We start from the raw sequence: 71,867 nt of genomic DNA, 5'->3' as shown, positions 1-71,867 counted from the left end.
GGGAAAAACGTTTTGATTGAGATTTCTGGTGTTGGTTTGGTTTATTTATTAATATTTTATTATATTCTTTGTTTAATGGAAGCTGTGAGTTCATGTTGTTCTACATTGTGAAACTGATAAAACATGTTGTACAGTAAATGTCTTCGAGCTGTTGAGTTTTATCTTTACTGGAGAGTTTATTTAATTGAAAGAAGAGAAAAGAACGACAAAGAAGATGTTTTCTCTCTTCCCTCCACTGACTTCTGGAGGAGTTTGACTCTGGCAGCGTTCTCCTGCTGTCGATCTGATTGGCTGTGATAGACGGTGACAGACAGACGATTCATCCAATCACCTGCCAAGTGTTGTTTTTAAATGGCTGCACCTTTACGGATGGTTCTGTGTAACAAACTGTCTTGGTTCTGATGATGATTAGCTGTCGAGATGTAAGTGGTGGATTCTTACAGCTGCTGACTTGATATTTTTACTTAATTTAAATACAACTCCATGATAATCTTTGTGAATTAGCTCCAACGTTTCTCAGTCTCATCTGAACTTGTTTCCATGTTTCTGTTGCTGTATTTCATGGATGTCGGTCGGCAGGTGTTGGAAGATTCTCAGTTCTTCCTACAAAAAGTCTGATAAGTCGATTGTTTTTGTAAACCTGGAATCTGCCTCAGATAAAAACTAACTTTAAATCTCTGAAGAATTCAGAAGTCTGGAACCAGAATACACGTTGAGGAAACATCTCCTCTGCCAGGGAGTCATAAAGCCCGACTGAAAGACCACAGAGGCCGATATATTATCTTAATATAATGACGTGTGTCGACTGATAAGTAACAAAAATGTCATGACAGAGATTCAGAAACAAGAACCTTAAAGGTCATTTAGAAACAGAGGATCCATTACAGAGTTTCTCCACCAGAGAGCACCGACCAGTTTATTCATTATTGTAAAATGTTCCACTGCAGGTCGTTATCAAAACTGTGTAACAGACGAACTTTAGGGATCTTATCTCACACACGTCAGCCAGAATAAAGAATAAATACTTCAGTATGAACTGTACGGTAGAGTTATAGTCATATAGTCGTTGTAAAAGTCGTCATATTTAGAGATTAATTCTCGTAAATGTGAATATTTTCTGGTTTCTTTCCTCTGTGACAGTAAACTGAACGTCGACGAGTTGATGATGAAACAAGATGTTTGAAGCCAAAACACGGATTTTTGGTATTTTATAATATGAGAAAATAATCGTCAAATGTATCAATAATGACAACAATCATTAGTTGCAGCTGCAGGGATGTCGACCAACCACAGACTCTGGTAGAAGTAGAAGTAAAAGTAATAGAGTACAGCCTCTGTAATGTACTCAGAGTATCACAGTGAAAGTATTAGTACTTGGTTACTTTCCACGTCTGTGTTGAGGGTTATTAACAGAGAGTGACATCACAGAACTGATCTGATTGTATAAACTAAGATGATCTCGTCTCTCATGTTAGAAACCCGCTGAGAAGTCAAACATGGAGGTGAGATTTACAGCCGGGATGTAAACTGGAGACTTTTACTGCGTATAAAAACTGAACCAGCGTCATTCCACATCCTTTACGGCTCAGCAGTAAATACCAGTTACCTTCACATCCTCACCTGCTGCAGATCACAGCGTCATCACTCTGTCTTTAACATTAATCTCCAAAGACTCTCAGGATGTCTGATAATTGTTTTGGCGTTGCGGGCGGCGTGTTTACGTCTCCTCGGCCATGTGAACGCGTGACTCAGCAGGATCTCACAGATAATAAGCAGCCAGCTCGCGGCCTCGTCAGCCTGTTTTTATTCCCACAGACGGACCGAAAGTGTCACAACCCAAAACAAACTTCTAATGATGTCACATACCATCACCGCGCCACACCCGGCAGTGACACGCTGTGATTTATAGAAGGTTCATCCTATTTACGGCCAGCAGAGTTGAACGGTAACCCTGAGTCGGGGACAGTGGATGCGGCTGTGAGCAGGGTGCTGTGGGGGGGCTTTGCTCTCGGTGCTGGTACACTCTGTTCTTTCCCAGCGCTGATAAAACATCAGCACGTCTGTGGCTCTGCTCATTACTGACACAGACCACACACCCCTCCCACCACACCCAGAAAAAACCCCACAGCGAGGCTGGCGCGAGCAGCCGAAAGCGTCCCGGAGCCCCTCTTCTGTCCAAACAACCTCACACAACCCCCGCTCTGTAAAGCCCCGCTCTGCAGGAATGCCAGGGCCGCTGTTGATGCAGCATATCCTGCCAGGCGGAGCGTTGGCCGCGCTCCCAGCCCACAGCGGAGGGGAGGGTGGTGTCGGAGCCACAACACTGCACGGCCGCCTCCGTCAGCCAGGCCGGGGGAGGAGAGGAAGGGGCTGCATCTGCTGCTCTGGCAAGAGAGGACGGAGAGAAAGAATCTCCTGTTCGCCTTTTCTGCTGCTTTGACTCGATGTCAGACGAGCGACATTAAAACCTGTCGGTGCTTCATCGATCAAGAGAATAAATGAACAGATCGGTTCAGCGCTTGTAACCGATCGGTTTGCATTATTATTAATCCAAAGGAAAACTCTCACTGGAGCAGCAAATACAATAAAACAGTTCTGAGAATAAATGTTCTGATTAATTATTCATAAAAACAGTCTGAACAACTTCATGTAACGTTCACGGTTCACTGACTCGTTCTGTCTGATGGAGAGAACAAAATCTCTGTGACCGCAAGAAAACAACAGCTGACGGTTTATGTTTCATTAAGAAGAATTATGGATTTGGCAGACTTGTTTATTCTGTAACTCCTTCAGAGACGTGTTTCTTCTAGAGATAACTGGGCTGGTTGTCTCTCCATGATGGTGTGAAACAGCAGTACAGTCACATTCACTTGTTGATCGGATGTTTCTGTGTTCGTTCTGCAGATGATTCCTCTGGATTCGTTTGTCGGGCAGAGTGCAGACGGGAAGATGGTGCCCATCATCCCCGGAGGAAACAGCATCCCGCTCACCTTCTCCAACAGGAAGGAGTACGTGGAGCGAGCCATCGAGTACCGGCTGCACGAGATCGATCGACAGGTACGACAGAACCTCACCTGACCTGAGAGCTGCGGAGATGAGAGGTCGCTGCGCTGCGAGATTATTACTGAGGATCAGATTCAGACGTGAGATCAGAGTCTCGGATTTCATCGTCTCGTCTGACGGATGAATCTGATCCTGCAGCAGACTGAACTGCAGCTCCGTGGTGTCATCTCGTTGTTGTCGTTTAGATAAAGTACAGAAAGACGTTATCTGACAGAAATGTCTCTGGTTTAAAGGGTCAGTTCACTCAAAATACAAAAACCTGTTTCTCAGTTGACCTCGTCTAATATAATTGAGATTAGTTGGCGTTAATGTAAATGTAGATGTTCATATCTAGCAAAATCTGCTGAGGAAGATTAAATAATGTGATTAAAAGCTGCTAAATGAACGTTGATGTGAGAAGAAGAGTCATTAAAACTCTCAAACAGACCTCATCAGAAACGCTAACAGAAGCTGTTCGTTCTGTGAAGTTTTTGGTTTTTCGATGATATCCGCTGAGTGTGAAGACCGGAGCTGGAAGAAAAGTAGATTCACTCATTAGTAGATCAGAGTTAAACATTTAGGAGCCACTGAAATTGAATGTATTAATTAAAATGATCATTAAAGCAGCGTTTCTTCATTTCAGTGTATTAAAGTTCCCTGCTGAGTTTTTCTGCAGGCAGCAGATTTTACTGAAACATGTTTAAATCTTCGATGTCTCAATAACTGGAACACTTTAACGTCCTCATGAAACGACCTCCGAGGAAACTGTTGTGAACATTTTGAAACTGAATTGTAGAGATTAATGTTTCCTTCCTGGCAGAGTGTTAACTGTAGATCACTGGAATCACTAAATAAAACTTCTCTTCAAACATTTTATAGCCCAGTAATAAATGTTTCTGATAACGTTGACGTTGAAACTTTAAATTAAAACCAGAGCCGACACTGTCTCGACTTTCGAGCATCTTATTCTGACAAAAATAAATACAAGTTTTCACTACAGTATAAATCAGACAACATAAATGAGAATCTCAGATAGTAGCGACGCCTCAGACACGTTTCTGATCCGCTTTAGCACAAATGGAACCAAAACTATCTGAGCGACTGGAGTTCATTTCAACATAAGATCTTTGTAACTTTAATCAGACTGAGGCGTCCGACATGAATCCTCTCCTCTTCTTCTGTGCTCGTCTCTCAGGTGGCGGCGGTGCGTGAGGGCATGTCGTGGATCGTCCCGGTGCCGCTGCTCTCTCTGCTGACGGCCAAGCAGCTGGAGCAGATGGTGTGCGGGATGCCGGAGATCTGCTGCGACGTGCTGAAGAAGGTGGTGCGCTACAGAGAGGTGGACGAGCAGCACTCGCTGGTGCAGTGGTTCTGGCAGACCCTGGAGGAGTTCTCCAACGAGGAGCGAGTCCTCTTCATGCGCTTCGTCTCCGGACGCTCGAGGCTGCCGGCCAACACGGCCGACATCTCGCAGAGGTTTCAGATCATGAAGGTGGACCGGGTGAGTCCGTCAGGGAGGGGAAACCGGGTCTGACCCGATCTGTTCAAACGAGCCGGGATCAGTACCGTTCACTGGAGGAGGTCATCTCTTCTTTAGGCTGTTAACAGTCAAAAAGGTCTGATTTACTAACAGACTGGACGAGTTCTGAAGGTTTTTTGGGAGAATTTCTGTCATTTTTCTGACTTTAATTATTGGATGGGACCGTTTAGAGTCAGACAGGAATAAAACCAGAGATGTTGCAGCTCAGTTATCAGGATTTTAGTCAATAAAACACCTTCAGTAGTTTCTGAAGTTTCTTTATGCTAAGCTAACGTGAAAATATATCGATCCTCTCCTTCGTCTCTTGGAGAGAAAGCACATTTCTCTGTATTTCCCCAAACTTTGAACTCTTCCCTGATATTTTGCTGGAAACCTCTCAGATAGTGATGCATGATACAGATTATTTTCAGCCGATAGCTCAAAATGACCTGCTTCTAATGACCGAGACGTTACCTGATGTTTGTGCAAACCTGAGATAGTCGAGGCAGAGATTTAGTGGAAGGTGGATGGTTTAATGTTTCAAAGCTTTCATAGGATTTGTTGTGTTTTCTCTGAACCTGGTGGAACATGACTGCAAACTGCACTTGTGTTTTCTTCCTCTAGTTCAGTGATGGAGAATTTTGATCTGGTGTCAGAAATATCGATTAATAGTGATACTGAACATGTGAAACAAACTTTGACGCTCTTATTCAAGACACAGTACACGAGCTGCGTTATATGAATCTTTTAATAAAACCTGATTGTGTATCACAGTTAAATATTCCAGTATTTGATGTGATGGGACGAACACAGATGATTGATTTGTGCCTCTCGGTTGAAGACAAACGTCTGTGTTGTTTCTGTTTCCTCCTCAGCCGTACGACAGCCTCCCGACCTCTCAGACCTGTTTCTTCCAGCTCCGTCTGCCTCCGTACTCCAGCCAGGCCGTCATGGCGGAGCGGCTGCGTTACGCCATCAACAACTGCCGCTCCATCGACATGGACAACTACATGCTCTCCAGAAACGTGGACAACGCCGAGGGCTCCGACACGGACTACTGAAGCGGGCGGTCCTCACGCACACACACACACCAATAAATTATTAAAGCAGGAAGAACCGGGCATGGACCATCAGAACACCACGCACACGGATCGACATCACTGCACCCGTCGTAGGAAACTCCCGAGCAGAACGGCCACTTTTTAAACCATTTTATGTACTTTGAGACGGCACAGGTTTTCATTTCTCCTCGTGGTTTATTAGCAGTTTTTAAACGACACAAAAATCCACACGAGAAGTGCATTTAGTGTTCATTTTCTTTTTCCATTTCTCCACATCCCATTTTCAGGGTTTCTGCATGGAGGTATGTTTATTTGTTTGGAAATGTGTATAGAATATTCAACCGAGTGGTGAGAAGAAAGATTATTGTACATTGTGTAAAATGCTTCATTAGGAAAATGTTTTGCATATTATCCATATTTATTGTTTTCATTGCCGATGCCGAGTTTCCCAAAGCATACACAAAAAAACAACAACAATAAATGCTGCATAATTGATCTGTTGTTCTGGTTTTTTCTGTTCAAGCTGAAGAAAAGAGACACTCGGTTCCTTTCAGAAAGCAGACGTCACATTTATTTCAGAAGTACAAAATATCACAAAGGCCGTCAGGAAGTAAATAAAACCTGAAAAACTATTTACAGAAAGAAAAAACCTCGACACGTCTGAACAGTTGGAGGACACGTTCAGATCACTTTCTTTATCTTTATACAAAACTCACATGTCATCTTTACTCAGAGAGTTACTGGGTTCTTTTTTATTAAATCAGTCGTACGGAGGGAAGAAATAAACTTTGTTTTAACCCCGAGCTGTCGTAAACACCCGGCCATGTCGGAACATCATCCATCACGTACTTGCCGATATGCTACTTGTGTTACTGGAGGACACCACTAGGTGGCAGACCAGAGAACTCAGTCCGTCATTACTGTTCCTGCTGCTGCTGACGTCATTACTGACCTCTGACCCCGTCACGTCCTCATACTGGACCAACAGATCAGCTTGATATACGATATCGTCACTCGTTACGATTTTAAACGGATTATATTTCCTTCGCTTGAACGGCACTTTGAGTTTTAAAGTAAAAGTTAGCTGCTGCAGTTATTCCTCCTGTTCAAACACCAACACTGACCTCACACGACACGAGCTGTCAGACTCGTATCAGCTTCAGATGAACCAGGAACAACGAGACTGAAGCCACCAGTGAAACCTTCTCACGTCACATGTGAGTCTTGTATTTAGATTAACTAGAAACATTTCTCATCCTTTAAACTGCGGCAGGAGATGTTTCTACACTTCTCTGGCGTCGCTGCGATCGAACAGATTTGCTGTTAATTAAAGTTTCCTTCATGTTGACCAGCCTGAAACTGTCACACGTGAGACATGAAAGATGAAAACAGCCTGAAGTTTCAGTCACTGAGGGATCAAGTTGTTCTGAAAAGTTACCAAACTCCTCTGAATAAACTGCAAACCACACAGAGGTTAAAGCAGAGCGGGCGACTGTTCAGTGTCTCATGATGAAGACGATGCTCTGAAGTTCACAATATCTGGTGTTCTCAGGCAGCCGTGGAGCCGAGAGTCGGTCTGTGTCAGCGTGAGGTAGAGGAGCAGATGGAACAGTCCGAGCGCTGAGGTACGAACATCACCAGCTGTTTGTGCATTCAGTCGTCTTTAGATCCATAAAAACGCTCTGAACTGATCTCAGTCTTCATCCCGTCGGCCAGCGTCGCTTTAACCTTTGAACTCTTTAGAAGATGAAAACAACTCCAACACAAAGTGAACTCACACCAGCGTCTCCTCTCAGTCTGTGCTGTCGTTTAAACCCGGTTGGATTATTTGTTTTCGTCACATTCGGACTCTCGTCAGCTGTAGATTTTAAAAAGATGTAGAAGACTTTGTAACATGCGTTTTAAGGCCTTTAGTGTCTTCAGGAAGTGGCGTGCCAGCCTCCGTCTCCCACCGTCCTCGGAGCGATGATGCTCTCCTTCGCCTGCAGGAGTCTTTCCAGACACGGCGAGCTGATCTTAAAGGGCAGCGGCCCGCGGACGAGACGAGGCGCGGCGGCTGAGGCTCGGCGGCGCGGCGGCCCCGCGTGGAGGTCGGTGCTGGAGGACACGGCGTTGTCCTGGGTCACTTCCTGGAGTCTGCAGCGAGCTGGCAGAGGGGAGGCGGAGGCGGCGCGCTGGCCGAGTGTCGATTCTGGAGTTTTCAGGGAGCAGATGGGCGACGTGTGGAGCCATTTGAGGTGGGTGGAGGAGTACGAGGCCGCGAGAGGAAGCTCCACGTCTGAGGAGGGCGGAGGAGGGGAGGCACTGCAGTGATGGTGCTGCTGCAGAGAGAGCGAGAAGACATCGACACGTTATTCAACCAAGAGCTTTAATATAAAGTCTGACAGCTTTAACTCCTTCACTGAGTTCAGACAAAATGTTTTCACTCCTCTCGTCCTTCAATTAGGAGATAAACTGCGTCACGGTCCAGAAACCAGAGAGAAGAACCCGTCAGCATCCTGTCAACACTTTAAACTATCAGACAACAGGATCAGGAGGGCTAAAAATAAAATCAGGCTCATAAATCATAATCAGGAGGAGTTCTCGGTTACAGGATGCAGTTTTGGCATCTCAACAAAATGTTTGAAATTAAAATTCTGTGTTCAAACATTTTGTCCAATCAGAGACTCGACAGGAAGTCCAGACCGACAACAGACGCACGTCGAGTCTGTGGTGACTTCACTCTGCGACTGAATGAATGAAGCTGCTGTCTGAGGAGGTTAAAGGAGCAGTCTGTAGTTTATGGAAATAAATCTTCATTAGCCGACTTTTTTCTGCCTGAACAAACTAAATAATCAAACTCATCTTGTTCTCATGACTGAATAAACTGAAGAAACAAACGATGACGATTTATAGTGTTTTTCTTTGTTTATATGTGGCGGACCCTGCCACCTTTCTAGCATTAAACACTGTTCTGGGACCTTTTTCTCCTCTGAGAGCAGCTTGTTTACTCACTGGTGGAGAAAAGTTTGTATTTTCACTACGTTAACTGACTTCCTGTCGGTACTAAATGAAGTACGTTGGGTTCTGATTCTGGTGAGACGACTCTGATGTCTGAGTGACGACGGAGCGAATCTGGAAACAGTTTTTCGACGTTTCAATGTGATGGAGACGCAGCGAGTCAGTGAATCTTTGCAGCGCTGGTGAATTAATTCTGTTAGTTTTGGGACGCAGCCGGATCTTAAAAACCCTAAAACTGATTCAGGACTCGCTCCAAGAACAGTTAATTTATTATTTGGTTCTGATCTGAGACCAACGGGCCCATTTTTTTTTTTTTTAAGCCAAGACCAAGAAACAGAGAAGAGCAGAAATGTGAGTCGTGCAGCAGCGATTTGTGATTTGTGACTCGTTCTTCGTCTTTAATTTGTTTTTGGTGGATTTATTCGTCGGGGAGTCGATCCGTTCTCCTCCCGCGAGCCGCTCTGGTTTTTCCCCTCATTATCTGACCTCGACTCTTCTTATGAAACGGAGCCGCCAGTGAAAATACATGAAGCCCTTCAGTGTCCTCGTCCAGGGTTCAGTTACATAAGAGACCATCAGAGACACATTACTCACAACCGAGTCTCCAGCAGCAGCAGATTAACTGAACTGTGCAGGAGATTCAGCTTTTATTGACTTCAGCTCTGCCCTCTTCTCATTACTGACTCATATACCTGCTACGTACTTAATCAATCAGCAATCAGACGACTTTAAAGCGCTCCTCTCGAGTTCACAGCTCAGAGAGACGTTCTAACTCTCCACATGTTGAGGAACTTCTCACACGTTTACCTTTTGTTTCTTCGCTGGAGATCCGTCGTCGCCGTCGCCGTCGCTCTGCATCAGACGTGTTCTGACGTGAGGAAACCAACTGTGAAGCATTTCTTCTATTTTCAGTAAGATACTCAGGAAGCGTCCGCTGGAAGAGAGAGAGAGAGAGAGACACGCAGACGTTAAAGAAGTACTCGGATACTTCAGAGTGAGAAGTACTCGTGAGAACACGTTCCTGCTGCTGATCCACAGCCGGCTGTCAAACACGTCCAGTAGTTTGATTTAAAACAAAAACATCAGGTTTTATAAACTCTTCATATGTTTTGTGTACAAAAACTCTTAATTTGTAAAGTAACTAAATCTGTCAGATAAATGTATTCTGTCAGATTACTGTTAATAATTAAAATAATAACATTAATTTAACGATGTTCTACTTTGTAATCTGCAAGCTAACGAGTAACTAAAGTTATCAAACTGTAGTCGAGTATAAAGATGCAGAAAATGGAAATTAAGTGCTGAAATATCTCAGATGAGTACTTGAGTAAATGTACTCAGTTACTTTTTAGCCGCACGCTGACAGCAGGAGGTGAAGCAGTTCAGGGACGTCTCGCCGGCGGCCATTACATAAGCCTCGGCAACGCTGCGTCTGATTGGTGGACAACATGTAACAGCACAAAGACTGAATAAATCAAAAGGCGTGTGTGTGTGTGTGTGTGTGTGTGTGTGTGTGTGTGTGTGTGTGTGTGTGTGTGTGTGTGTGTGTGTGTGTGTGTGTGTCTCTGTCTGTGTGTGTGTGTGTGTGTCTGTGTGTGTGTGTCTGTCTCTGTCTGTGATGCTATCTGAACACATAACCACATGCGAGCGTCACATGACGCGTACGGAGGAAGACAAGTGGAGCATGTTCAGGTCCACATGAGAAATGTGACCACGCTGCACACACACACTCACACACACACACACGCTCAAACACTCTCACACACACACACACACACACACACACACACACACGTGGCAGCGGCGGGGGAAGGCCCTCGTTCCATTCACAGGCTATAAATAGAGCAGTAAGCCCTGGAGCGTCGACGAGGCCCCGCCCACTGCTCACAGCCAAGAGGCGGAGTCAGACACACACACACACACACACACACACACACACACACACACACACACACACACACTATACTGTAATAACCACCAGCTTAATTCGAGACTGCAAATACTGATTATTTTTATCATCTGCAAATTATTTTCTCAGTTAATAACAACTTTTTTCACCGTTTCACACATGAAGAAATTCACGAGGGAAAAAAGATTTGCATGTTTGAAACTGAGTGAAGTTTTTTTTTTTTTTCCTTACTGGGAGAAAAAAATATTCAAAACATTTCCAAGAAGAAACTAAATAAATGTTTTTTTTTTTAATATATAGTTTTTATCCCAAATTTTTCTCCCAGGAAGAAAACACAAAAAAATCCACAAAATTCTTTCCCCTCGTGAAAATGTTCACATTTTGTTTTGTCCAGTGAAAATTTTTTGTCCTCCTGAGAACTCAACACAATAATTCCTGTTTGACACACGAAAGAAGTCAAATAAAAACTTTTTCTCCTGAAATAACAACAACGCAGTTTTAACTCAATTTGAAAAAGAAACGTCTCCAGAAAAAACATTAATAATTAAAAAACTCTTGTGATCGAATGTTTTTTTCTCCTGAGAAGAAAAACAACAGATTCCATTTCACACAAGGAAAAAAAATTAATCAGTTTCAAACATCAGAAAATATTTTGTCCTCGTGAAAAAACAAAATTCAGCGCATTAAACCTTTTTTTACAAAAATGTTCTCCTCGAAAGAAAACAACAAAATAATTCTAAATAATCAGAGGAATCAGTGCGTCAAACCAGAAAAGGTTTTTTTCCTTGAGAACTAAACAAAATAATTGTTTGACCATGAATAAAATTTTCAATAAAAAAATGAACTTGGTTTCATGATAAAGAAATTTCCCTAATTAAAACTTCTCCTGGGAAGAAAGACAACAAATTAAATTCCTTTTTCACTCATGAAAAGAATCAGAACGCCGCCCGCTCAGTTTCACACAGGAATGATAAAATACTTCCCGTCATGAAAACTTTTCTGAATGTTTTTTTTGTCCTGAGAAGAAAACGACAACTAAATAATTCCACTCAGTTTCACATATAAAAAGAAATATTCTCCACCACAGAAATGTTTTCTGTTGTTTCAAATGTAAAACAGACACGTGGACAGACGATCCTGCAGCAGCACGAGTCCTCCATCATAAACACGGGACAGAAAACACGAGATCACACTTCATTTGTCCCTCTGGGCTTCCGTAGAAGACTTCTCTATCTGTTTACTTCTTTTTCTTTGTTCTGCTGTAACTTCCCTCCATTCTAAGGTGAAGAACTGATGTGTTGTTGCTGTAACGAGTTAACACTCACAAACACTGAGGTATTAAACTCTTCCACTTCGCTGCTGTGAATAATCTCAGCTCACTGATTTTACGGCCGACAGCTGCAGATCTGCTGCCACGTTCTGCCGCCGGCGTCGACGCCAAACAATGGAGCCCGAAGAAACGTCCAAGTTGTTCTGGTGGTGGACGACTGGAATGTTTCCCCACACACACACACACACACACACACGCACACACACTGCAGGACGTTTGCGTGTTAATCTGACATCTCTGGACAGATCTGAGGCGCTCCGTGTGGTCCAGTGTTTGAACACACGTCAGTTTTACTGTAAACCAGAAGAAAATGTTCGGTCGGTTTGTTTTCATCGAAGGAAGCGGGTCAGATCTGAGGGAACGGCTGACCTGCTGTAACGCTGTTTTATAAGAGATTAGAAACCTCAGTGTGCTTCAACACCACCATCGCCTGAAACCACATTTACAACCACGTAAACGCTGAGAGCAACTTCTGATGATCGGTCTGACTTTCTGAGAGCATCGATCCAACGTTCAACCTCAGTGACTGAGCTGAAGTGATTTATTATTTCTTTTACTTTTTGCGTCTACTGCTGAGAATAACTTCGAGGAGATTATCAATTGTGTCAAGACTGAATACAGAAAATACAGAAAAATGTAAAATGTCAATCTGACATCCAACTGGAACAAATCCCACCTCCTCCCTGCAGAACCTGAACAGGACAACACCGGCTCTCATTGGCCGGCTGTGAGAAGCTCCACAAGTTCTCTTAAATCTTTTCAGAGTAATAAAACATAAATGAACAATCAGAACACAAACAAACAAAAACGCTGTCATCGTTGTCGTCGCTCGAGTATCTGACCGCCTCACATGGATATCGTGAAGCTAGCATGTTAGCATTGGGACATTCTGGCTGCACTTTATCAGCCATTCTTATGCAACTAGCTTGCTGTTAGCTTTAGCATGATGCTAATCCTCTTTCTTACTGTATTATTAATTCATGAATATCCAGATTAGCGACTTCATGGTAAAGAAGCCAACGGGCAGCTGAGATTTTTTATCTGTTGATCTGTTTTTTTAAAAGTCTAAAAAAACGTAATTTAAAAAAATCAAAGTTTTTTTCCAACCGAAACGTTTTTGTTTCACATGTGAAACCGAGTGGAAAAAAAAGTTTTTCCATGAGAAAATTTTTTGTCCCAAAGAAAAAAAAGAATCCACAATTTTTTTTTTTCTTGTGGAATTATTTTTTTTATAATATTGTAATATGTGGAAAGAAAAAAATGTGTGAAAAGAGTTTTTAAAAGAAAATATTCCTGATTTCCTTTTTTTCTTTTTCCTGTTTGAAACTCTACACAGGAAAAAAAAGTCCTCATGAAAAACTTCCTCCACTTTTTTTTCATTTTATTTGGAACTGGATGGTAAATAAACTTCTCTGATTTCTTTAGTGCTTCTCCAGTTTACAGATCGTTCAAACCGCTTTACAACTCTTCACACACTGAGGACAGAAGCTGACGTGCAAAGTGAACCTGCTCATCAGGAGACAGTCTGTAGTTGGATCTTGCTCAAGGACACTTTAACATGCAACTGGGGGAGCCGGGATTCGAACAAACAACCTCCTGAGTACTAGACGACACGCTCATCCTCCTGAGCTACAGCCTCCCCGTCAACAGGTCGCCAGAGAAAATGCCACTTGCCCCTAAACATTAACATTATTATGTTATTATTATTTTGAAAGTGCAGTCAGGTGTCGAGACCTCTCTGAAACCTGTCGAGACCAAAAAACGTTTCTACAATAATTTACCACTCTGAGTTTTAACGAGCGACCGACCGCCAGCAGAGAATTGAAGCTTTAACTCCTGAACTTTTCCGTCTTCTGGAGGCAGACTGGATGTAAAAGTCCTTCGACCTTCACAATAATTCTTTCTGCCATTCGTCTTAATCTGCTTTAAACTGCGTCTGCGGCGTCCTGATAGAGTCAGGTGAGCCGTAAATCACAGACGAGTGTATTAAATGACCTTCAAATGTTTTCCTGCGATTGTGGAACGCACTTCACGGAGCACATTGTGCTTCTCGCACCGACGAGCTCCACCCGTCTGCATCAAAGGCTGAGAGCAGCTCTTAAAGAGGGCTGACGGAGGCCAGCTGGAACCGGCTCAGTGAAATGTGTGTGTTCAGCTCGTTTGAAGTGTCGGAGTCGTTCTTCACGTGTGTGACGCGACCGCGGGTCGTTCAGAGTGCAGCAGACCGAACGACGCGGCGCTGAACCTGAAATCTGTTCTGATCACACGGAATAAAAACAGAACCGGCTCTTTGTTACGTTAACGGCTCGTTAGACTCATTTGGATCTCCTCAGTCTGAGATTCATGTTTCACTTTCTCTCTCATGAGCTTCATTAATGGACCGAACAGACGTCACTGCTGTAATAATCCTCCATCTCACTGTACTTTATATCATCAGCCTCACAGTGATGTTTACACACTCCATCAACCTTCGTTTAGACATTAAAATATCTAACTTAAATAGAAGGAGTCTGCCTGTCTGTCTGCCTGCCTGCCTGCCTGCCTGCCTGCCTGCCTGCCTGTCTGTCTGTCTGCCTGCCTGCCTGTCTGCCTGCCTGTCTGTCTGTCTGTCTGCCTGCCTGCCTGCCTGCCTGTCTGCCTGCCTGTCTGCCTGTCTGTCTGTCTGCCTGCCTGCCTGCCTGCCTGTCTGTCTGTCTGCCTGCCTGCCTGTCTGCCTGCCTGCCTGCCTGCCTGTCTGTCTGCTGCCTGCCTGCCTGCCTGCCTGCCTGCCTGCCTGCCTGCCTGCCTGCCTGCCTGCTGCCTGTCTGTCTGTCTGCCTGCCTGCCTGTCTGCCTGCCTGTCTGTCTGTCTGTCTGTCTGTCTGCCTGCCTGTCTGCCTGCCTGTCTGCCTGCCTGCCTGTCTGCCTGCCTGTCTGTCTGTCTGTCTGCCTGCCTGCCTGCCTGCCTGTCTGCCTGCCTGCCTGCCTGTCTGTTCTGCTGACGAGACGTTCAGTGTCGAGTTCTTTACGGGACGTTTTTATTAGCTGTCCGTTATGAAAGCCAGAAGTACACAATGTGTATCGAGAGGAGACGAGTTCAGCCAGAAATGTAAAACCCAGTCCTCCTCCTCCTCCTCCTCCTCCTCCTCCTCTTCTCCTCACGACCGTGTTGATGCTGCAGCTCTGTTCTACTGTGAAGCTCCAGAACTGTTCTGTGGACCGCGGAGCTTCACCCGGCGCTCCATCAACGTGGACGGAGGAGACGATGACTTACAGTTTTCCTTTAACGTTTACAGCTCGCTCTCTGAAGCTCAGAACTCTTTCAGGTCGACTTGAGATGTTGTAGCAACGACTTGTGCTGCAGCATCACTGATAACTGAGATATCCTGGTTCTGATCGGCTACAGGTCCGGACCTGAGGAGCAGAGCGACTTGGTAACTTCCTGCTTCCTCAGAATATTTAGTTTGTCTCTTGTTCTGCTGATGTGACGGGCTGATGACGAGGAACAGCACCAGTACTGATGAATGTCACCACACAGTGAGTCAGTCGGGTCAGCCGAGCGGTCGACCAGAACCACGCTGCCCTTTAACCGCCACTAAAGCTTCTGATTGCTGTTTATCTGACATGTGGCCTCCATTTCTCCGACCCGGCCGCCTCAGACAGAGAAGGCAGAACTGCAGATGTTTTGTGACCGTGCAGATGTTGAGGTGTTTCTCAGGTACTCACCCCAGGTTCGGGTTCTGGAGGACCCCCATTATTCTCTGGATGCGGTCCATTGCGACGCTCTCCTGGAAACTGCTGAGACCTGCAGGAGAACAAGAAGAGAAACCGGCTGTGAGCGCGAGGAGACGGGACGTCACCACGACCTCCACCGTGTCCTCGAGCTCGTCACGGCTATATTCTGACGCCTCGACGACACTGAAGCACAAACACACTGCAGCACTTTAAACAGAACCTCAACAGAATCACAGTTCACACGTCTGCGTCCACACGTGTGCAGGAAGAAGAAGAAGAAGAAGGAGAAGAAGGAGAAGGAGAAGAAGGAGAAGAAGAAGAAGCAGAAGAAGCAGAAGAAGCAGAAGAAGAAGAAGGAGAAGAAGAAGAAGAAGAAGGAGAAGAAGAAGAAGAAGCAGAAGAAGCAGAAGAAGAAGAAGGAGAAGAAGAAGAAGAAGAAGCAGAAGAAGAAGAAGAAGGAGAAGAAGAAGAAGAAGTGCAGCCCGCCGTTGTTTGCCGTTTGTCGCGTCTTTGATCCGTCTTTCATCTCGGCTGCAGTTTGAGTTCAGACGGACGTTAAATGACTCGTGACGTCTTTGATCCGTCTCACATTCACTCGGCTTCTTTCATCAGTTTTAATTATTTCCAAATGAACATAAATCAAATTTAGACAGGAATATTTTTGAATCACTAAAAGAATCTCAAACAGTTTTCTGATGAATGCTGGATTGTAACTGAGATATTTTATGATTAGAAAACATCTTCAGTCATCAGGAACACGAGCCGATTCTCCGCTCAGAGTTCTGGAGGAGCGAGGAGAGACGACAACGTGGAGAAATGTTCAAACCAGCGAGGTGTCGCTTTACTTTGATAGGTCGACACATCAGAGCTGAAACAAAACGTCACGGAGGAAAAAATAACGAGCGATAAAGACGCTCAGACGCTGAGACGGATTATAATTCACCTGAATCAGATATTCTGTCACTGACGTCTGTAAACTGTGATTCTGTGGTTCTGTTCTGATCATGGACCGATCCGTCCTCGGAGGCTCCTCCATCTTTGTTTTGCCCACTGAGGCGACGTGACTGTATGAATGAAACTCACGTGATCTGATTTGATTTTGTTGTCTGATTTTAAACTCTTTCACTTTTTGTATTGTGACAATTTTTTGTTATTCATTTAATTTTAGTTTCATTAATTGTTATGTTTCCATGTGTGAACCTGACTGAAAATGTTTTTCATTAGAATTAATCTTGTGTGTAATTTTCAAGAATTTCACTTTTGGAGGTTTTTTCAACTTTAAATTGTTTTCAGGGGAAATTTTTATGTGTGAAACCGAGTAGAAGAAAACAATCGGGAGAATTTTCAGGGGATTTTTTTTCTTTCATGTGTGACTGAATTTTATTCCCCTGTTTGTGAAATCGAGTATAAACACATTTTCAGGAGAATTTTGTTTTCTCGAGTGTCAAACTGAGTGAAAAAAAACTCTTTTTTTTTTTCCAGGAAAATAATTTAGAATGACAACAAAAATGTAAATATTTTTTCTTTCTTCATGTGAGAGGGAAAAAGATTTGGGGAGAATTTATAAGTTTTTTTTGTGTCTGTGTGAAACCGATCAAAGAAACATTCAGAAGATTTTATTTCATGTGTGAAACGGACTGAATTGAACATTTCTCCTGAAAAACCTCTCAGAAATTTTACTTGGAATTTTTTTTTTTAATAATTTCATGTAAAATTTCTGAAAATTTGTCGAATCTTTTCGAGAGTGAAAAAGCTTTTGTCGGGAGAAAACATTTCAAGTGTGAAATTTCAAGATTTGTTTTTGCTTCATGTGAGTGAAAAACAATAAAATAAATTCTCCTTATTCTTTTTTTTCATGTAATTTTTTAATTTTTTTATTTTCCACAGTGAAAAAACGTTTCAGGATCCTTTTCATGATGTTATGATGTTACGGTCAGTTTAGAGTTCAGCACTTTCTGATGTTTTATGTTGAAAATGCCAAAATAACAGCAGAAGCTCCGGCTCAACTGGTGAGATGCATTGTGGGAAACCTGTCTTTACTCATTAAACACATGATCTGAGGAACGTTTGTGTTTCTGCGTCTTTTCATTCAAACACTCATCGTTCCAGTCAAGTTCCTCATGATGAGGGTTCAGGAACGGAAACTTTCAGTTCCACAAATAAAAAATAAAACACTTTTCTCCCTTAATTTTCTGTTTGACCTCCAACGTTGTTTTAAATTTAGACTCCTTCACCTGAAATGTTTTATGGACTGAGAAACTTCACCTGACTCTCCATCAGCATCGACTTTTACAACAATTAAAATAACAATTAAATTAAATTAGGTTTACAATGTTTTGGTGAACTGTAACTTTAACTGTTCACATTAATCTCAGAGTCCAGCTGAGGTTGTGGGTGTGATGTGGAACATGAAGTTCTGGATCAAATCCCTCCAACGCTCCCGGCTGCAGTCGGACTGACCGACAAACGTTCTCTGATGGTTTGATGGAGGAGAACATCCGGTGAGATCTCTCTAATCAGCCGCTCTGCGTCAACCGTCCTCACACGGCGTTTATCTTTAGAACAGAACGTGAGCGTTAACGAGCTGCTGCCGGAGGATTAGACACTTACGTTCAGAGTACCTGCCCGATCTCAGGCCCCGCAGGATGGACGACAGCGGCTGGATGAAGCACTGCAGCTCCGCACACTGTGACAGGGAAGATAAACCAGTTAGCATCCGCGCTAACGCTGCTGCAGCAGGCAGAGTGCAGCCGTCCACCACAGAGCTGCTTATTGCTTTCCTTAAACTGAGGACAAGATTACAAACGTTACATCATCAGCCAGACCTCAGACCTGACTTAATGTGTGTGTGTGTGTGTGTGTGTGTGTGTGTGTGTGTGTGTGTGTGTGTGTGTGTGTGTGTGTGCGTGCAGCCTGCAGCCACATGATTTGCAGCTTATCTGAATTTCTTCAGTTTCTCATTCTGTCGAGGACTTATCGATTCACGGCTCACTGACTGATCGTCCATTAAGCTCCCATTAGTCGCCTGAAGGTGAACGTCCGCGGGGCTTCGATGAGGCGGCCATTAACTGCAGCTGATGTAGAAACTTCACACGTGGCTCGCCTCCGTCGCCCCGAGCGTCACTCTCAGACGGACACACGAGAGCCTGCAGCAGCCGACTGCCAAGAAAAGCGGCACCGTCAGATCCTCTTACAGCGTTTGATATCAGCGGGCTGATGTCTCGCCGCCGCCCTGCAGCTACCGTGTCATCTAGAGTTGTAGCTCACTTTCCCTCCACCGTCTCCATCGCTGTTATTGATTTCTAAGAATACATGTTTTACAACGGCGAGGCAGGAAGGAGCTGCAGGTGAAGACTGAGAGGAGCTGGTTTCATTCTGCTCCTTCGTCTCTGGAGTCTTTAGAGACGACATGTTTCCTGTTTCTGTCGTCTGAACATGTTACAGGTTTTACAACAAACAAATACAAAGGTTTGTATTTGAGGTTACGAGCTACAATAAACCGAAATATCACAGTGTTTGAACACACTGACTGTTTTATTGATGTGACGTTTGTCTTTTCTGGTTTTATTCTCAACGAACTCTCGTGTTCCGGCCTGGACAATAAAGTTATTATACTGTTTTTAAAGACGGTTAAAAATGGGGATTGACACTTTAAAGGGATATTCCGGTGTAAGTTTAATCCATGGATGGTCTAAATCACCGTGAAACTGTGTTAGACTCCCTCTCGAGAGATCAAGTTAGCAGACCGCTAATTTACGGAGTTTTATCAACCTCAGAAACGACCGCACGACAACAATACACTGCAGTAAATGGATCCAAATATAAACCGCCACCAAAAAGCCACAAATAATGCTCAGAACAGCACCAAACTTCAGCAACAGTACAACAGTACAGCACATAGTCCGGGGCATCTAACCTGCGCTAGCTTAGCTGGATTTCTATTGTGAAGCTGAAAACAGACTTCAACTCTCCTCCATCAGCTTCCGGGTCGGGGAAGTCCCGACGCGACGATTACCGAGTGCGGTTAGAAATGCTCAATTCCGTTCTTTTCCCTGTCCGCTCTCGATAATAACTGTTATAAACTGGCAGGTAAGACACATATGAACTTTGATTGCTTTTCCATGGAGTCATAATCAGACATTTTCATCCATGAGCCGCGGAACTCTACTGCACTCGGTAATCGACTCGTCGGGACTTCCCGTCAACAGGAAGCTGCTGCAGAAGAGTGGTAAATAAGTCAGACACATCATGTTACTGCTGCTGCTCTGATCTCTGTTGAGAGCTGCACGTGCTCAGTACAGACGAGGAACGTTTTTATCATCTTTAACTTCAGTCTTTCCTTCAGACTCAGCGCTGATTTAACGATGCTCGACAGAGACGGATGGAAAGTTAAACCAGCAGCTTTAACTTCGACAGACATCGCGTCTGGTGTTGTGTTTCCGTCCCTGAGGATCGGGTCTGGAGCCGACAAACACCCGGACCACAGCAGAGTCTCTGGACTCCATACAGTCGACTGTACGCGTTCCAAAGGAGGACAACAGCCAGCAGCAGAGGGTTTTTAGTTCAGTGTTGAAGTTAAATATAAAGCCTATAATTAAACTCCAGAGCTGTTTGAACAGTAAATAAAAGATTCTTACTGTGAATCCACAAATCGATTTATATAAAAGGTCCTGCACCGTGTAATTTACAGCCTTCCTGTCGGTGATAAAAAGGTTTTTAAATCCATAAATAAAGAAGAAACACGTAAAGTGAGAACTGACGTGTTTCTGTTCGCTCTCTCTCAGTGAAGACGCGTCGTGACGTCACAGTGTGATAAATGTTGTTCAGGCGGTTTATTGTTCAGAGAAGAAACAACTAGAGATTTATAATCAGCAATTAACAGGTTTCTGTCTAAAGCTCGTTAAGTTCAGCAGCAGTGAGCTCCTGATCAGACCCGACACAACGAGCAGAGAGTTTTATCATAGATTCAACTTTTTGTTTGTGATTCTGATTCTCTCTGCTAACGGACCGACTCTCATAGTCAGCTGATCGATGCCCGGGACCGTCCACATACTTCTGGCCATGTAATGGAGCTGAAACCTGTCAGATATGTGGAGGCGTTGGTGTCGACCCGTCGTGACTCTGCAGGAGGAAACACCCTCTCACCTTCTGACTGAACAGCTCGTCCTCAGTGCCGGCTGGAGGTTTTCCACAGAGTCCGTCTGGACCGGCGCCGTGAGCTCTCTTCCTGCTTGATTGATGCTCCGACGCCACAGGAAGCGTCTGCGGAGTATAAACGGAGGTAAATCCTTGAACTGGACTGACGGCCGGGTTCTGCAGGGAGGCTGGAGAGTCGCAGCCGGCTCCATCTTTACAGCCGCAGCAGCAGCCGCTCCTCCTCCTCCTCCACCACCACCTCCTCCTCCGGTGAGTGGCTGCACAGTGGAGGCTGCTGGGAGGAGGAGAGCGCCTTAATGGTGACGACGATGACGGTGAAGGTGGTGCCGGCGGCTCCTCCGCCCGCTCTGGGCTGAACGTCTTTGGGCCGTCGTAGTCGTCCTCATCGCTGGCGAGCCAGTCGATGGAGTAATCCGAGTCCGAGGTCGACATGGTGGAGTCAGACTGAGCCGGCAGGAAGCATCCCGGACCTGACACACAAACACAGCAACGGGTCAGAGGTTCTGCTCCATTCAACACCACTGACTGTCAGAACAGAACCGTCTGCAAACAGAACTGTATTTAACACTTTACAAAGATACCAAACATGCCACGAACGAGACGGAGTGGAGTCAAAAGATTGTAACGACGTCAGAGCGACAAAGATTTATTATTTCTCTTTTCATGGTCTCATAATCTGTCGACTGTTTTCATTTATCGGATCGACGTTCGGTCGATAAAACGTCAGAAGACCGCGAAAAATATCGATCAGTGTTTCAGTTTACTGTCACCGAGGAGAGAAGCCAGAACAGAGCCAAAGAATTCAAACTACTCGTACGATTAATCAACTATCAGAACGATCGACATTAAATCGATCTGAAATTATGAGATGAGAACACAAACTCTTCCTGCAGCTCCATTTTTTTACACAAAATAGTGAAAAACGTCTTTCAAACGTTCCCAAATGACAAACTGATGCTCGATACACATTCTGATATCGACACACGAGCCGATACACACATTTTATTTTGCATTGATCCTTTAAACGTAGATATTAAACACACTGAGGTAACAGAGAACAGATATTCTAGCTTAACTGAACACCAACTGGCCAAAATGGTTAAATGTCATTATAATCGACACCGGGCTTTATTCTGTTACATCACGTCCTCTGAAACAAACTCACATCATCACACATTAAACTACAAATACTTCAAACAACACAAACAAATCAATATATTCATATAAAACCAGCAAATATTCACGTTTGAGCAGCTTCATCAACTCTTCAGCTCCACTTTAGATCTTTAAACGTCTCTGAGCGGTGGAGCTGATAAACTGAGCTCGGTTCTGATCCAACCAGCTGCTCTCACCATGTTAATAAGACCCAGTATAACCAGTACACGAGCTGACAGAACAGAACAGAACCGAACCGCAGCGCTGTGGACCGACTGAGCCCAGCAGATTAAATAACCTCCTCTGCTTCTTCTTCTTCCAACTGGGCGGCAGGTCGTCCCGACATTATGTAACACACACACACACACACACACACACACATCGAGCTGCACACACACACACACACACACACACACACACACATCGAGCTGCACACACACACACACACACACACCTGTCTGCATTAAACATGCACGAACACAGACAGCAGATGAAATGGACCCGACCTGAGTGTTCAGCGATGCAGAACCTCGTCTCAACCCGCAAACATCACCTCCAGAACCCGGCGTCTCATTTTTGCGCAGCAGCCCCTCAACAACTCCTCATCTGCAACACCTACAACACCTCACCTCCACCTACAACACCTCCTCACCTCCTCCTACAACACCTCCTCACCTCCACCTACAACACCTCCTCACCTCCACCTACAACACCTCCTCACCTCCTCCTACAACACCACCTCACCTCCTCCTACAACACCTCACCTCCACCTCACCTCCACCTCGTGCTGTGACCGGTATGAAGCTCTGAGTCCAGGTGAGCTGAGAGTCTGAAGGCAGCAGCAGCAGCAGCAGCAGCAGCTTACCAGAACTGAACCGTGTGTTTCTCCGTCCGGTCGGTGAGTTGGGGACGCGCAGCCGCCGTGTGTGTCCGTGTGTGTGTGTCCGTGTGTGAGAGCGTGTGTGTGTGTGAGTGTGTGTGTGTGTGATGATGGAGTGAGACCATGAAAGCAGCAGACGCAGGACGGCAGGAAGGCGGGCGGAAGGCAGAGTCCCATCCAGCCCGTGCAGCCTCTCCCTGGGCAACGTGTCGGCGAGGGGCGGGGCTCCGGTCCAAACCTCCCCGCTCCGCTCTGCTCCGCTCCGCCGGTCCGGAGCCGCTCACCCGCCCAGAACAGAACTCACACAGACGGGCAGGAAGCAGCCTCACGGTCCGCAGTCACCAGAACCACCGCGGAAAAACAAATAAAAACAGGCGACAGGGACACACGTGAGCGGGCCGTGACGTCATACTGTAGCACGTCACCGCCTTCAATTAAGCTCTCCCATTGGACCAGAGTCAGACTGCAGCACGTGACGAGCGGCGGGGGCTAATTAATGCTGCGTTAACGGACTGCAGGAAATGTCACGATCAACAAAACAATATGTGTGTATGTGTACATACATACTGTTTTTTTATTCTTGATAATAATTAATAATAATAATAATAATAATAATGATATATACACACACACATATATATTGTTTTGTTGATCCCAACATTTCCTGGGTGAGTTCAGTATTATTATTATTATTATTATTATTATTATTATTATTATTATTATTACTACTAATAATAATATTATTAATAATTATTAATTATTATTAATTATTAATACAAATGAATAATTATCAATAATAATATATATATTATTGTAATTATCAGTATATTATTTTTATTACACATACATATTATTATTAAATTGTTATTGTTATTGTTATTACTATTGTATAATATATTATGTTATATAATATATTATTATTATTATTATTAATAATAATAATGATAATAATAATGCAATAACAATTTAATAATAATATGTATGTGTAATAATACTAATAATTATAATAATAATGTAACAATATTAATAATAATATAATAATAACAATTTTAATATATATAATTATTATAATTAGTAGTAGTAGTTTTAATATATATTTTATATAGTATATATTTATATATATATATTTTTTAGTCTGATTACTGATAAAATAAATCAGTTTAGAAATGGTATATTTGGCTCTAATGTATCCTGTAATCCACAAAGTAACTAAATGTCTCTATAAGAACAATATTTACCTTAATAAATGTTGTGTAGTAGAAGTATCACGCAGGAAGTACTCAAGTAAACTATGGAAGCTTCTTATTCACATTCCATAACTTACTCCAACATTTACTCAGTTACTTACGTACGTAAGAGTATTTTTCCATTTTGTGTAACTTTATACTTTTTACTCCACTACATTGATCCGTCTGAATAATTACAGTAATATATCACAGAAAAGATCCAAATACTTTTAATAGTGGTATGTAGTTAATGTGTGATCGTGGGATCTTTTTCTACAGCGTGGTGTCGATACTTTTACTCGAGTACATTAAGGGTCTGAGTACTTCCTCCACCGCCGGAGGCGAGGCGACGACGGTCGTCAAATCCGGGATTGATCCAGTTTTGGCGCCTCGAGTGTTCAATCAAGGGATCTGCATTCTTTTTGGTACTTCATCGTCGGCTTTATTTTTCTTTTAAAACAGATTAAAAACAAACGAAGTGTTAATCAGTTAACTTCAGAGCTGGTCACTCAGAGCTAGGCTAGCTGCTTCTATCTGCTTCCAGTCTTTATGCTAAGCTAATCATCTTCATGCTGCACAGACAGTTTATGATCTTCTCATATCGTTTTTGACACCAGAGAAGAAAGTGTGAGACTGTCTCTCCATTTATTTTAAGCGAATAAGAGAGAATAACTACATTACGTCAGTGCTGATGCCAGATGAATTAATATAATTAATGATGAGGCAGCAGGAATATCTTTCAAACACTGTAAAGATCTTTGACACCAGAGGAACAAAGTGTTTAGTTGTGTATTTGATCAAAGATCAGCAGGAACGGGAGTGTTTTGTTTAGTTTAGTTTTGTTTTGTTTTGTTTCATTTTCTTCCGCCTTTCCGTGAGGGTCGCAGGGATGTTACCGCTTTTATTCCCCTTTTTTCAAGGGGTCGCGGGGGTTACTGGGGCCAATTTCAAACGGGAGTGTTTTAACTAAATCTCGAGAAGATGTTTCCTGCAGGATGTTCAGGCGGCTTCGCTCTGACACTTGGTCGACGGCGACTCCATGTTGAAGGTGTTTTTGTGCCCCACCACAAAGACGACTCGTCTCCCCTCGGAGCGATTCTTCTGTAACCCGACTGGAGGATGAACGGAGGCGATGAGGCCCGTTTCCTGTTTGTGGCCTCGCTGCCAACTGTGTCACAGCCTCAGTGGTCCGTAATAAACGAGCGAGCTGCAGGAATGTTACAACTATTCAATCATCGCTATAAATACACGCAGGAACCGATCCAGCCGCTCTGCGCGGTGACTCATCGGTGGACGACGCACGTGTTCGGATCCTCGGCATCAAATGTTTCCTGCACGTTTGTGTCTGAACTTGTTGACGTCACACATCGAACTTCATCTTGAAAATATCTTCTCGATTTATAAGACAAGACAAGACAAGATGAGATGAGACTTTATTGATCGCAGTAAAAGCTATCTGCTGTGGCTGCTGATAAACTTAACTCTGCTGCAGCAGCAACAACATCTGCTGGTCGTGTTTTCACTTTTTGAGTCTTTGTGAACTCAAACATCTGAACTTTCTCCTCCTCACAGCTTCAGAACAGCCTCGTTGCTTCACTTTGATGCATTTGAGGGGAATTATTTGGCGTCACAAGACTGATGTGGACCAATCAGAGCACATCACGCACGGCAGACGCAGCGAGGCGAGACAAAGACTTAAAAGACGTAAGAAGGCGTAAACAGACAGAGAGGGAGACTGGAATGTGGAGAAAAGGCGTGTTAGTGTCTCGTATCTGCAGAGAGTTTCTGATTTTCTCTCTTTGTTGCTGCTCGGGACGCTTTACCAACCCAACATGTGTCTATTTGACGTCCTGGGAATGAGACTCAACAATCAACTGTCTTTGTGGTGCGTTCAGGAACAGCTGGGACAAATCCTACTGACTCTACCTTTAACTTTAATAGTCTTTGAATTCTATTAATATGACGTGAGCTTCAGTTAGCTTTGAGCACAAATGTCCTTCAGAGGGAGACTTTTTACTCTGATACTCTGAGTACATGTCAGAGCCTGTAATCTATTACTTTACTGGAGTAAACAAGCTGAATCAGTACTTCTACTTTTACACGATATCTGAACTTCTACTAGGAGACACAGTGAGGACTTTCACCTCCTCTGGTTCCAGCACAGCAGCACTGATTCTTCACAGTTTCAACCACATAGAAAAACAAAGGAGCTGTTCTCAGGTCAGCTCTCAGGTGAAGTCCTGACAGCTTCAGTAACGAGCCGTGTTAATTCCCCGGCTGCTTCTTGGCCTCCTGCCCGTCACTTTCATCTACACTCATTTCTCTCCACAGATCAGTTGACCGCTACAACGCCGGCTCCTTTTTCCCGGCAGTGACTTGCACTTCCAGTCAGCTTTAGACGACCGAAACCACGACTGTTCAAGTGTGTTATATCCTTTTAGTGATAACATTATACTGGATAAGAGGGAAAGAAAGGAAACCTTGAACTCTTTGCACGCAGCGTCCAACAATGGCCCCTTTACATCCAGCCATTCACTGAAGTATAATAAACAATGGCTTCATTTAAATGCTCCTTTCTCTGCAGAGAGAACTGGATTTTTGGAGGTCGTGAGTTTAATCCTCATGATCCACAAACAGACTCTGGCTCTCTGCACGTTATATTACAGGAAACAGAAACATCTGCACATTGAATGCGAGCAGCAGATATAATCGAAGGCTGTCGTCCATATGTTCGTCAGGATATTAGCTGCAGCTGAGTCATCTGACGAGCGAGAGGAAACACCCGGACATGTTTCACTCACTCTGTGAATCATGAAGCCAGTCGTGGCTGCTGGTGGTTTGTGACGGTGACGTGGCTGCGATGCACATTTACCCACAAAGTGCACTGATAAAGATGTAGTGCTTCACAAATAAGCACATTAATTCATCACGTGTCAACTGTTTAATGTTGTGGAACCTCAAACAGACCAAAAAGTAAAAATAAAACGTTGTACTTTTCACTTAAATCCAGTCATTTTTAAGTCAAGAGGAAAAAAATAACCTTTTGGTTGATTCTGGTGGATCTACAGTAAAGTTATTAGTGTGCAAAAGACATCGTTAAATAACCAAAGAGTAAATAAAGAAGCACAAACTTGGGACTATTTTCTTTATCTTCAAGTAGAGACGACTGTTAACTGAGCAGCAGGCTGTTTTAAATTAGCTACATCGTGAAACTCGACTAGAACGGATCAATTCAATCATTTTAATCACGTGTAAACATTCAAATCAAAATGTTCTCATTGTTGTATTTTGTAGATTCTCTCCTGCAGAATGTTCACTTTAAAATCAACATACAACATGTTATGATTATTTACAAAATACATAATTGGGCAGTTAGATTGATTAAATGTTAAGAACATAAACACTGACTGACACATGTTCAGACGGTCACATCACCGGGCCTGAGGTCCGGACCAGCTGGTACCTGATATTTAATGAAAGGCCTGACACAGCTGATATATATATACTGATCTAACCCTAATCCCTGTATGACTCAGCCTCTGTGTGTGTGTGTGTGTGTGTGTGTGTGTGTGTGTGTGTGCGTGTGTGTGTGTGTGTGTGTGTGTGTGTGTGTGTGTGTGTGTGATAATCTCATTCATCTGTAATTAAAAGGGATTTGAGCCGCCGTCCTCCTGCGGCGTTCAGGAGAGCCGAGGAGACGTGATCGATGCTTCGTCAGGTGTAATGATGTGAAGTCGTGTGTGAGCTTTAATCTCGAGGTGCACACACACACACACACACACACACACACACTCAACACGTATGTGTGTGTGTGATGTGATGTGATGTCAGCAGCAGTGAAAGATGTATTCAGATACTTTACTTCAGTAAAAGTAGTAAAAGTACACTACAAGTAAAAGTCCTGAATTCAGTAAGTATCAGCAGGTATTCTTTAAAGTATTCTGTAAAGTATTAATACATGTTGGGCTCAGCTAAGGTCCAGAAGAATCATATTTCTCATGGACAAAAAGCAGCTCTGTTTTCTACGGAAGCCCTGAGGGTCTTTTTTGTTTTTCTACGTCTAATCTTAATTGTTTCACTCCTGTGTTTATGATTTGGGAACTAATGGAAACGTTTCTTTTTTTTGCTATAATCTTAAAAGTTCCCTAAAAAAAAGAAGAAGAAAAAGATGTTTTTTTTTATGTTTTAAACCAACTTGAAAAAATAATGTGTTTCAGAAGAAATACTAATGTTTTTTTTCATGTGTCACAAATGAAAGAAAACAAACAAAAAAGTCGGGTCGGTTCTGGTTCAGTGTGTCCAGAGAGGGTCAGAACGGACTGAACCTCGTCTGAACCTGCAGCACTTTTATCTCCGTCACGTTCATCCTATTACAACGACACGTGATGTAAAGACCTCACAGTCAAAAGTAAATAATAATAGTCTAACAGTCACTGATATTAAATGTAGTTTAAAACCAAACTACAAGTAACTTATACACATTCTTCCTGGTACTGTGAACATACACTGAATACTCTCAAGTATCAGCATTTTTCTGACTATTGGAAATTACATTAAATAGATTCCAAATGCTCTACTTTGGCTCTGATGCAGTAATCTGCAAAGTAACTAGTAACTAAAGTTATCAAATAAATATAGTGGAGTAAAAAGTAAAATATCTGCCTCCAACATGTAGCAGAAAGTACAGATACTCAGATAAAGTACAAGTACTTCAAAACTGTTCTAAACCTCCTGCTGGTCACATGTGGAGCTTTCTGTCCTGTCGACCACAGTCTTCTTCACGTGTGTGTGTGTGTGTGTGTGTGTTTTACTCTGAACATGTGACTCCAGATATATTTCAACACAGTTATGTAACTCTTAACCACTCTCTGTCTCTCTCTCTGTCTCTCTGTCTCTCTCTCTCTGTCTCTCTCTCTGTCTCTCTCTCTGTCTCTCTGTCTCTCTCTCTGTCTCTCTGTCTCTCTCTCCTCTGTCTCTCTCTCTGTCTCCTCTCTCTCTCTCTCTGCTGTTGTACTCTCTCTGTCTCTCTCTGTCTCTCTCATCTCTCTCTCTCTCTCTGACTGTCATCTCTCTGCCTCCTCTCCCCTCTGTGTGTTGCTCTTCTCTCCTCTCCTCTCTCTCTCCTCCTCCTCTCTCTCTCTCTCTCTCTCTCTCTCTCTCTCTCTGATGATGTCAGGAACAGTAAATTTCTAACTGTCTAACCTCTGGGCCGAGTACTGTCTAACCTCTGAGTGGTGTCTAACCTCTGGGCTGAGTACTGTCTAACCTCTGGGTGGTGTCTAACCTCTCGGCCGAGTACTGTCTAACCTCTGGGTGGTGTCTAACCTCTGGGCTGAGCGGCGTCTAACCTCTGGGCCAGTGGTGTCTAACCTCTGGGCTGAGTGGTGTCTAACCTCTGGGTGGTGTCTAACCTCTAGGTGCTGTCTAACCTCTGGGCTGAGTGGTGTCTAACCTCTGGGTGGTGTCTAACCTCTCGGCCGAGTACTGTCTAACCTCTGGGTGGTGTCTAACCTCTGGGCTGAGCGGTGTCTAACCTCTGGGCTGAGCGGTGTCTAACCTCTGGGCCAGTGGTGTCTAACCTCTGGGCTGAGTACTGTCTAACCTCTGGGCTGAGTGGTGTCTAACCTCTGGGTGGTGTCTAACCTCTGGGCCGAGTACTGTCTAACCTCTGGGTGGTGTCTAACCTCTGGGCCGAGTACTGTCTAACCTCTGGGTGGTGTCTAACCTCTGGGCTGAGTGATGTCTAACCTCTGGGCCAGTGGTGTCTTACCTCTGGGCTGAGTACTGTCTAACCTCTGGGCTGAGTGGTGTCTAACCTCTGGGCCAGTGGTGTCTAACCTCTGGGCCGAGTACTGTCTAACCTCTGGGTGGTGTCTAACCTCTGGGCTGAGTGATGTCTAACCTCTGGGCCAGTGGTGTCTTACCTCTGGGCTGAGTACTGTCTAACCTCTGGGCTGAGTGGTGTCTAACCTCTGGGCTGAGTGGTGTCTAACCTCTGGGCCGTGTACTGTCTAACCTCTGGGCTGAGTGGTGTCTAACCTCTGGGCCAGTGGTGTCTAACCTCTGGGCCGAGTACTGTCTAACCTCTGGGTGGTGTCTAACCTCTGGGCTGAGTGATGTCTAACCTCTGGGCCAGTGGTGTCTTACCTCTGGGCTGAGTACTGTCTAACCTCTGGGCTGAGTGGTGTCTAACCTCTGGGCTGAGTGGTGTCTAACCTCTGGGCCGTGTACTGTCTAACCTCTGGGTGGTGTCTAACCTCTGGGCTGAGTACTGTCTAACCTCTGGGCCGAGTACTGTCGAACCTCTTGGTGGTGTCTAACCTCTGGGCTGAGTGGTGTCTAACCTCTGGGCCGAGTACTGTCTAACCTCTTGGTGGTGTCTAACCTCTGGGCTGGGTGGTGTCTAACCTCTGGGCTGAGCGGTGTCTAACCTCTGGGCTGAGTGGTGTCTAACCTCTGGGCCAGTGGTGTCTAACCTCTTGGCCAAGTACTGTCTAACCTCTGAGTGGTGTCTAACCTCTGGGCTGAGCGGTGTCTAACCTCTGGGCCAGTGGTGTCTAACCTCTGGGCCAGTGGTGTCTAACCTCTTGGCCAAGTACTGTCTAACCTCTGGGCCAGGTGGTGTCTAACCTCTGGGCTGAGTGTTGTCTAACCTCTGGGCCGAGTGGTGTCTAACCTCTGGATGGTATCTAACCTCTGGGCCAGGTGGTGTCTAACCTCTGGGCTGAGTGGTGTCTAACCTCTGGGTGGTATCTAACCTCTGGGCCAGGTGGTGTCTAACCTCTGGGCCAGTGGTGTCTAACCTCTGGGCTGAGCGGTGTCTAACCTCTGGGTGGTGTCTAACCTCTGGGCTGAGTGGTGTCTAACCTCTGGGCCAGTGGTGTCTAACCTCTGGGCTGAGTACTGTCTAACCTCTGGGCCGAGTGGTGTCTAACCTCTGGGCCAGTGGTGTCTAACCTCTTGGCCAAGTACTGTCTAACCTCTGGGCCAGGTGTTGTCTAACCTCTGGGCTGAGTGGTGTCTAACCTCTGGGCCGAGTACTGTCTAACCTCTTGGCCAAGTACTGTCTAACCTCTGGGCCAGGTGTTGTCTAACCTCTGGGCTGAGCGGTGTCTAACCTCTGGGCCAGTGGTGTCTAACCTCTGGGCTGAGTACTGTCTAACCTCTGGGTGGTGTCTAACCTCTGGGCCGAGTACTGTCTAACCTCTGGGTGGTGTCTAACCTCTGGGCTGAGTGGTGTCTAACCTCTGGGCCAGTGGTGTCTAACCTCTGGGCTGAGTGGTGTCTAACCTCTGGGCCAGTGGTGTCTAACCTCTTGGCCAAGTACTGTCTAACCTCTGAGTGGTGTCTAACCTCTGGGCTGAGCGGTGTCTAACCTCTGGGCCAGTGGTGTCTAACCTCTGGGCCGAGTGGTGTCTAACCTCTTGGCCAGTGGTGTCTAACCTCTGGGCTGAGCGGTGTCTAACCTCTGGGCCAGTGGTGTCTAACCTCTTGGCCAAGTACTGTCTAACCTCTGGGCCAGGTGGTGTCTAACCTCTGGGCTGAGTGGTGTCTAACCTCTGGGCCGAGTGGTGTCTAACCTATGGGTGGTATCTAACTTCTGGGCCAGGTGGTGTCTAACCTCTGGGCCAGTGGTGTCTAACCTCTGGGCTGAGCGGTGTCTAACCTCTGGGTGGTGTCTAACCTGTGGGCCGAGCGGTGTCTAACCTCTGGGCCAAGTACTGTCTAACCTCTGGGCCAAGTACTGTCTAACCTCTGGGCCAGGTGGTGTCTAACCTCTGGGCCGAGTGGTGTCTAACCTCTGGGCCAGTGGTGTCTAACCTCTGGGTGGTGTCTAACCTCTGGGCCAAGTATTGTCTAACCTCTGAGTGGTGTCTAACCTCTGGGCCAGTGGTGTCTAACCTCTGGGCTGAGCACTGTCTAACCTCTGGGTGGTGTCTAACCTCTGGGTGGTGTCTAACCTCTGGGCCGAGTACTGTCTAACCTCTGGGCCAAGTACTGTCTAACCTCTGGGTGGTGTCTAACCTCTGGGCTGAGTGGTGTCTAACCTCTTGGCCAAGTACTGTCTAACCTCTGAGTGGTGTCTAACCTCTGGGCTGAGCGGTGTCTAACCTCTGGGCCGAGTGGTGTCTAACCTCTTGGCCAAGTACTGTCTAACCTCTGGGCCAGGTGGTGTCTAACCTCTGGGCCGAGTGGTGTCTAACCTCTGGGTGGTATCTAACCTCTGGGCCAGGTGGTGTCTAACCTCTGGGCTGAGCGGTATCTAACCTCTGGGTGGTGTCTAACCTCTGGGCTGAGCGGTGTCTAACCTCTGGGCCAGTGGTGTCTAACCTCTTGGCCAAGTACTGTCTAACCTCTGGGCCAGGTGTTGTCTAACCTCTGGGCTGAGCGGTGTCTAACCTCTGGGTGGTGTCTAACCTCTGGGCCAGGTGGTGTCTAACCTCTGGGCCGAGCGGTGTCTAACCTCAGCGGCTGTGATGAGTTGTTATCTTAAAGTTAACATTTGATACATGTCCCCGGTCTGAAGCTGGACGTCCTGGACGACAATTATCTGTAAAACAGGAGAATGTGCTGGTTTTGAACATTCACGAACAAACTGACCAAACACAAATTATTATTACAAAGGTTTTTAATTCTCACATGGACGTTCAACATGTTCTGTCCAGCTCATCATCCAGGATCAAATGTTGGAGCTGACGTTTCTGCAGAACCACAGATGAGTTCAAAATGAACGTTTGTTTTATTGTTTGTTTAGGTTCATTTTTCTTTTCCTCGCTCGTCACAACATTGTGCTTTTGCTCTGATTCAGTTTGGGCACAGATAACACCTGGTTAGGGTAAGAAAAACATCTTGGTTTGGCTAAAAATATCTGTTTTGGTCGCCCGATCACGGATGAAGCTAAAAAGCACAAAAGGTGAACTTAATATTTCACGTTTGGTTTGCAGAAATGTGAACTGCGAACATGTTTACATTATTTTATTAACTGAACAAAATGGGACGTGACTCCAGAGTTCTGGATTAAACAACGTCAACTTCAGGTTAGACAGTTTGGACCTCGGTGATGGCGTGACTTCCTCACGTAGGTCACGATAAAGACGTCCATCTCATTGTTTCTGTGACTCTGTGGAGTTCTGCTCATGTTTCTTAACTCTAGAACAATAAAACTATTTCTCACCAGCTGGAGAACAAAAAGCTCGAGTCGTTCAGGAAGTGTGTCAGCAAGCCGCGTCTGACGCCACATCCATCGACTCCGGATTCTCTGCTGATCATAAATTCTGGGAAAGTTCTGGATCGCGCTGTTGTTAACGCACGTTTGATGTTCAACACAACGGGCCCCAAAACATGACCTGTAGATTATTGAACCATCACTTCATACATGTACTGGCTCTGGTTCTGGTTCTACGCTGCTCGGAGACAGAACGTGTCGTCAGAGTCAGAACAGGAAGTGTGTTTGTTGAGATAAGAGAAGAAGAGACTCCGCTGATGGAAACGTTTCCTCTGTCCATCGTTTCCTCCGTCGTCCTATAAACAGTCTTTTCAACCAGATCAGCTGACCAGAACTGAACCTCGTGATGTCACTTGGTGCCGTAGAGGAAACCCGTCAGATCCTTTTACATTAAAGGGCTGATGCACCTAATTTGTGGTAAGTTGTTGATATTTGCCTGTGAAGCGTCGGCATCACACTCAGGAATAAAACACTCAAATGCAGTTTAAACATCTTTTCATCCAACTCAGAACATTTTCCCTTAAAATGCGAACTTTCCCTTTAACTGTCTCCAACATTTACATCTTCTCTGTCATTATCAGAGATGGAACTAATGATAATTTCTCTAATTATTCTTCAAATAAATGTATTATTCATTCTGTAAAATGTCAGAAAACATTAAATTAACGGCTGATTCTTTAAATCACTTATTCTAAAACAAACAACACCGACGATGATGATGAAGTAAAACTCAGAAAAGCAGCAAATACTTAATTTGAAGAAACAGAAACAAATGAATCTGATCAATCAATCAATCACTCTACATATTGACTGATTCACTAAAATGTTGTAAATATTTTTCCAGTTTAATCATGTTGTATTTACTTTACCTTCCTGTGTGATGTCTGTTTTAACTTCTGATGTCTCTGTAATTATATTAATGTTTAGTTTCATTACTACATACGTGTGTTTTGCACTTATTGTCCTTCAAACTTTAATAATCAGATGTTTTTATCTCATATCTTCTGGACTACCAGCAGCTGTAGAAATCTTCCTGCAACCTTTGCAGCAGTTTGTTGTGTTGGACGATCAGACGGCTTCAGACTAAATATGAGGCGTCCTTGAGCCGCCTGCTCGTCTCTGCTGCTCGGCCTCGTTTCACCATAGTAACAAATGGACAGCAGCTCTCAGCAGCATCACTCACATGTTGTTTTCTCCTCTGCACAAAAAATAACTCCCTGCAGAAACGTCAGAGAGTCTGTATGGTGAGATGCAACATCCAGATAACTGTGACGACACATTAATGTAACGGCACGAGTTGTTTTTGTCTCTAACTGCAGAATTTTCTTTGTTTTCATTAAAGACGTCACGTTTTCCCTTTAAAGTGAAACTCTCGCCAAAATGCAACGTAGCCTTCGTTTAAAAGCATAATTATGATGAAAGAGGCACTTTTAAGATTTACCGTATTTTTAAGCTAGCATCAAAATCTCTATATTTAAAACAGTAAGAAGTCTCGACACAACATGAAACTTTGCTGGTAGTATCACCAGGGTCTCTACACATGAACACGAGCATTGAGAACATTGTTTGTGTACACAGAGTTTACTAAAAAGAAGGTTTTTGGACAACTCACGTTAGCAGTAGCTTGTTCCGCTCGCCGCCGTCCTGCCAGTGGAGAAGTGTCGATCTCAGAATGTGACGTAACCTGGAGGACAGTTAAGGTGGAACGCTCCTAAAGCTTAGTTCCATATAAATGCAGGATAATTTGTTGTTTTGTCGTTAGCGAAAAACAATATTGACCTTGAAGTTGAAAAAGGAGCCTCATATGAGAAACAATACTAAAATAAAAAGCTGGAAAAGTCAGGTGAGATCTGGCGTGGATAGTTGTTGCTGGAAGACAGTAGTTCCACCTTAACTGTCCTCCAGGTTACGTCACATTCTGAGATCGACACTTCTCCACTGGCAGGACGGCGGCGAGCGGAACAAGCTACTGCTAACGTGAGTTGTTCAAAAACCTTCTTTTTAGTAAACTCTGTGTACACAAACAATGTTCTCAATGCTCGTGTTCATGTGTAGAGACCCTGGTGATACTACCAGCAAAGTTTCATGTTGTGTCGAGACTTCTTACTGTTTTAAAAATAGAGATTTTGATGCTATCGTAAAAGTGCCCGTAGCACTCCCATTGAAAATGAGTTTGACACGAAAACAAAAATACGGTAAATCTTAAAAGTGCCTCTTTCATCGTAATTATGCTTTTACATGAAGGTCTGACTCATATACATTCACAAAAAAAGACTTGGTTGTATTTTGGCGAGAGTTTCACTTTAAAGCAGAAAACACACGTCTGTCATGCTTCAGTCAACAGCGTGTTTCTGCTCTCCACAATGAGCCTTTTCTGATCTGAAACTATCAGCAGGAGACTTTTTTTAACTGCACAGCTAACTGAGCTAACTAGCTTAGGGCAGGTCCGGCTAGCAGCAGTTAGCAGGTACTCTGGTGATATGTTAGCAGATGAGTTAAAACCAGATGTTCTTTATGTTGCTGTGCTGATGATCTGGTTCTGTTCAGATGTGTTCATTAGTCCTCTTCCTGCTGCTGTTCTGCACATGAAGGGCAGCAAAACACACTTTCCATCTAAACTGTAGTCGTATGAAGAAGCTTTAAAATGAATCAAGTGTGTGAATTAAAACCTTCAGTGACCGACAGCAGCAGCCAGCAGGTCACACGAGGACGCTGCTGTCTGCACATCAACACATTTACATTCCTTTAACCTCATTTAAGTTCTGCAGGAAACCAGACGAGACTCCAGGACAGAAACACACTTCATGTGAGCGTCTATAGGCTGAAAGCTGCTCACACACTCGCTGTGTGTAGAACATGAGGATCCATTCAGAGGCTGGCCGGCGTCCAGCTCGTCCTCAGGAAGCCTCACATCCTGCTGCTGACCTGAGATCAGCGATCGACAGGGTTCTGCAGACACAGATAACTGAAACAAACAGACTCGACCCATCAGAGAGACGGTCAGCAGCTGTAATCCAGTCAGGATACACTGTGTGTGTGTGTGTGTGTGTGTGTGTGTGTGTGTGTGTGGTCGTTCAGTGTTCGAGATCTCACACACACACACACACAGACACACACTTCATCAGCTGCTGAAATGTTGTTGAACTTCAGACCGTCCTGCTTCTGTTTTATATCTTGAGTGATGAGAAGAAGAAAACATGTCGTTAACGAGGCGTTCACTGGATTTACACACAGAACTTTAAAGTGAAACTCTCTGTGGCCAAAAATCAACCGAGGCTTTTATTTGTGAATGTACCCAAGTCAAACCTTCATTTAAAAGCATAATTACAATGAAAGAGGAACTTTTAAGATTTACCGTGGTTTCGTTTTCAGGTCAAACTCATTTTCAATGGGAGTGCTACGGGCACTTTTACGATAGCATCAAAATCTCTATGTTTAAAACAGTAAGAAGTCTCGACACAACATGAAACTTTGCTGGTAGTATCACCAGGGTCTCTACACATGAACACGAGCATTGAGAACATTGTTTGTGTACACAGAGTTTACTAAAAAGAAGCTTTTTGAACAACTCACGTTAGCAGTTACCAGAAGCATCTCTGGCATTTTTTGTCTATGACGGCGGCGCACCGGAGATCCAGCTCAAACGGTGAGTTGTTCAAAAACCTTCTTCTTATAATGCTCGTGTTCATGTGTAGAGACCCTGGTGATACTACCAGCAAAGTTTCATGTTGTGTCGAGACTTCTTACTGTTTTAAACAGAGAGATTTTGATGCTATCGTAAAAGTGCCCGTAGCACTCCCATTGAAAATGAGTTTGACCCGAAAACGAAAATACGGTAAATCTTAAAAGTTCCTCTTTCATCGTAATTATGCTTTTAAACGAAGGTTTGACTCGTATACATTCACAAATAAAGCCTCGGTTGATTTTTGGCGAGAGTTTCACTTTAAAAACTAAGTTCCGTTGATCTTTTCATGGTTGAAACAGAAGATCAGACGCTGAATATGATTCAGACAGAAGAATAAAACACCAGACAGACGATGAAGATCAGAACAACCAAACACACATAAAGCGTTTCCACACAGCTCGTCCAGAGGAACCAGGTCTCCTATTTTGCATCTGGAACTTTATTAACACCTTTTTAAAAAGCAAAATCTGTCGCTGCTAAAAGTTAAAGCTCGTCTTTACTCGAGGTTTAAATAAAGACTTCTCCAGTCAATGTGGATCTCGGTGCTTCCAGAGACTTTGTGTTTGTGTGTCTGGTTTATTGTCTTCATTTGTTCCTGTACAGATCAGAACATCTTTATCTTCTGCTTCATCCTCAGCTTCAGTATGTAGTTGTTGTTGTTTTTAACCTCCTGAGCTTCAGATTCAACCTGACGTTGTGTCACGTCGCCCCCGTGTGGAAGCTGCTGGTGTTACAGCTGGTGAGAGGTTAAAGGAGCAGTCTGCAGTTTTCAGGGAGAAGAGGAAGATTTTTATTGACTGAATCTCTCTTTTTGTTTTCATGACTGATGACTCAGTCAACATGTGGCGGACCCCGCCACCTCTGTAGCTTCAAACAGTGTTTACTCACTGATGGAGAAAGTTTGTATTTTTACCTCATTAGTATAATAAACATTAAATCTACACAGTGCACCTTTAACATGAATCAAGAAACATTATTGAACATATTAATTTAATATAATTATTTGAGTTCTGTTGAGTTTGTTTCTTGTTTATATTTGTATACTTAATAGATGATAATCTCTGTATTGCTGCTGTAACAATGCAAAAGTTCCCTGTTGTGGGACTAAAAACTAATTATCTTATATCTAATATATGATTTATAGATTATATTAGTAAAGCTTCAAACAATGACTACAAAGAAAAATAAAAACTTTACTCATATTATAAATAATAAAAAGTGGAATCTTTGAGGCTGAAGATCAGTTTTATATTTTCGATAAAGTTAGTTCACTTCAGTGTTTCAAAATCATATTAAAACATATTAAATACAAACATTAAACAAACAGTATAACAGAGTTTATATAAATCAAACTGTATTTTATCAAGGATTTTATCTCCCAGCAACTAACGATCGACATTTCTATGTTTCTGTACTCAGAATACTTTCACTTACAGAGTAAAAACTCAGTGGAGCTGATGTGAAACTGTTCAGAGAAACGGGAAGTCAACAGTTATTCTGTCTTATTAACGAAGCAAACAGAGAGTGTTTGGTGAAAGTACGCCTGTCGTTCTGAGAGACAGTCGACCCGTTCAGTATCAGGATGTGCTGGTTCTGAGTGAAACTGTGACGAATAAAAGACACCTGAGCGTCTGTCATCATTAATCAACATGTTGATCGATCAGTTTAACATCTGAGACGATTCAAAGGAAACGAGAAACAATCCAACGTTTTGTTTTTGCTTTGAAATCAGCAAAATCACACACACACACACACACACACACACTTCCCCTGATGTTTCCACGCTGCAGAAACACTGATGCACGTGAGAGGCCAGACACACACACACACACACACACACACACACACACACACACACAGACACACACACAGAAACATCACATATTAGCAGGTTTTATTTTTCAGCTTCTCGTGGATTTACAGCCATTTGTTAAACTAAAGTGAAGCACATTCGTCTGCAGCCCATTATTATTATTATTATTATCATTAATCACTGACGACTGATTATGATTCTGTTGTTGATCTTCTACACGTGAACAAACAATCCCAGCGTGTGGACCAGAACCCAGAGAGTCCAGGAGGGACCTGAAAAGACAAAGTCACACATGAATCATCTCAGTTTGTTCTCTTTTATCCAATAAACTCAGTGTTTCTACAAATATGATAATTAATGTGATAAAGTGCACAAATCAACAGAGCAAATAACAAAGGTCTGATTAGTGATTTTTAAAGGTGCAGTACGCAAGAAATTTAGTCGAAAATGTTTAAAAATGATCAGCAGAATTTGAAGAAATAGCGACTTTGACTTTCTGATATCTACTGAAGTTAGCATGCTAACCAGCTAGCCCTGGTCCAAAGCTGCTGTACTCGTCCAAACTGCTAGCTACACGGCTAACTGAGCCAATTAGCCAACGGCGGCCACGTTGAGCAGCAGTTAGCGGTTATTCTGGTGATATGCTGCCCCTCAGTTCTCACACCTTTAATGTGAAATGTTGTAAATTATATCCAATCGAACGTAACAGTGCGGATGTTGATACAGACACAGAAGCCTTCATTTTGTGTGGAATATCCCTTTAACACTGTTAAACTGACTGCGTGAGGAGAATAAACCCTCATGTGAACATACCGGACTGGTTCCATCCACCGTTTGGAGCTGAGGTGACAGAATCTGTAGAAACAAACACATCCTGTTACCTCACAGCTCACCCCATCAGGCCCCGCCCCTTCACCTGTCCGACTCACCTGGCATCCTGTCCAGCTCCACGCTGTAGTCGGAGAACTCATGTCGTTTGCTCACAGAGCAGACGTGAGCTCCAAAGTCCTCGGTCCGGACCCGTTGGATGGTGAGCGTGATGCTGCCGGGCCTGTAGGCGATGCTGTAGCCGTCGCTGCAGTTCTGGAAGGATTTGTGTTTGATGTAGTGACACAGCAGCTCGTTGTTCGGACTCCTCCACTGCACCGACAGCTGCGAGAGCTGCGTGTCGTTCTCATAGTGATAGGAACACGGCAACGTGACCGTCTGACCGGGCCGACACAGAACTCTGACAACACTGCCTGCACACACAACAGCCACAGATAGGAAATACAGAGGAAAACCCACAAAGCTGCCAAACTGGTGACGGCAGCCGGAGTCTGCGGAGGACATCTCCAACCGTTTCTGTGGTCGAACAAAACACATATTTTAATCCAAACCTTGATGTTCGTCGAGCTCGGACCAACTGGATTCTGTCCCTAAAACAAACAGACGGTGAACAGCGTTGTGACGAGACAGAAACAGAACACTGAATATAAACAGGTTCGACGGCGACTGTCTGAAAGTTCCAGGTTCCCTCTGATTAGCGAATCAGCACACGGGAAGAGAAACATAAAAGGGAACTGCTAACATTAGCATTCAATTACTTCCTATCTGATGTTACTCTTTGATAGTGTTAAACAACACAGCAGGAAAAGTGGAAATTAATGGTTATAAGTTCACCACTTCCTGGTTGATCGTCTAATGAAATGATCACAGACGGTGAAAATCTGTCTGTATTTCAAGGTGAACCACATATTTTATCCTGTTAGCTAACGTTAGCATTCAACCACTTCCTAGCTAACGTTACTCTTTGATAGTGTTAAACAATAAGGGAAGGAAAAGTGTAATTAATTCTAAAATATCAACACAAACGTCTCGAACAGATTTATTGACACCTGGAGAACAAACACGCTGGATTTACTCACGTTAGCTATGAAGTGGTTGAATGCTAACGTTAGCTGTGGATTGTCAGTCTGACAGATTATGGTCATGTCACCACTTCCTGAATGCTAATTAAGATGGATAGTGAAGATCTGGAGGGACATCAGGTCGTATTTCAAAGTTAAACAACATATTAGCTAACGTTAGCATTCCGCCTCTTCATCGCTAACATAACTGTTTGATTACATCCAGTGTCACTTAAATAAATGTCCAAGATGTGCCCTGATGTCCAAACTGTGTTAGTAAGGAAGTGCTTGAATGCTAACATTAGCTTGTGTCTAACAGATGCTAACAAACGGTTATCAGTTCTATTGTTTAACCTCCAGATCTTCACTGTTCTTCATCTTAACAGTTGTGAAGCGGTGAAATGATAATAATTAGCCAGATTACCTTCGTTTATTCGACTTGTAACCGAGAGAACAGCAGCGTGACATCATCGCAGCGTCATCCTTCCCACCATGAAGCATGACATCACGGTAAAATGGCCACCGTTTAAAAATGGGCACACGATGACAGGGCAAGTTTTATGAACTTTGGAATTTCCCATTTTTGTTGGGTGGAAGTTTCATTTCTTTAAAATAACAGAATGAAGCATGTGGTTTCCTGAGAAACAGAATATTGAACTCTGATGTTTACAACTAGTGAACGTGCAGAAAACCATCAGCAGTAAAACATCCTCGTCTCCTCCTTCCAGCACCAGTGATCAATAATAATCCATTACATTACGTCTGATTCAGGAGAGACAGAAAACGTACCTTCTCCTACAAACTGTGACAGAACGAGTCCAAAGTACAGAGCAGCCGTCCCGGTCTGATCCGCAGCTGTTCTCCACATTTGGTGCTGATTAAAACTCCACAGATTGAAACACTTCTGTTGATGTTACTCAACAAGATGGAGACGCTGGAGCACAACGTTCAGAGACGACCGCTGCCTCCGTCAACTTTTGCTTTCACTGTTATCAGATAACAAGCAGCGTCTGTTAATGAGCCTCAACACTCTGCTCTTAGTTTGGTTCTCGTTGGAGATTTGTCAGCAACATGTGACCGACCACGAGGGTCAATCGGGTGATTTCCAGAATGACTCAACAGAAACAGTCCTTTTAGAGAGTGAAACCTGCAGACTCATGTCAGCTCAGCATGCCAGTAAGGAGTCGTGCAGTCTGGTCAGCTGTGGTCTTCTGTCAGAGCTCTGAGGTGGAGCAGGTCTCTGGAGGACGGAGCTTCTCCTCCACCACGTGTCACTGTGGGGTTGAAACACAGTTACTGTGTCTCAGTTCAGCTCTGCATCCTTCAGAGGAGTATCTGAAGGCCAATTACGTCACAACGCCGTGTGAAGGCTCCTCCAGATGCTCCTTCTTCTCCCTGTTTCTGGAGGATGCACCGCTACGATCCTTCGTGGCCTCACATATCCCAAGATTCTTTGCACGCCCGAAAAAGAAGAAAGAAAGAGAGAAAATGGTGACATCGCGTGGCGTAGATCGTCACTTTCGCAGGCCTGGGCGGCAGAAATCGTGACGTAAGAGTAAAACATCTGGTGACACAACCAGGAAATGTTTCAAAGGCTAGACCATCACATTTAACAACGGCTGACGAGGTTAACAAGGTCTCTCTGAAGGACTCGCCTTCAAAGACCACAAAGGCCGAGTCCTTCAGAGGATGCAGACCCTGAACTGAGACACAGCAGGTGGTCTTTCTTCTTCGACCTCAGGTGTTTGTCCCCTTTCCCTCCTGAGAAACTGCTCCTGGTCCTCTGAGACCCGGCAGGATCGGACTCTGGTGTCGTTGTAGTGAATTCTGTATCTGTGACGAAGTTCCTTTTCCATCTCTCAGCCTGATGTATTGATCTTCTGATGGTGCGATCACTTTGTTTCTGCCTGATCGTCTTCTGGATACAACCGATCCTCACAAACCTGTAATCTCGTGAAACCAACACTTTTATTCTTTAACGTTCGACGCTTTCGTTTTCTCTGAGTCCTCGAACTTTCAGATGATTTTCAGGTTTACGTGACAAAATTAGAGATCACTTAAATGAATTGTGTTGTGTAACATTGAGGTGTTTTCTTCCACACATCGCTCATAAAGACTGTCGGCCAACAGATCTGACATGAAGTGTATCGAGCTGCCTCCAAATGAACTTCAGGTCGAATTAAAACAGTTTGAACACAAACTTAATGTTTAAACCTTCATGAAATGATGCTGTTTTAGTGAATTGCTGGATACTTTCATGTATTCGGGGTCCTGTCGTCACCGCCTGTGAACTCTGATTCACTTCAGGGTCACAAACTGTTTTTAAATATTAATAATATTGTTTTGTGTGTGAAGGAAAGAATAAACATCACAGCGCTAAAATCACAGAAATCAGTTTAATGTCAATCAATCAGTGCCGTTTATACAAATCAGCTGGAGTTTTCAAACACTGACAGAAAAATGTTTTTCAGCTAAATGTTCATTTTTACCTACAGACAGAATGAACACACGTCATCACACGAAACACGCTGTACACTGGATCCTACTTATTTACATATAAACACACACGTTCACACACGTTCAGCCTCATGTGGTGACGATGTTTCATTTACAGGTGACGAATTAAATACCGAACACTTCACACTGAACCTGCAGGGACGTAAACACAACACGACTGTTAAACTGTGAAGAGAATCATGTTTAATTACGTTTCATGGTTCATGATTTGTGTCGACGATGATGCAAGAAAAACAAACGCGTTCGATCTTTTTCTGGAGATTTACGACTGAAATTTATGAGCAGCAGAGAACATCTGGGATATTATTTATTTTATTCACATTAGAGTGATGTCACAAAATACAGATAGTGACGATAAATGTGGTATTTAAAATGAAATATTGAAATTGTTTTAATGATGTAAATATTCCAGCTTCTCTTCAATGTTTGTTTTCGTTCTCTCTCCGTCAAAAGACGTGTTGGTTTCATCAAGACGCCATAAAACTGAAAGCCTCGTTACTTCAGTTTGATGCATCTGAGGTGAATTATGGATTATTGTTATTTCCCAGCATCAGCAGACTGATGTGGACCAATCAGAGCACATCACGCACGGCAGACGCAGCGAGACGAGACAAAGACGTAAAAGCCGTAAGAAGGCGTAAACAGACAGAGAGGGAGACTGGAATGTGGAGAAAAGGCGTGTTAGTGTCTCGTATCTGCAGAGAGTTTCTGATTTTCTCTCTTTGTTGCTGCTCGGGACGCTTTACCAACCCAACATGTGTCTATTTGACGTCCTGGGAATGAGACTCAACAATCAACTGTCTTTGTGGTGCGTTCAGGAACAGCTGGGACAAATCCTACTGATTCTACCTTTAACTTTAATAGTCTTTGAATTCTATTAATATGACGTGAGCTTCAGTTAGCTTTGAGCACAAATGTCCTTCAGAGGGAGACTTTTCACTCTGATACTCTGAGTACATGTCAGAGCCTGTAATCTATTACTTTACTGGAGTAACGTCTTTTTTAACACAACGGCTGCTGACCTCTGAGAGCAGGATATAAACTCTGTGGTGTTGAACAGGAGGTCTGATGAAACCGTCTGGTGAGTTAAAACGAACAAGTATAAGCAGTTTGTACGCAAACGTGACTTTGTGGTGAGAACATAAAAATGTTGCATGAGGCCGAACGTGTTGTGATCTTCTTCACGTTTACCAAACAGACGTTCTTGTATCCTAATACTGTGTGTGCTGATTGTACCTGAACTGTTTGGACTCAGTCATCATGATTAAATCGGGCTTTAAATCACGTGTTGGTTTCCTGATCACAGACCGGTCCTGGACTAAGTGGACTTCTGTCAGGGTTCAGCTTGTTGGACCTCTGAGCGTCGCTGCTGATCCTTTAGCAGAGCTCCTCCTCAGGTCACAGGTCACTTCCTGTGTGTGTCTATTGTGCCCAAAGTAAAGTACCTCAAACGCCTCGCTGCTGCTGTGAAGTACGAAATGATGTCACAAGACCGATGAGACACATAAAAACTATCACTGTACAAATACATTTCATATTTTACAGTTTTCCTTCTGCTGGAGCCTCTGAAGGCTGCTGAGGACGCGTGTGGACGCATCGGTTACTGGATTCCTCTGAATAAACACATGGCGAACACCATCGCGAAGAGCTGCAGAGACAACGAGACACAGCGAGACAACGAGAAGAGAGAGACAGTTTTAAACAGACAGACAGGAAGTAGTTTCGTCAGGTCGGATCAAACTTTTTCTTAATGTCAAAAAACGCAAAAAGATCAAAACCAGGACGACTTAAATCTTTAAAAACATCATAAATATTAAACGGTTCGACAATTTTCTCAAACAGCTGCTCACTGTCGTTTATATGAAACAAACCGGAGGAAATATTTGTTGGGATTATTTTCAGCGGCGGACTGATTTGGTGCTCAGGTGACGTGAACGTTTCAGTAAAACTTTATCTCAACTTAAAAACTCAAATCTAACCCATCAGGTGACACACAGACGTCATTAGAAGATATTTTAGACGTACTGTTTATTTAATGTCAGAAAACTCATTTTAGTCATGCAAAAATCTTCATCACTGTCATTAAAATATGAACAAACAACGAGCAGTAAATGATTCATCATTTAAATACAGTGAGAAATCAGAGTACGTACTTCGATTGTCAGCACGACGATGGCGAGAGCTCCTGCTGTGTAAATGTACGTCTCGAAGTAGTTGACCATCGCGGAGTAACAGCCCTGCAGGACGAAGACACAAGAGTGAGAAATGGTTGATGGTCGACTGCAGCAGAGAAGCCAGTGTGTCCATTTCTTATATAATATTTTAGGTAGTTTGAATTCAAATGTGCATGAAAATATGATAGAAAACAGGATGGAAATAATATTTAAATCAGTTAAGAAGCGATGTAAGGTTTCAGAGAAGTTACACAGAAGATGTGTCTTTAATTAAAATCATTAATACAACAAATAACTAACTGAATCATTCCTCCCACTGCCTGAGAAACACTGACTTAATAGATTTCATTTATCATATATCTAAATGATATACAGTTAGTACACAGATTCAGAGACATGAAAGCTCAAAAACATTTTGCTCACGCTGTTTTTCTCGAGGTCAGTTTGTGTCAGAAGTTAAATTAAAATGCTGCTCATACACGAACACATCAGTGATAACAACAAAACACGTCCAGGACTTTTAGTAGAAACTGTGTGTATGTTTTTAAACCCGTGTGGGTGAGTTAGTGAGAGGAACGTGTTTCCTGTAACGACCTTGTTGTGTCTGAAGGCCACGCTGCCGCTCACACACTGCTCCACGCTGCCAGCTCCAAGGTAACTGTTCCTCTGGCAACAGGCCTCAGGGACCATCTTACTGGGGCTGAGGAGCCTGAAGAGACTCTCCTCGAAGTCCTCGGGGCCGCTGACGCCACAGCAGTCGAACTGTACACAGAAACACGACGGGAGGAAGAGCAGCATGAAGGACTGGGACGCTGATGGAGCGGTGATTGTAAAATCAGTGGCTCACCGTGGTCATGATGGCGTTCCAGGTGGATGTAAAGACGTCGGTGTTGTTGTGACCTTGGTAGTGACGCTTGAGCTCCCGGCTGAAATACTCTCTGGTTAACTGGACCGAGACACAGAAAACACCTCGGGTCAGGACGTCACCTTCTGACCAGGTGATAATGATAAACACAGTTTGGAGAATCCAGACTCACGTGTTCCCTGAAGAGGAACGCCAGGATGGCAGCAGCCAGTTCAGCCAGGAAGATGAAGAGGATGAGCATGAAGAACTGAAGAACAACCAGAAGAGAAGAAACAGTCTGAACAAATGCTTCAACACAACCCAGACACACTTCACACGATATAAAACACAACATATAGTATTATCCTGCCTGTAACTGACAGTAATAATCTTATAGTGGTTGTGCAGATGTGCGTTGTTACATCCTCGTCCTGTAGAGGGCACTGTTGTCTCACTGGACTCTGCTCTTATGTAACTTACAACAGGGATGTAACGGAGGACGAACACAAACTCCACCTCGCTTCATTCTTGTTACAGTTTCACCACTTTTGACCTCTTAATTAACACGTTTAATTCAATTAAACAGGATGAATGTGATGCAGCAGAAGAGTGTAACAGTGTTTCACAGTCCACGCTGTCACTGATCTTTTCTAGCAGATCGTTTCTATAATAAATATATGATATGTGTGTTTGTTTGTCTTCTTGCTCTGTGCTTTTTCTTAAAATGCTTTGATTATTATTTCAGTTTGGAGTCTCGACACATGAGCCGTGAGCTGAGAGAGATCAAACACATAAACAAATGCATAATTAACACACATTGACGTGCGCGGCTTCACTACAGACTCATCGCGCTCTCGCTCTCTGTGGAGCTGATGAGTCGATCAATACTGAAGCACAACAAACGTCAGCAGCACCCAAACATTTCACGATGTTAGAACTTCTCTGTTTTAACCTTAAAGCAGTGAATGCCTCTCATCAGCAGTGACTCACAAAGAGCAGGAGGCATTTGTTCTCCCTGATGGCGCCGCAGCAGCCCAGGAAGCCCAGCAGGAACAGCATGCCGCCCATGGCCAGGATGACGTAGACCCCGGTGAACAGGAGGGGGTTCGCCGCCACGATCTCCCTGAAGCCCGTCGGGTCCAGCAGCACCCAGATGCCCACACCCAGCAGGAAGGAGCCGCCCAGCTGGGAGAGGAGGGTGAATTATTCAGTCAGAGTGACATCATCATTTTACTGTAGTGAGTTCAGATCCTCCAACCAGCTGATGGAGAACGTGCACGAGTAACTTCATCTCTTTGTTCTGCTGTAAGTGTTTGTCTGAAACAAACGTGTCTGAAGGAAAAAAGTGTTTAAAGGTGAAATCTGTGAGAAACTGCCAGAATTCAAAGGTAGCTTCAAAAGGGCACAGGGTTTGTACACATTTTTCAAGGTCAAATTCAAGCACTTTTAAGGGCCCTTTTTCAAAAATGTCCAGCACCTTATCGCCGGGGTAAAATACATGACTACAGGAATATATACTCATGATTTTTTATCACAATTATGTACATTGTATTATGCTGTAAACATCTAAAATTGTGTTTCATAATAGCAAAAACTTTACAAATTAAAGGAGAACACAAAGTTTTATCCAAGGGAAGCTACTTGGCGTTCTTCAGGTACACTTGCACCAAGACAACGAGAGAACAGAGAGCACCCAGTAATTTTCTTTTTTATCAAAGTTTATTAATATTGAGCGTGTCATCAGTCCATCTGCATCAAATTCACCAAACTTACTCCTCAGCCATCCTTCTCTATGGCTACCGGACTGCGTGTGTGATGACACACACACACACACACACACACAGATTTTATTTCTCCTTGTAATAAGCAAACTATCCAGTCTGTTCCCAATTTTGCCAAAAACCAGAGTTATAATGTCAAGCACTTTCAAGTACTTAAACTAAAATCCAAGCACTTTTCAGACCATGAAAACACAACATTGAAATTCAAGCACTTTCAAGGCTTTCAAGCACTCGTACGAACCCTGAGGGCAGCATGACCGCTAACTGCTGCTCAGTACACACTTCACAGGCTGTAGTGACTCGCTGCTGTTAGCAAGGAGCTAAGTGGCCATGTTAGCTCACTAGAGTCTGGCCACGACACTACAGAGGTGATTTACACTACAGAGGTGATTTACACTACAGAGGTGATTTACAGTACAGAGGTGATTTACAGTGGTTCTGACCAGGACTATGACTCCGGGGACGAGAGGACAGAGAGACAGAGTCGGACATCATCAGTGTGTGGAGACAGAACGTCTTCACATGTTACTCTGTGAACTTGGAGGATTTATTTGGACCGAACCAGATGTGACCGTGGAGACAAACCGACACAGTTCTGGTGACTCTGATTTAGATCAGGTCCAGTTTGAACGACGTGAGTTTGACGATGAGTTAACGAGCAGATTGAGCTCCTCTTAGTTCAGTCAGAGAGAGAAACTTGATTCAGACGGTTGACGGTTGTATTTTTCTGTATTCGTCAGGAAAATAGGTGTCAAAATATTAAATTTCTTGACATTTTGTGAGGTAATTTTGTTGACTAAGTAGTGAAGTGGCTGCTTTTACGTCTCTCAGCTGAAACTTCATCAGACAATCACCTGTTGTGGTACAGAGTGATGTCAGGAGACAGGACGGCAGCGATAACGAGGCAGATAATGACTAAATTTGACTTTTTTTTTTTGGGAGAACTGAGAATTTTCTTTAACAACAGCTGAGGGGGTGTGTGTGTGTGGGAGAGTGTGTGCAAGCTGTGTGTATCTGTGTGTTTACGTGTGTGTTTGTTATGTGAAGCTGCTTTTGTTTTCATATTTCATATCATTCTGTAGTCGTGATGCAGCGTCTGCAGGGTGTATCGCTTCAATACATTCAGATCATAGAGAGACACTTGTGTACATAATGTTCTGAAGTTTAACTGACATAAAAGACGCTCTGAAGGTTACCGATGTTAAACAGCAGAAGAAGACAACAGTGAACTCACAAAGATGAAGAAGTTGAAGATGAACATGAGGTACTTCATACAGCTGAGGCAGTCTCCCTCCATGGCTGAGCCTCGAGCTGAAACCTCGCCCTGCCCCTGGAAACACACACACACACACACACACACACACACACACACACACACACACACACACACACAGATTAGATTTACATTGGAGCTTAAACAAATTATTGATTCGTCGACTGACAGAAAATCGTGTACTTTTTTGATAATTGATACATTTTTTGTGAAACTTTTCCAGGAAACATTAAAATACATATATACATGATACTGTGTGTACATACGTGCATCTGAATATACATTCACACACACACATACTTTGAACAATCTAATAATAAAAGTGTTTACTGTACAATAAGATGCACCTGTGTCATTTTATCACAAATTAAAAGCACTGAAATATATTTTTAGCGGCTGATTTTGACGTATATGATAGTAATCCTAATGTGAGCAACAAATAACGATATTTAAAATGAAAGCTGCTATAATTAATATATTATATAAACAATGCACAAAAGACTATCTGTATATAAGAGGAGGATGACATGATGAAGGTCTGATGGTGCAGATAGTTTCCCGCAGCTCCACAAAGCTTCATAATGTTTATCAGATTGTTGTTTAAGTTTCACAACTTTACTGTCGAGGCCTCACAGCTCGAACATGCTTACGTGCATCAGGTGACACAAACAGCATTTAATTAATGTTCCTCTGTGACTGCTGGATGAGTGAAGAGCAAACTTCATCGTGTTTTTAACCACATGCTGCACCAAACAACTCATTTAGGTTCAAATGAAATAAATGACAACAAAAGAAAAACCAACAATGCAAACAAACTAATTTCAGCATTCCTGCAGACCTGAAGATTCAGAAACGACTGTTTGAATAATCGATTATTCATTTGTTGAGTCTTCTGGAGTTAATTCAGTTAACAGAGAGGCCGAATATGAATTCTCTCGTATGAACGTGCTGGTGATAAACTGTATCTGTACGCAGCACGTTACATCACGACTGTATTCAGCGTCTCCTCTGAAGTCCGTGTGAGCGAACACAAGCAGCAGGACAGAAACGCAGGATGACACATCGGCAGTCACAGTTTTTGTCAGTCGTGGGGACGTGACACTGACAGCCTGTCCCTGTGGGATCGTTTGACACATGGACGGACGTCGGCTGGTGCTGATGAGGACATGTCGCTGTAAGAGCGGCCATCGGTGGGGGTGTGAAGAGGACCAACTGTGCACTTATGGTCCCTGATGGTGTTTACCAGTTAAAACCAACATACAGCCACCTGTCACATGTGAGGAGACGGCCGGCACTTCAGTTTGATAACTGCAGATCTAATCAAGGGAACGACCACGAAGAGGAGGTTCACTTCTTTACACTGTTAACACTCAGTTCTTCTTCTTTCTATTCAAGGAACAAAACATTCAAATCTGTGCATTACGTACAGAAAACAACACATGTCTTTTTCTCTCTAATCTCAAACGTGAAGAAACTACAAGATTTGAAAATAATGACGCATCACTCAACTCAGAAAATTAAGATTATCGTACCCGAGGGAGCGAAGCACCTCTGCAGTACTGACGAGATAACAACCAGAGCCACCCAAATCCAAAATATCATGTTTGATATTTTCAGTGCGGCAGTTCAGGAGGTTTAAACCTGGACCTGTACAACCGTCACATTATCAGATAATCTGGGCTGAACTTCGATATCGCCTGAGGTCCAAACACTCGTTCTAGTGCAGCAGCAAGAGAGCGTAACAAAGACACTCAGATATCCAACATTTCTTCTCTGCAACTTCAGACAGTTTCATTTCCAAAGACGTACACAGATGTTCTCTCCCTCACTGCGTAACGTGGCTGTATGTTAATATTCATGATGTCAAAATGTTGTCTGTATCTGTCTGTCTGTTGTCAATCTAATAAACACAATGACACGTGTTTCTGAAATGATACATTTTCCTTCCATTCTTGTCCCTCAAAGTATAACTACTTCTATAAAACTGTCTTGACTATGAACTCGAGTGCACGCCCTGTACAATGAGGTAAAAAAGGAAATGAAATGTGAAACCTAAATTCTGGAGTTAGTTCCTCTGGTCTTCATGTCTCTTTGATGAGAAGTGAGGACTGGAAGCAAACATCCGTCCTGCTTCTCCCTTTAACAGCCGGCGGAGCAGTTAACACCAGTAATTCCTGTTTATTTACCTTCTCGCTCTTTGTCTAACTTTGCTGGGCTCTCGGCTGTGTTAATGTGTATTTACGGCTAATTTGACCGCTCTGTGCGAGGCTTTTAGTTTAATGACGTAAAACGCCGGTCGCTCTGCTTTCACTGCAATTAAACCCTGCCAGTGCACTCTGGGTAATTGCTGCCTCTTCGGGCGAGGTCAGGGTTAATAAAATAAGGGTACGTACGGTGCGCTGGGAATTTGCACACGCACTCAGCATTATTAGCACATCTTTGTCAATCACTCATGTCAGCACAATTACAATTACGCAGATAGATGTGTGATTATGAGATGAACAAAAAGAAGACGGCGAGGAAAGAAAACAAACAAGAAAACACGAAGAGCTGTCAGAGAAAACAACAGGAGCATTGTGATGATGTCAGACGAGATTACAGACACGCTCACTGCTGCCGTGTGACAAAGAGCGAGGGCAGAAACAGACGTCTTGATTAAACCAACAGGGGGCATTAATTAAAGTAATCATGATGTAATCAATCATAATTAGATTAATATAATTATAATTACATTTGAAATCAAAAACAGCTGTTGGATGCTGTTAAAATGTAAACCAGCTGCAGGTTTAATGAGTCCGGCTTCTGCTTTTTAACACCGACCCTCCTGCAGTCTGACAGCCTCGTCACTGAGAACATGTATGAAGTGGAAGGCAGTAATTTTCCACTCAGACATCTCCTGGAAACGGCTGAAGCCACTGTTATTAAAGTCTTCACCACGCTGAGCCGTGTGCTCTTAAAAAGGTTTTTAAAAAAAAAAGCAAAGTGGAGCCGGACTGATGCAAATCATCCGCACGAAAACCTGTTCAGCCTTTTTCCTTTCAAATGAAACACTAAGAAATTAACGACCAAATATGTCTAAACTTGAATTTAAGACATTTTAAGAGCTAATGAAGTTTTTCCCCAACAGGATGAACACACAGCTGACACATTAATGCACATTTGCAACAGATAATTCACTGTGTGAAGCTGATGGGGGACTGTAACGATTATTTTCATTATTGATTTGTGCTCTAATCACGTATTCCAATTGCTTCTTTTGTCAAACAGTCCAAAACCCAAAGACTCTTCTGTTACACTCAGACAGGACAAAGAAAAAAAGCAAATCCTCACATTTAAGATGCTTTTTAATAGTTAGACAGTAAAAAATGATCAATAGTTATCTATACTGACCAATATGAAACTTTATATGTATATATTTTAATTTAATCTCACTGGAGAGTTTGAAACACCTTCTTTTTATCTCCATGAACCAACTCCTTCTCTAAGCAGCTGATGGAAACGAGCTGGAGACATTTGCATATTTCTTTTGTTGATTTTATGAAAACTGAGTTCCATTCTGGACATCTGAACGGAAACCTGACGTGTTTCCTTGTGAGTGTGAGTGCGACACATCGGGTTTGTTTCGGAGCTGAACTGAACTGATTTGCTTTCTTTCATGGTTTGGAGGATCTGAACGAGCAGCTGCTCAGTAACAGGTGGGAAACATTCATCAGCCTCTTTTCTCCAGGAGACAGGTGTACGATGCAGATCTACTGCAGCGAGTGTTTCATCCACTTATATCACTGTTGGACTCTCGCTGTCCCTCACAAACACAGCTGTTACTGTAGATTAGGGGTTGTTTCAATTAGTGTAAGTTTATTTTATGTTATAGTTGATATGATGTTACACTTCCTGTCTACTCTGCTGGAAAACTGGAACTGATGTTTTGCAGATTTTCATCAACATCCTTTTCATTCTGTGTTTACATCTCGTCCTTGTCTGAAGAAAAAACGCTCTTTTTGTGATCACAACACTTCGTTCACTGTCGCTGATCTCAAATTGCTCAAATTGTTTTGTAATCACAACCATCACTGTGTTTCTGTCTTTGTAATCACAACAGCTTGTTGCACTTGGACGTCTGTCTTCTTTGCAATCATAATTTCTATTCTCAGAAAATAATACGAAAGCTGGTTTCATGCAAAACAACTTTTTTGTCCCCGCTGACAGGCCTTTCATCCCCTGCTCCTCTGAGGTGTATCAAATCAAATGTGTTTGAATCGTCTGATGAATGCAGACGGGAAACAAACTGCATGCTTTCTGTCCTGAACCACCTGCTAACTGCACCTTTAGTTCAAGCTGATGCTGCAAATGTTTAAGAAAAAATATCTGTAACGTAACGTTGAAAGATTCCACATCAAATGTTTTATGGTGCATTAGTGAAAAAGGTTTTTCTGTTACAAAACTAGTCCTCCTCTTCCTGTACTTCCAGTTTCAAGTGTGTAAAACACAAAGACACACACACACACACACACACACAGCACAGAGTGGTGCTCAGGTCCCATTTAGCAGCTGTGGCTCTTTTCAAAAATAGGTCTGGGGGCAGCTGGGTAATTTCACGCAGCCACACAGAGAATGGCCACAAATAATTCCCTCTCTGCTCTGCGGTCATGGAGAATCGCTCCGGTTGGATTCAATAATCCTGCAGCCGTTTCCTGCCGGCCGACACTGGAGATCCTTCAGGTGTTCGGTTTGATCAACTCGCTCTGCGTTTGATTATTCAGGATTAAATGTACATATGTATCAGCACCTGGTCTGTGTTCGCCTGCTCCCGTGTAATCAAACTCCTGAAGCTTTATCAGAATACATAAATACACAACACTGACAGGATGACTGTTCTGTTGTGCTCACTGAGCTTTAAACCTGCATTCGTTTACTGTTACTACCTTATTAAGATGACATGTTTGGAGTTATAGCGAACAGTTCCCATTTCTACATCCAGCAGTCAGCAGTAACACTCATTTGTAACCGTGTTTGTGTCCAACAGACTCTGTTGAGTTCTGGTTTTGGTCTCCACCAACTCCTGAGTCAAATATCTTTGTCTTAACTTATAACCTGCTCCGCTTCATTCAGCAGCTCGTCTCTAACTGTGTCCGTCTCAGGTTTGCTGCTGGACAGGTAGCATGTAGAGGGTTTTAGAACTCTTTTGATAAAAATATCTGCTGGCTGCTGCTGAGAAGAGCGATGAGTGAGTCAAAACAGTACAGATGTAGGAAGAGGTGAACAACCTGTCCAAAAATATAATATATATTAAACTGCATGATCCATATAAACTGCAGGATTTTACCTCAATTTGGAAATTGATGCTCTTGGAAGACTTGAAGCCTGTGACTGTCTCCAAGGTATTTCTTTACTGACACAAACTAACCAAGCAGCTTGTTCCTCTCGTGAGATCTGGCAACACTGTCGCCTATTGATCGACAGGATACAAAGGAAAAAAACACAGGACAATCAAAGTAATTCTCAATCAATCAGAGTCCCTGATTACACAAACACTGCACATTAAAACCCAAAATGAAAAGATTCACTGAACTGTTCCTTTAAATACGCGTATAAAGAGATTCATTTTGCTGCTGTAATACATTTCACTTCAGCTTTACTTTCACAGAGAGTGAGTCTTCACAGTAGTGTTGTGGGTGGAGGTGAGCAATCTGCAGATAATTCTCTGTGGGTTCACCGCTACAAATGACCTCATTCACAGCACTCATTTGGTCCAGAGTTGAGATAAAAAATATTGATCGGTGCAGCTCAAAGAAAGTAACAACACAAAGTAAATTTTGCTCTTCAGTGTTCGCTGCCAGGTGATGTCACTCTCATCGTGCTTCATGGTCGCCAAGTGTCTGTATTACAAGCAACTTTAGGCTGTTTTTCTCTGAAGTTACTGGCAAATAATTGTAGTTGCAGGTTGCTTTTGTTCGGCTTTGTTTCTCAACTGTAGTCGGGTCTTTGGGCTTCCTCGTCTCCAGTAACTTCTGTCTAATAAAGCAAAAATGCTGAGCACGCCACGCTGCTGGATCTGTTTTACTGATTATTTTATCTATATTTCATTTTTTGTTCGGCAGTTGGATTTGTTCTAGTTCCTTAGAGTTAAAAATAAAAATGTAAGATTACAATGTCTGGTGTTGAAGCATCTTTCTCAGGCTTCTTTCCACAAACAGTGGCTTGTTTTGTCTTGTGTGATTTGGCAACACTGCCGTCTATTGATTGACAGGAAAGAGGAATAAAAAATATATTTCTTCTAAATAAAAATGTTACTTTTTTCCACTGTTTCTGTTTTATATTATCTGGTTTTCAAAACGCCAAAAAGACCAAAAAATCAGAAGATAATCCATCAGATTCCTGCAGCGTGATTACTCAAACTGATACGCTGCACATTAAGATTAACTGAACTGTTCCTTTAAATATCCATAGAAAGAGATTCATTTTGCTGATGTAATACATTTCACTTCAGTTTTACTTCCACGGTGACACTCATTGCATACGGCACCTTTATTATCATTTATAATAGAACCAGCAGCCCACAGAGCTGAGGACTGCACCGTCAGCATGTTGCAGCAGTGAAACAGGATCCCAGTGTGAATCCTGCCGGCTTCCCACAGCCACTGTGTGTAACTGTTTCTGCAGCGATTACCCAGCAGTGACAGGACGCTCCAGTCCAATAAATCACAGAGTCAGGGAGTCTGGAGGAAGTGCAGCGTGTACAGAAGCATGTTTCCTCCTCGGTGCCGGAGAGGCAGCGGACCTGATTGCCTTCATCCATCAGAGCAGTGAACGGGGACGGCGGGATAAACCCCGAGGATTTAATGTTTCTGCATCAGTAATGAGAGGACAATGTACACAGCCGCTGTGAGAGAAGACGCGTATCGATGTTGGTAAATCTCAGGAATGTTGGTGTTGTTGCTGCTTCTCTGTGTGGATTCTGGTATCCTGAACACAATCATACACACCGTTGTGTGCAAATACTTTGCTACTGTGAACTGTGATGCAATAACTAAATAAATAAATACTGCAACGTATCGTGACTAAATGCAAACGTCCAATACAAAATGATGTTGGACGCTCGCTGTCCACACTGATCCTGTTAAATATTAATTCTGCTTCTTCCATGTCGTCGCTTTTTCTTCAACATTTGTACTTTCACTGGACAATCACATGCTGAGTACTCTGATTACTTTCTTGTTGTACCAGGTAAAGTAATGTGTTAGTTCTGCAATCAAGTAATCAAATATTTACTTTGTTTTTCATGACAGTAATCCGTCACTGGAATGAAGTTGCTGCCGTCCAGTGCGCCAGTGGAGACGTTTTTCAGTCTCAGAAGTCTTCGTCTGGAGATTTGATGAAACCAGAACAGACCTGACATCACAGCGATCGACTGTTAGCTAATAATAAAACTTAATAAACGAAGGCTTTGGTTGTATTCCTGGCTGACGGCACTGAGTCTTATCTTCTTCTCAGTCTGTTGGAGAGTTTCTTCAGCAAACTGAACGAACAATTGTGACTTTATTTCATTCAGTTCTGCAGAAGCTGAATGAAGATGAGACACACTGCTGAAATCTGGGGGAGAAGAGACATCTTGGACAAAGCAAAGCTCAGGAGGGGGGGTTTTCTTTCACAGAGGTAATTGTTAGCTCTCCCCTCTCTGAAAGCTACCTATGAAACCAGTCACATGGACAGCTTCTCCCTTTGAGGGTCTGCCATCACGCCTCATAACAGATACAGAGGCAGGCAGGGGAGACATCAAATTATCTTCTTTCACACACTTTGCCTTTGGAAGGACCCTGAGATGCATACCAAATAAAATCAGGTGGATGAAGAATACATAAAGACTGGAGCGTCCCTGAGGGTGGAGGTGGTGTAAGCCTCTTCAGAAAGTCCATACTGACTCAGGTTTCTGCTCTGAATGCTAAACAGAGTATAGACGTGGAGAGGAGGAAGGAGTGGAGCTCTCCAGGGGTCATCTGCAATTTCACTTTAATTATCCAAAGTATCAACGACTTCAATGAGGCTCTCCAACCAGTGTGGGTCAATACAGTCTCACTTTTAATATGAGCTGGAATGTGGAAGTTGCTGCAGTGGAAGAAATTTATAACACTCAATGTTTGAGACCTGAAGAGAAAAAACACCAACGGATCTCAGGCCGCACGTCCAAAGTACACGGGGAAACTGATCCTCTGGTTCAGGAGACACTCAGAAACGTTTTCAGTGTTTTTGGCTGCTGACAAGTTAAATTATGTCACTGAAACTTGGTTTAAGAGCCCGACCGATAAATCAGTCAGTCGATATTATCGGCCAATATTGGTCCGGACACAGATGTATCATTGATTATTTGTTGTCTGACAGGATAACTTTTTTTCTTTTTTACCGAACATGATGAATAAAAAGACGGTAATCTTCTGGTAATTGATATTCATTCGATATTGCCTCCATTACAAGTGTTTGTTAACAACATTTGAGGGTTCATATGTGTTCATATATTCTGTGATTTTGATCAATACTGGAGTTTTGATATTGGTATCATCGTCGGCCTCAAACATCCTGCATCGCTCAGGCTCTACTTGGTTTCATCCACAACCTCAAAACTCACCTATGCTCTCTTTGAAAGTAATTTTTCAACTGTGTACTTGTAATTTCGTCTGTTAAAGACACGTCTGAGCTTCACCGACTGTCAACTCACTCATGACCACCCTCTCTTTGTTGAGCATTGATGTTTAGGGCAGAGAAAGATGCTACAAACATTAATATTGGATAAACAACAAGATTAGATCTTTTTTTCCACAAACTATTGTCCTGATAAATATAAATGAATTACACACTGTTGAGACAGAATCTGTTTTAAGGCTGGATTTGTAGTTCTGGTTTCACTTCAGCTCTCTCTTCATCCAAATATGAGACGATATCTTTTTTCAGGATGACATGACATTACACTTGCAGAAAGTGTTGCATCATGGGTAGTTTGAAGGTTTAAAGTTGCTCGTCTGGAGAGATTCTTCTCAGTGAATAGCAATGTTTCGTTGGTTGATCTCCATCCTACAGTTCTCCTGACCTGTGTGAATAACATCTTCCAGCTAAAGTTATTTTCTCTCAGGCAAACAGTGTCTCGGGCGAGTCGACCCGACAGTTCTGGTCTGAGAGTCTTTTTCGGAGTTCGGGGTCACCTTATAAATCAGGGTCGTCTCACATTACATCACAGGTTTGGTTAGGTTTTGACCTAAATTCAGAGGCACAAGCTTTCAACTGTCTGACCCGTTTGAACAGTCGAGGCCCAGTATCGACGTCTAACCTCCCTCAAAGTATTGATCACTGGTTGTTAAATTAAGGTCATTTTCACTGGGAGTTACACAAGCCTCTTATCTCTGTTCTAAATCTGCAGAAAAAGATTTGTTAAATGCTGTGAAGATAAGATAAGATAAGATAAGATAAGATAAGATAAGATAAGATAAGAATTGACTGTTTGATTGATTGACTCCACACTGGGGAAATTCATTTGTTTCAGCAGCTGTGATGTGATTAAATGTAATTACCAGAAAACTTGATGGTAGTTTTGGTAAAATAAACAACCTTCTTTGACAAGTTGAGACTTTTTTTTCTTCACAGTTGAACTGAGGTGAAAGTGATGTAATGCTTTCTGCTGCTGACTCAGCATTTGTGAACATGTTGTACCTAAAAATAGAGTTTGAAATTCAGCGAGTTTAATTATTTAACGCTTTCTTAAAATACTGCATGACTCACTGTTGTCAAATGTGTCATGTTTTAGTCAGAACTCCAGGTTCTGCTGTTACAAAGGACAGCTTTAAAGGACAACGTCACTTTCATTTACTTATCTATCTATCTTTATTTTTTAGTAATTAGAAGTCCAGACGGCCTCGACACTGTGATCTGCTACAGGTTCGTTCCACATTTGAGACGTTTGTGCTTCTCTTTTTCTCAGAAATACAAACTTGCATTTATAAACTAATAAAGCATCAGTTGAAGTGGAAAATCTGAAGTTAAACACTACAACACTTTGATGTGTGTGTGCTCAGTATGTGGGCACGACCACATGTGTCCGTGTCACCAGGTGGTGTAATCGATGCAGGACACACAGCGAGAAGATAAAACAACAGACAGTCAGTCAGAGGAAACCTGCATTCATTAACATTTGTATGAAACAAGATGGACTAACATGTTTCTACTGAAGTCATGAAGCTCCTGAACATCAAAGACATCTGATGGAGTAAATAAGTTAGTTTTAATTGGACTTAATGCGATCAGGCCTTCAGTCTGACCTCTGTGGGTTTATATCCGTTACTGTCTGTCTGCTCTGAGCAGTTTGAATTCAATCAGTCGGACGACGTAAACCAGACGGAGGTGAAGTCAAATCATTACATCCAAACAAACAGGAGCAGCATTTTGGTTTAAATGTTCAGTAACAGATGGATCTGCTCGTAGCCCGCTTCCAGACCTCTCCATCACTGCCCACAGCTCAGATGGATCTTTGTTGAGCTCACTGACGACTATTTGTGGAAGCGATCGACCGAACAGAGCTGATTAATTCCTCTGCATTACAAACGATCCGTCAGTGCCTACTGTGGTATTTTTCTTATTGTGATGTCATTTCTTGGAGCACCTTCAACTGATTCATATCCTTGAAATCTCTACAACCGACGCTAAAAGGTTATTATGAGTCAAAAAACAATAAAGAACGATGAAAGTGTTGAATTATGTCAATAATCCAAAAAACATCAAAATCAGTTTTTCAACAAATTTTACTGATAACAAAAACATATCGACCCAAAAGAATTCTAAGCGTAAAAAAACATGAACAAAATAATTAATTTAAACTATGTACATATTTTGGTTTCTAAGATATGAACATTTTCTTCACAGCTAACAAGGATGTCACACGGTCGACTGCAGCTTCAGTCATCCAACTGGATATTTCTAATCTGGAGACATTTCCAGCTGTTTGTGTGCTGAAAAAAAAAAACCCTTTTATACATGGGAAGTCAGAAGATTTTCATCCCTGATCGTGGCAACTGAAACACATATTTTAAGCCAAACCAGATGTTTTTCTAACCCTAACCAAGTGGTTTTTGTGCCGAAACTTAAGCACGGCATCAGCACAGCGCTGTGACAAGAGAGAAACCTTTTAACTTACCTGTGGTATTGCAGAAACGTCCTTAGCCAACATTTATCCTGGTTAAAGAGCTTAAAATACAGACATAATCTTCCTACATAAATAGAAAGCTGTCTTGTTACATCAAAAATAATGACCACTGCAGACAATGTGGTGAAGAAATCACAGGGCTAATATTCGGGAAACAGGAAATCCCAAAGATGAAGACTTTTCCTTTCAGGGTTTAGAAGTTCATGTTGCTTTATTAATGTCTAAAATGGTCTGCCAAATTTAAACCTTGTTTGTCCCTCTTAATAACACAGAACACGCTCTCGGGTGAAAGCAAAAAGAACAAAGAAATGTGTGATGAAAATGGGCCAAAACAAAAGGAAAGATGGAGGACAAGACTGAGAAACAACAGGAAGCATCATACCATATGTACCTGTTTAATGGCTCCTGCTTTCAGTGTAGGAAGGAGAACGGGAGTCTTGAGCCTTTGACCTCGTTCTGCTTTACATCAGCTACAGAGAAGAGAACACAGACGAGTTTAGTAAAAGAATATTCACACGCTCGTGAAGAAATCACCTGTAACAGGTACAGAAGAAAGGTTCAAACACAAGGCTCTTTTGTCCTGGACTCTATTACCATGTATTAAATAATGTGTGATATTTTGTTTCTGGTTATTATGGCATAAAAAGTGTGTTTGTCATTGTGCAACCAAATTAGGAAGAGGCATCGTCTTCCCCGGTCACTATCCTCAGGTAACGGTGGACCTACTGGAATAACTGGGACTGGATCAGGAACAAAACCTGCCTACTTATTAATACAAATGCATATTTTATTTTTCTTAGCTGAGATCAGAGTTTCTAGCTCAAACTGGGATTCTAATGATTGTTTTTTTCTTTGGACAGTAGCCAGCTAATGTTGCTAATGTTGTCTTTGCAACAGCAATACCACAATTAGACACTAGGAGGCAGGAATATTTCAAATTTGTATATTTTAACAAACAATGTGATGTACAAACTAATGTGATCCTTCAACAATGTGCATAAAATACTTTGATGGAAACATTTATTTGAACATGTTAGCGAACGACTTTAGCATTTAGCTCAAAGCAGAAGAGTCTTAGATGAGTTGAATTTCAGATTATCATCCTTTTCTATCGCAGTCACATGAAAGACAACACTAACTTCTGAATGATTCCTGTTTATTACCATTATTACCTATTAATAATCAATGCTACGATGTGAACAGATACAGTATCTGGTCTGTGGGCCTCATTAAACACATTTAAACCTGTAAGTCTCAAACGATTTAACACATTTCTTCAGCCATAATTCAAAAGTTTAGACAATAGCACAGATGAGTTCACACTGTGACTCGGGCCTTATAGGGGACCTAATGTACAGCTGTTTCTATAGCAACAAGCCCTTGTGAGCAGGAATGAGGTCATGATTGATGATCAGTGGTACCTACAGCTCGTGTTAAAGCACGGGAAAATCCCTCCAGTAACGTGAGAGATTCATCATGTTAATGCAGAGGGTTTTTTGTTCTACATGATTCACAGCTCATGATTCATGTTTTTGTGTTTGTTTTCAATACGTGATTCAAAACTGCGGATCAATCTGTCACGGCGGTGCAGACTGGTGAGCAGTAAACAAACGTGAAGAGAGTCGTGACAGAACAGAGCGGCGTGAAAAGCTCCTAACGTGCCATCACACTGACAAAACTGCACCAAGATTAAAAGTGGACAAACTAATCCGTCTGTGCTCAGGGGCTCTTTTGTCCGCATGTCACTGTCGACAAGGCTTTTGTTTAATATTCAGCATGACTACTGTCCCATGTGGGCCACCGTACATTGATCTATGAGCGCTGGCGACCGGGAGATTGTTTCCAGCTCGTTCTGGCTGAGAAAACTGAACCAGTTTGGATCAGAGAGCAGCTCAACACAGCTTTAGTTTCACTTTGCTTTGATGGAGCTATAATGTGATTTAGGCCACTCATCTGTATCAGTGTGGATGTCTTTGTTTTTAAAAAGTCCGTATCAATCAAGAGTTTAAGATTTTCAAACTCAGGACTGTGCGTCTGAGTCTGATCAGATTTCGATTGACAGTCTGACAATCAACAATATCTCATCACATGTTAATTAATGTCGCTACATCCTGATTGGTGCACAGATACGGATGACGTCACCTTTTAGAAGAGCTGTGAGAAAAGCACAAAGGCAGAAATCTCTCGTGTGAAATATCCACAAGTATTTGAAGGTGTGGCTGAAACTTCTCCAGATACTTCAGTAGTTTATGAGAACGCTGAAGCTCCAGAAATGTTTTGTGGACTACGAAACGTCACCTGACTTTCCATCAGCAGGACGGTGAGTAGATAATTACAGAGTTTTCATTATTTAATGGACTGTTCCTTTAAAATCCTGTGACAGAATGTTTGCATCAGAGCTAACTGAGCCTTTTTCTACTGCGTATGTTTTAGCATATTCAGATATTGGTAATGCTGACTTGTTAGATGAAGTATTAAGAAATTAGAGCACAGAAATGCCAAAGATTGATTTGAGGTAATTCAGAAACAGCATCTTCATCATGCTGTTTGTCATGCAGCGAGCAGCGACGATTTTTCCACTTAAACCAAAAGTCATGCAGGAGTAAAACTAAAGACATCATGTTTAAATAATACTTTGGTAACAGAGAAAGTCACCCATACAATTAATACTTGAATAAAAGTCTTGAAGTATCTGATGTTAAACATAATTAAGTAAGTGAATTAAACATATATTAACATGTGTGTATTTACTATTCACTATAGGCTGACTGATTACTGGCCTGGCTGATTAGCGTTCAATTTCTCATCATTGGAATCTGTTTCTTTTTTTTCTTTTTTTATTGTCAATAAAAAATATGGCAGCATGTAATCTGCAAAGTAACTAGTAACTTCAAATGAATGTAGTGGAGTACAAAGTACAATCTTTGTCTCTGAACGGAAGTGGAGGAGTGGAAGTATAAAGCAAACGGAAATGGAAATATTCGAGTAAAGTACGCAAGTTTGAGGGAATTATGGTAGTGGTCATGTGCAACGGTTCTAATTTAATTGAATTTATCATTTTGTACCCTTTTTTTTTTATTTCTTAATTGTCATAACCCCCAACGTATTTGCGGGTAATTCTCAGAATCTTTGATGTTTATTTCAGGTCTATCTGGTTTTTGCGCAGGACTTGGTGTCGTTCTCTGGCGCTCAGCTACAGGTCGCTGCTGGCAGCTGTGGCGATGATGCTGCCTGTCACACAGAAGGCACATGACTCATGGATGTGGAGGACCTTCCAATTCTGTTGACAGCAGCGCTGCCCACACAGCAAGGAGCCCTTCTCCCGCTTCTTATTCACTCCAAAAAAAAACTAAACCACATTCATGTGCAGATGAGGTGAGACGGTGACTAATCCTGCACCAACTGAACATTTTGGGAGACCTGAATAAACTGTTTAATAATCAGTTGGAGCTGCGGATTCAAGCTGAACGCTAAGACATCATGATGAAGTTCAAAGGAGACGACTGCTCGTGCCTTTTTCATGTGAGCATCGGCAGAGTCGCAGCCGACATTGCTCCAGTTGATACTGCAGTAAGAGCAAGAGGGAGACATCTTGTAGAAGGGCTGAAGCCAAAAAAAGAGCTTCTTTCAAACTCCATCAAAGCTGCGCCTGAGAATGAAAACCTGACAACCACCAACAACAGGGAGCCAGGAGAGCACACGTTCAAAAGCTGGTCTCAAACTAAAAGACGTTATCTGATTGCTTTAAAACCTGAAGAATAGCTCTCCCCCTGATAGAAGTGTGATGAAAAGAGAATTATTCCCAATTGCTGCCAACGCTTCAGCCTCTCGGTGCCATCTGAGAGCACTGAGCTGTCAGCCGGCGAGGACAAACTAAACTTTAAAAGATGAAAGTAAAAATGTCGAGCACAGAGGTGGGCACGTAATCCTCCAGAGACCCAATTACACCCAAACCCTGAGAGGTGGATGCATAGGTGGAGAACAGGGTGCCCACTCTGCAGAGGAGGAGAGGAGGACAGCTGCTGCTGCTGCTGCTGCTGCTTCTCGTCATCCTGATACTTCTATTAACTGCTGTTTATTGAGTGAAATCAATACACCAGGTGTGACTAAAAGCTACCTTCCATGCAGATGATCCCCGCAGCAGGACCACACAGGCAGCAGATTCCTCTCGCTGTAATTGCCCAAAAGTGTAAAAGAAACGTCATTACAGCCGAGGACATCTGGTTCAGGTTTGGGAGAATAAACTGGAGCGCGTGGAGAAAAATTCTGTCTGCTGGTTCCTCTCAGACTCTGTTCTGAATTACCGTCTCCCACGTGTTGAGTGTTTGTACGAGTGGCCTGGTGCCAAACGCTCTCGTGATTTAGCCACCGTGTTACAGCTGCACCACTTCTCCTGTATTTAATAAACCGCAGTGACTGGACTGCCACAGCATTCGGTCGTGGCAGAGAGCACTAAAAGCTACCGAGCTGAACGCAAAGTCGGATAAGTTCTCAACTGAATTATTCCAAAGTCAGACTCTAAACCGTGGAGTGACTTTTGATTTCAAATTTCAAATCTGACACTTCCAGTTACAAAATATTAAAAAATGACTCCACAAGCTACGACAACTTTCTCTTTGTCTACTCAAACCTTGTAAAGTAAAACTTTGCATGTACTAAAGTCACTATTAGTCCAAAATGTGTGTTGCGTGATTCACAACTAACCCGACTCGTGCAGACATTTGGGTCTTAGACACACCACAAACCACAAGTCAGACCAGCAGCAGCCATAAACTCCACACTCAAATAAAACAGCCTGAAGTCGAGCCACATTTGGGAAACATTGCAAAAAACACGTCGCTTAGTGAACATTGTGGATGCCAACTTCTAGGTTGGCCTACAATAATGTCCTCCCTGCACCACTGTACACTGTTGCTATATCAATTTATTTGGTATAGGTATTTGATAAAAAAAAAAGTGCAACTTTATTTTGTTGTGTTTCTGAGGAGTAATTGTTTGAACCATCATGATATTATTTTATGTCCATATCACGAAGCCCTAGTAGAAATCTAATTTTATCACGGTTTTATAATAATTACCCAAAGAATAATGATTAACTACTGAAGTCACTTAACTCTCTGTCTGCCTTAACGAGCTGAACAACAACACATGAGATGACGCCTCAGTGATTTTTAGAAATAATCCCACTGCTCGATTCACAATCAGGCTCAGAATGAAAATGAAAATCGTTGACCTGACTTCTCTAACTTTACAAAACTTCAATCCAACATCGACGTTTCCTCACAGGTCCGATCAGCCCGTCGGGTCTTCAGAGGAGCTAATTAGTCTCTTGGTTGTTAGCTGTGTAAAGTTTATGCTGTCCTGTCTCATTAACGTTCAGCCCAACTCTGACGAGAATTTAAATCCGATATAAAGAGCTGTTTTTATCTCTCTATTGATGCTCCTGCTTGTCCTGATTTTGAGGCTTTTCATTCTCATTTGTCTTCATTTCATTTCATTTGTTTGCTCAAAGGTAAAATCTCCTCTTTGTATTTATATTTAGTCAAGTCTTCCATTTTTAAACATGAAGCTGTGTGACGGTTGAAGGTGTTTCATCTTAAATATATCTCACACAGCTTCAGTCAGGATGTTCACAGTGAATGTTTTGTGTGTGTGACTAACACGTGACCTCACAATGAGTTTAGAGAGAAAAGAGGAGCTGATAAAGCCGCCGCGCTGCGACAGAGCAGAGTTCAGGGACGAGGTCGCCCTGTGGAGGTCTGACCATCTGCTTTTTAATTCAGTTTGACTGAATTTAATCTCGTTAAAACTAGAAACCTTTGAAAGAGCACCGGGGCATTAGCATGATGTGACCGCAGTGTGTTTGAGCAGAGTGTTAAAGGCTGCTAATTTAATCAACAAATAAAGGAAACGACCCTCTTCCTTCTTCCCTGGTGTCAGCTCGACTCAGTCATACACATTTCTTCATTAATTGACAGGAATCCGGAGGGCTCACCTTATAATTAATGGGATGAAATCCATCTTTATTTTCATTATATTTTCTCTAGTTTTTGTCTTCACTGGATGTTTTCAGTTGTTCTGGCCAAACTTAACAAATCTGAGAAGGAGATTCTCACCACTCAGCTCTATACTGAGGTCCTAATCTGTCATGCGACTTAGATTTAAGGAATCACAAACAAGAAACTAGTTCAGACGGTCAAATTTAAGGTAGTTTCAAGGCTTCTTCTGGACATAATCATGTAGGGCTGTAACTACTGATCATCTATTTATAATCTGTTGATTTCTATTTAATGAATCAACTGTTTGAAATGTCAGGAAATAATGAAAGATCCCCCAGAGCCCACAGTGACAGGTTCCTTTCTTTTGTTTTGTCCTATCAACAGTGAAAAGCTCCAAAATAAGGGCCTCTGAGGAGCTTCTGAACTTGTTAGTTCATGTCAACGTTAGCTAACTGTTGTTTTCTGTTAGCAGAGCGGAGAGACGAGGCACTTGAGAACATGCAGAAAGTCACATTCTCGCCAAAAATCCCAACAACAAATCAACAGATCATCCACAGGCTTGTACCGACAACCAGCAGAGACGCCGAAGGTCTCTTTTACCGTTAATCTGCTCACATATAGTCAATATGTAAGAATTGACTATCTCAAAATGTAAGAATCTGGGACAGAAGGTTAAGATTTCCTTAACCAACAGAAATAAAACTGTACTATATTCAATTTACAACGCTGCAAATACTCACATTTAACTTTTGTTTCACTGCCACAAGATGCATCGCTAACAATTTTAATAATCGAAAAACTAGTAGTTTACAGGTCACACTGAGTCTGTGGTTGACATTTTATTGATAAAAAAGTCAACAAATGGAAAACAACTGGTAGAAAAACCTGTCAGGATAATAATAATAATCAAAACTGACCAAAGTGCTTCAGTTCCTTCTGCTTGCTGCATTTTCACTTTGTTAAATAAAGGATAAACCAACACTACAATCTGAACTCAGATGCAGGACTGATTCTGACAGCCTGATATTTTGTATTTTCCTCGAATGACACCACACGTCCTCCCTCAGTGCACCCCGAGACGCTCTGTTGGCAGGATGGGAAGTAAAGTAACTGCCAGTCCTCGAGGATCGCCCCCCCCCCCCCCCCCGTGGCTCGTCAGTCCTTTTGTCAGGCCGCAGCCACCACGCTGTGATCCACAAATAGACTAAGTGCCTCAGTGCTGCACATGAAGGGAAGGGACAGATGGACCTGTGGTTCCCCTCGCCACAATGCCTGCGGACATCCTCCAGAGACACGACCTGAACTTGTGGAGGTTGCATGTGGAGGTGGGGACACAGAAAGGCAACGACAGGCCAGGAAAAGGGCAGAATCAGCATCAGGGAAGATCCCGAGCAAGATCCAAACAACACCTGTCTGTAGATTTATCCCCAGATGACTGATTATTGTTTTTTGTTGTTAGCAGAGAGAGACGGGTCCTCCGGCCAGGAATCAGATCGCAGATGCTGTGTTTATGTAGCAGACGCTGCGACCATCAGGACACCAGTGCAGACATCCGTACATGACTGCTTATCATGAACATTCAGAACCTCATAATCAAAATCTTTCATAGCCGGAGTAAACATATGTAGCCAAAAATCCATCAGTTGATTGTATTGCTTATCATCATTATTATTATTATTTTTTTAAATATCACAATACACAATATATGTATATTTCGATAAGTTGAAATCTCCTCTAAGCACCTCATTAAAGCACACTGGCACTAAAATCAAATATCACAAATATTGATAATGTGACAATATCATAGGGATGACTATTGGTACTTTGACAGAATATGATCACAATGAAAGCTGAATTTCCTGAGTATAAAGTACCAGGATCTTCCACAGAGCCTCCACATCGTGTATGAGAGACTTCCAGCTGAGAGTCTAACTTCCTCTTTAACCCTCTGCTAACTTGAATCCAGGTAATGATTTTATTGTTGGGCTCATCTGGACTTTAAAATGTATTTGGACCGAATGTTCTGATAGATAAACTTGATTTGATGAGCGTTGTCAGGAAAAAGGTCCACTTCACTGTCAACAACAACGTTTCGGTACTTAAACCTTCATCAGGTTATCTTACAAGACAATGGAGGAGGCTGTGTTAAGTACGGTTGTGGACTCGATATATCAATACATACAGATTCTGATTATTTTTGACAGTTTCATCAGCATTGTCTCCTCCACAGTTAAATTACCTTCAGTGCTGTTGTTGATGGGAATCTCATTAGTTTCAATAACCAAAGTACTGGACAAACTAACATTTTGACCTGATTTTTGTGCTCGATGAAAAGCCGAGGGATCAATGAATTTAATTGCTTCTCAGGGATGAATCATTCATTTGATTCATTATTTCTGACATTTTACAGACTAAACGCTTCATTTCTAAAATAATTACAGATTGAACAATAATGGAAGTAATCATTAATTACAGCCCAGAGGTATAAACTTAACGGCTAAATGGAGCCAGAAACAATTAAACCTCGTGGAAAGAGAGGATTTTCCCTTTTACTGACATTCACCTCATTATGTGAACACAATGCAAAAGACGTCTTTCTGGCACTGCTGGCTGGAACAAAGAGTCGTTCAGGTGGTACATATAATCCTATTCTGAACATTTTCATCATGCAGATGGTGCGCATCAATGTGCCAAACTCATTTATGCACAATGCAAAGAAAACTCTGGACAGTTAAGTCTCTGAGAGTCTCTTGATCGCCGTCTGGCAGCCGAAGCTCCGGGAAGAAACACTGACTGGTGGAAAAGGTCAGTGTGAGTGTGTCGCACAGACTCACGAGGTGTGAAAGTAGCAGCGAACACCGGCCAACTGCTTGTTTGGCGACTCAACTGGACACCGCGCCAGTTAATCGACTCGCATTTAGAGACTTTACTTTGCTCTATAAATACAGCCTGCTGGTGAGTCGTCAACAGAGGGGAAGATTTCTATCTTGCACACATACAGACGGAAAACATTTCACCTTAGTGTTACAAAATACACTTAAAAATCCTCCTTTGTGTTTACTGGCTCAGTTTTTAGTCATCTGCCACCTCCTCACACACTGTCAATCAACTGACAACTATAAAAAATCCTCTGTAATTAAGATTAATGTTCAACTATCTTGATGACTGAGTCACCATTTGAGTCACTTTTCATGCAAAAACACAAAACATTTTCTGGTTCTATCTTCTGTGACGTCAGGATTTGCTGCTTCTGTTTGTCTCCTGTGACAGGAAACTCACTTTATTTGGGTTTTTAACAGCTGGTCAGAATAAACAAGCAATTTGAAAATGTTCCCTTTGGCTTTAGGAAATCTTCACAGGCACTTTTCACAATTTTCTGATATCTTAAAGACCAAACATCTAATACCACAGAAAGACCCCGAGCAATATATAGGTATCATCCAGGGGTAGACCGATTATTGACCTTGACTGATTATTGGTGCCGATATTCAGCATTTTCCGATTTATCATAATGGTGACTAGCCTTCAGATTGGCGATAAAGTTAAGCTAATTTAAAATGTGCCTCTTTGGCTCTGATGCAGCTTCCTGTCACACATTGTCCTTCCTACAACACCATCTGATTGGCTACACGTCACAGTTGACACCCTATAAACACTGAATAATCTGAATCTGTTGCTAGTAACTAAAGTTATCAAATAAATACAATATACAGAAATTTAAAAGTGGCAGAAAATGGAAATATTCAAGTAAAATACCTCAAATGTGTTCTTAAGAACAGTACCTGAACATGTACTTTGGTTTATTTCATCACTGGTTATTACTGCAAATTAATACCTATTCACAATATTTATATTAACATGAGTGCTTGAAGGATCACTGCAGAAAATGTGTGTATCATGGCCGACACATTGATATCAGAATTACCATCTGCATCACCCCCAAAAACTGCATAACCAGTCTAACCACAACTACTATCAACTATTTATCAAATATTAATGTTTAAAACAATTAGCAGACAGTTGATAATAAACATAACTGTGAGTTGAAGCAGACATAAACAAACATTTTAGATAAGGTGATACAGGCTTGATAAAGAAAATGTGTACAGAGGTTGTTTGTGAAGTAAATAAAACACACAAAACATCTTGAATTTCTGTATTCATGCACTGAATGACGTACAAATGTGTTAAATACATAACATCATGAGCTAATGTCATAAATTCTATAGTTTATAGGACTAAATTTAATCTGATAACGTTAGAAGAACATAAATCATTCACAGATAACAGGTTACTTTTCAATATAGTCCATGAATATCGTTTTTTATTAATGAATTAATGTTTTTAATCTTCAGACACAAAGGTTCAACTACTCTAAACTTCAGTCTGTATTTAATACAAGATGCTGCAGTTATTAACAATGAACTCGTGTAATCTCTGACATTTTAATGAGACTTGTTCACGTTTAAAGTTTTATATTTTAGTTGGTGTAAAATGGTATTTTACTATTTTCTGATGTTTTGAAGCAGAATGTAACGCAGAACTGTGAGTGGACACTGTGAAGTTGACTACAGGCAGCAGTTGTTGATAAAACGTGAATTAAATCTTATAAATGAACAGAGTTGATAATGAAGCTAGCAGAAACAACCTGAGCTAACATCAGTTCTTTGTAACTCACCGTGGACTGAAGCTTCTTCTTCTCTTTCTCTCTGTTTCGTGTTTCTGTTGTTCAGCTGGAGTTAAAACTCTCCGACAAACTCATAAATCCAACAACCTCTCGGGATGAACCTCCGCTGAGCTCCGACCCGCCGCAGCCTTCAGCCTCCACCGCCGCTCTGACTGTTACAACCCTCCGCTCTCATTTAACCGCCATCAAGCGCGACAGTTATTACACACCGCTTCCGGCCGAAGCTTTCAGAATAAAGTAGAATAAAACTACTTCCGGGACTAACACGCACTACTGCGTACGTTTACTCACACAGCGAACTGTAATTTAAATTTACTTGTACTGGACGAGTATTTTAAATATGATGCTACTTTATAATTTACTACACTGTACTTCAGAGATAATTTAAGTTTTTTACTCTATATTTTAATAACTTTTGTTGTCTTTAAAGACATAATCTCAAAGACTTTCATGAAAATAAATAACAAATAAATATATTATAAAGTCATCATCAATTGTCGAATGAGGTAACACAATGACACTTGCGCCCATGGCCCACTGTTAAAGCCCTTGTTGCTGTAACAAAGATGGCGCCACTTTACAGCAGCTCTCGCTCACTTTTGAGCCTTTTTCTCTTTTAATATTTATTTTTGTACTTTTTAACTGTTCTTAATTACTTCTTTTTGGGGCTCTATATACAAGTCTATTCTATTTCTTCCCTTTTTAATTATATTGTTTGTTTTTTTACTATTGTTATTGAGTTTTTTGGTAATATTCTGTCCTTTGTGGCAAACAAATATTCCCGTTCGTAGGACAACAAAGGAAT

At 42.6% G+C, this 71,867-nt stretch overlaps 3 protein-coding genes across 12 annotated transcripts in view; 1 reads left to right on the top strand and 2 right to left on the bottom strand.

The window, feature by feature from the left end:
- herc1 (HECT and RLD domain containing E3 ubiquitin protein ligase family member 1) overlaps positions 1-6,117 on the top strand; it is a 61,211-nt gene extending 55,094 nt beyond the window's left edge. Inside the window, 3 exon segments of the mRNA XM_030415066.1 lie at positions 2,905-3,057; positions 4,238-4,543; positions 5,437-6,117. Of these exon segments, the coding sequence (XP_030270926.1) occupies positions 2,905-3,057; positions 4,238-4,543; positions 5,437-5,622 (645 nt within the window). The 3' untranslated portion in view covers positions 5,623-6,117.
- Positions 6,118-6,166: 49 nt separating this feature from the next.
- On the bottom strand, positions 6,167-23,167 carry LOC115580560 (uncharacterized). Of its 7 annotated transcripts, XM_030415065.1 has the most exons (7): positions 22,657-22,748; positions 22,393-22,530; positions 20,720-21,201; positions 18,185-18,260; positions 15,566-15,644; positions 9,430-9,556; positions 6,167-7,943 (listed from the first exon to the last, which is right to left on the bottom strand). In XM_030415065.1, exons 3-7 carry the CDS (start codon positions 21,161-21,163, stop codon positions 7,542-7,544), a joined length of 1,128 nt encoding a protein of 375 aa, XP_030270925.1. In that variant the 5' UTR covers positions 21,164-21,201; positions 22,393-22,530; positions 22,657-22,748; the 3' UTR covers positions 6,167-7,541. The 7 variants fall into 7 exon arrangements, with proteins under 7 accessions (XP_030270925.1, XP_030270920.1, XP_030270919.1 ...); XM_030415060.1 differs by lacking the exons at positions 22,393-22,530; positions 22,657-22,748 and adding an exon at positions 22,889-23,167 and having other exon boundaries at positions 6,167-7,940; XM_030415059.1 differs by lacking the exons at positions 22,393-22,530; positions 22,657-22,748 and adding an exon at positions 22,889-23,165.
- Positions 23,168-44,133: 20,966 nt separating this feature from the next.
- Positions 44,134-71,247, bottom strand: LOC115580864 (tetraspanin-18-like). Of its 4 annotated transcripts, none has more exons than XM_030415580.1 (10): positions 71,054-71,247; positions 60,759-60,846; positions 54,518-54,640; positions 49,156-49,251; positions 47,131-47,325; positions 46,334-46,408; positions 46,144-46,242; positions 45,891-46,058; positions 45,276-45,359; positions 44,134-44,770 (listed from the first exon to the last, which is right to left on the bottom strand). In XM_030415580.1, exons 4-10 carry the CDS (start codon positions 49,216-49,218, stop codon positions 44,723-44,725), a joined length of 732 nt encoding a protein of 243 aa, XP_030271440.1. In that variant the 5' UTR covers positions 49,219-49,251; positions 54,518-54,640; positions 60,759-60,846; positions 71,054-71,247; the 3' UTR covers positions 44,134-44,722. The 4 variants fall into 4 exon arrangements, with proteins under 4 accessions (XP_030271440.1, XP_030271439.1, XP_030271437.1 ...); XM_030415579.1 differs by having other exon boundaries at positions 60,768-60,846; XM_030415577.1 differs by lacking the exon at positions 54,518-54,640 and having other exon boundaries at positions 71,054-71,246.
- Positions 71,248-71,867: the final 620 nt, after the last annotated feature.

The sequence above is a fragment of the Sparus aurata genome, chromosome 4 (genome assembly GCF_900880675.1).
Source record: "Sparus aurata chromosome 4, fSpaAur1.1, whole genome shotgun sequence".
NCBI classification, from domain to species: Eukaryota; Metazoa; Chordata; class Actinopteri; order Spariformes; family Sparidae; genus Sparus; species Sparus aurata.
Note: the sequence above shows the minus strand (reverse complement) of the source record. Positions and strands in the feature narration are given on the sequence as shown.

Bases quoted from the DNA above. Each gene is read 5' to 3' on its own strand.
- LOC115580560 (XM_030415059.1), bottom strand. From the start codon at position 22,943: ATGGGACTCTGCCTTCCGCCCGCCTTCCTGCCGTCCTGCGTCTGCTGC. The intron at 18,261-20,719 runs GTGAGAGGGTGT...TCCCTGTCACAG, and splicing joins ACGAGCTGTTCAGTCAGAAG to TGTGCGGAGCTGCAGTGCTT. The intron at 9,557-15,565 runs GTGAGTACCTGA...TCTCTCTTCCAG, and splicing joins CTCCAGAACCCGAACCTGGG to CGGACGCTTCCTGAGTATCT.
- LOC115580864 (XM_030415577.1), bottom strand. The intron at 47,326-49,155 runs GTGAGTTCACTG...CTCCTCTCCCAG, and splicing joins TCTTCAACTTCTTCATCTTT to CTGGGCGGCTCCTTCCTGCT. The intron at 46,059-46,143 runs GTGAGCCACTGA...TTCTGTGTACAG, and splicing joins GGAACGCCATCATGACCACG to TTCGACTGCTGTGGCGTCAG.